The sequence below is a fragment of the Passer montanus genome, unplaced genomic scaffold (assembly GCF_014805655.1).
Source record: "Passer montanus isolate IOZ18808 unplaced genomic scaffold, ASM1480565v1 scaffold133, whole genome shotgun sequence".
In the NCBI taxonomy this organism is placed as follows: domain Eukaryota; kingdom Metazoa; phylum Chordata; class Aves; order Passeriformes; family Passeridae; genus Passer; species Passer montanus.
The window spans coordinates 670,344-738,726 of NW_024360166.1; the positions used below are offsets into that span (position 1 = coordinate 670,344).

A 68,383-nucleotide genomic window follows, 5' to 3' on the forward strand; every position below is an offset into this window, starting at 1 on the left:
TGAGGATTGGGAACAGGAAGGTTGTGTGGAGACCTCAAAGATCCTGCCAGGGTCTGAAGGGGCTGCAGGGAACCTGGAGAGGGACAATTCATCAGCAACTGTGGTGACAGGACAAGGGGAAATGGTTTCAAACTGAAAGAGAGTAGGTTGAGACTATTGAGGAAGAAATTCCCCCTGTGAGGGCGGGCAGGCCCTGGCACAGGGTGCCCAGAGCAGCTGTGGCTGCCCCTGGATCCCTGGCAGTGCCCAAGGCCAGGCTGGACAGGGCTTGGGGCAGCCTGGGACAGTGGGAGGTGTGCCTGGCACTGGGCACAATTCCTCCCACAGCAGTAAGGGTGCTGCTAGGGAAAAGACAGTGGGTTTTTTCAGGATGAACAAGCACAGGCCCACCCCTTGCAGCCAGGGGGGCTGCAAGGTCACAGCAGGGAACCAGGAACCCCTATCAGGAGAACCCTGTGCCAGGGGGGCTGCAAGGTCACAGCAGGGAACCAGGAACCCCTATCAGGAGACTCCAGCTGCAGCACAGGCTCTCCCTTTGTTTTAACCAACAAACACAGACATCCCTCAGCCCCAGGGTCCAGCCCAGCCCTCTGCTGAAGCACGTGTGTGCCAGAAAAAAAAAATTCTCCTATGGGAACACAACCATTTCCACAACAACTTTTTTAGAGTCCTGCTTGTAATTAATTTCCTGGATGTGACATCACCGAGTTCTGGGGTCCTTTCCCAGCCTGGCAGGCCAGAGCTGCCACCAGGAACTTGGCAGAGGCTGCAGCTGGCCCAGCTGTGTGAGCCCTTTGGCTGTGCCCAGCCCCGGGAGCTGCTCCTTGTTTCCCTGAGCCCTCCCAAGGCTTGGGAAGATGCACCAGGGCTGTGGCAGATCCCCGAGGATCTCACTGCTCCATCCTCTCTGTTTATCTTCCCCTCAGATCCAGGCAGTTTGCCCTTCCTCAGCAAATTTAAAATACTCTGTTGTGTAAAGATCAGGGTCCAGGAGCTTTTCCCTCCACACACCTGCCCAGGCTTGCCCTCCAGTTTTCGTTTGCATTTGGGCTTTTCCTTGGTGAATTTGCAAAATTTGGCAGGTTTTGATAGCAGCAGCACAAAGGCACCAGCCCAGATGGAGGCAATGTGGGGGTATTGTAGAAAGCATCAGACTGGCTTTAAATCTGCAGTTGAAACCCCCAGTAACTCTAGCCTGGGCTGGTCCCTCAGAAGGAAAACCTTGAGCGGTAACTTGGGGCATGGATCCAGCTCAGCTGGATGAGCTTTAATGTCTCTTCCAACCCAAACCATTCTGGGAATCTGTGATGGTGCCTCCTCTCCTTTTTGGCCTTACCTGTTCAGAAAAATCTGGTCATTCAGGTACAAACACTTCTGTCTTTTGAACTCTGTTTCTCCAGCAGATGCAGACTCAGCATTTGTTACATTTTTCAAGATACCACATAACAAGTTTTTCTAAAACAAAAGATTTAGAATCCACAGCTTTACCGAGGTAGACCAAAAAAATCAAGCTAAGCCCAGGCTGGAATGACCTCACCACCTGAAGCCACGTAAACCAACATGGCAACTCACCAGGAAGCCTTGGGAGGGTGGTAAAATTAAATTTTTCCCAAGCAAAACATTTTTATTAATTTGATAACCACCAGCATTTTATTTTGACATCAAGATGCCAGTGTAGATAATGGGAAATGGCAGCTTTCTGTTACAAGCTTTTTTTTTTTTTACAGCACCATTCAATGGGCGTAGAAGCATTTGCTCCATTTCTGTTGGAGAATTTCACCTACAAGCAGCCCTATATGTTATGTGTTTTAAAAAATATTTCCATATGCTAAAGGAATGCAACTGGTTGCCAAGGAAAGTGGCTGTTACAGCAGCAGGCTGGGGCTGTTTTTCAAGGAAAAACTGCTGCAGAAACGAGGTATCCACAGAGGTGCACTAAAGAAACACTAACTGCAGTGACCTTGAGATGACCTAGACCTCCTCATATTACAAAAATGAAAAGGGAGTTAGAAAATCTGAGGCCAATTAGGCACTTTTTTTTTTCCTGGAGACATGATGAAATTTCCTGAAACAAAAACTTTAGCAAATTCTATAAAATACTTCTAGCTTTGGTGGAAAAATAAATTATTGCCTTTTTATCTCCTCATTCCTGAGGCACAGAACTGGCCCACTTCTGTTTGTGCAGATGGATTGGAGGGAAAACACCCAGAGAAGGGCCAAGTGGTGAGATTCTTGGCACGAGCAATTAAGTGTGAAGTTATTCTCAGGGCTGCCTATTTGTTATTGCAGCAGGAATCATTAAGATTATATGGAAAGATATTGTCTGGGAAAAAGTGTGAAGTCAGGATTATGTGTCCCGAGATGTGATTTAGGGGCAGAGCCCCGTGCCCGCGGGGCTCCTGGGGCAGCCCCCGGCGGTGGCCGCGCTCGGGCTCGGCCTTGGGGCTGAGCTTCGCTCCGGGGGGACACCCAGGAGGAGCAGGGCAGGGAGTCCCCTCGCCCACGGAGCCACCCGGCCGGGAGGGAGCGGCCAGGAGCTCCCGAGGGGCTGCGGAGCCTCGGGGAGCAGCCGGGCCGTGCCCGTCCCCCGGGAGGCGCTGAGCCAGAGCCGCGCTGACCTCGCCAAGGAATCGGTGCAGTGAGGACAGAGATCCCCCTCGCCTGCCGCCCGTGCTTGCGGCAGCCCCGGGGCTGCGGCTCCCGTCCCTCCTGCCCTTGCCAGCCCTGGATCGGAGGGAGCGGGCACACGGGACCGGGTGCCCTGCGGAGCAGCAGCGGGACGGCACCGGGAGCGCGGAGGGTCGGGCAGGGCAGGCTCCACGTGCGGAACCCGGAGCGATTTCCTCTGCCACCCAAGGGAAAGGAAAGGTTTGGGGCAACCCCGCCCGGCGCCTCTTTCCTCTTCCCCGCTCCGGACAGCCCCGGTCTGCGGGGCGGCTTTGTGCCCAAACCCGCTGCTGCTGGTTCGGAGCTTCCCGTGGCAGCCGCTGGGACCGGGAGCAAGGCTGGACGCCAGCCGGGTCCAGGGCTGCCCGGGGGCTGTGGGGAGGAGCCAGAGCGATGTCCCTGGAGCGTCCAAAGCAGCCCCGGCACTGGGAGTCAACGAGATGTCTGCAGAGCGCTCCCAGTGCCTTTCCCCACTCAATCCACCGCCAAGGAGCTGTAGGGTGGGACTACAGGACCTGCAGAGCCCATCAGGGGCGAGAGAGGCCTGCGAGAGCAGCGGGGTCACCCGAGGGCGCGGAGCCCCCCGTGCTGATACAGAAATCCCACAGAGCATCCCTGAATTCCCCTGCCACGGGAGATCACCCGGCCGGGGGCTGCTCTGGGCTCAGCCGCGAGCAGACGCTGGGAAAGACGAGACGAGAGAGAGGGTGGTCCCTGCAATCCTTCCCAGAGGCAGCCGTAACCAATTACGGTTCCCAATTAGCGCTCCCACAGCGCTGCCGGTGCTCAGGGAAGGCAGCGGGGCCGTTCCTAAGGGAAGACAAAAGGTGCCCATCCCTGGTACCCGACTGGATACACCCAGCTCCTGTGCAGAAATGTACAAAGCCCAAGGAAAATTCTGCGGGATTCTCTTTGGTTCAATCGCGATTTTGATCTGTTAAATTACTGTTTACAACATTTTTTTAGAAAATAATCTCATTACTAAAAACAAAAAGCTACTAAGGACAAAAATGAACCATTTTAGTTAGTGCTCGCAGATTTTAGCGGGCATGTGCCATGTGTTTGGTGATGGTGGAAACACTCAGGGAGACTGAGTGAGCTCAGACAGCCTAAACCAGAGAGGCCTCAACTCACTGCAGTCCCTCATCCTGCTACAGTGCCCAGAGGTGTTCCAAGAGGCTGTTACCTACAGGCTTGGATAATCTCCGCTGATTTCTCTTATCCCCTGCCCTGAATTCTGTTCTGCTGCAAAACAGTTCTGCAGAGGGCAGGAGCTCTGCCATGGAGCACCCACTGCCCAGAACGGTTTGGTCCTGGTTTGTGAGTGATTAATAAGTGACTTGAGTTCTGTTCCAGCACCACAGAGCATTGCACAAATGTGTTTAAACGTATCCAGGGAAAAGCTGGAGCTTGGAGAAGGCAACGCTGGCTCCTTCCCCCTGCCCTGCCAAGCAGCAGCAGCTGGGGGCTGCGGGGCAGGGCAGCCCCAAATCCTGTCCCTATCACAGAGCAGGGGCTGTGCTTGGCACTGTGGCACAGGGACAGCCCACACAGACACCATGGAGAGCCTGGGTGCCAGAGCAGCATCCCAGGGGAGCGTTTCCCTCTGCAGGGATGGGCACTGCTGTGTCTGGTAGCACAGCCCAGGCCGGGGAGTGATCCTGGAGACTGGGCCTGGCCTGGGATTTTTAGCAAAAGCTCTGCTGGGATGGGGAGCAGAAAAGGGTCTTTTCCAAAGGTCTTTTTTCTCCCTTTATCTCCCCAGTCTGGGCAGCAGGGGGGATCCTGCCCCTCTGCTCAGGTGAGACCCCACCTGCAGAGCTTTCCCCTCTGGAATTGTGCTGCTCTAACCCCATCCACAGGAAGTTTGGGAAGGGCTTGGCAGGAGGTGCCAGGCTGAGTAAGACCCCAGTGCCTGTGGGGGTCCCTGGAGCCCAGCCCTGCTCCCACTGCCCAGCCCCACGGGCACTCCACACTCAGGACAGTGTGTGGGGAGAGTCCAGAGAGGCCTCAAATCCCCCCAGGATGGGTGGGAGCACCCAGGGGAGTGGGGCCTCCACGACTTCTCTGGGAAGTTTTCTGGTGGGAATTAACAGCCAACTGTGAAAGGCTGCAAGAGAAAACCCACAAAACAACCAAACCCAAAGGCCACCCAGGTGAGCTGGAATGTTAAAGCCTGACCTCAAGGTTTACACTGCAGATCCATCCCAGTGCTTTTGTGGCTTATTTGGATAACAATATCCAGCAAGGCCTTCAAAACCCTGTTATGAGCTCGGCCAGGCTGCGCTTCCACAGAGCACTCCTGGCACCAAAGAGAGGGGCTTGGACTCACTCAGCTCCAGGGGCAGCCTCAGCCTGACAGCAGCAACACTGCTTCCAACACTCCCATCCAGAATCAAGAGTGGGGCAAGGAGAACAAGAAGTCATCTGCAGTGGAGTAATTCCTGAGGCCTGGATTTGCCAATGCTAAGACAGAACTGCTCGTATTTTTAGTGGAGTTTCTGGCACCTTTAAAACCTTTTCAGGTCAGTGTCTCCCAGACACCCACCAAACCCAAACCCAGCACTGAACAAACCAAACCCAGCCACTGCACAGCAGCAAACAGCCCAAGGCAAAGCTTTTCCTGAGTCAGAGCCCTGGAAGATTCTGCACAGCTCAAGGCATGGAGGTCGCTTCAACAAGCCAGGAGATGGGTGGTATTTTAAATATTCAATCTTCATTCTTGGTGAAGTAAGAAAAATTCCTTGTGATGTTCCTGCAGAAGCAGTGGGGTACAGATCCCTGTGAAGGGTGGTGAATGAGCTGAGCTCCAGGTCTCACTGTTCCTCCCAGTTTGTCCCGAAGAAAGGGAAGGGTGAAAGAGAAGCTGCCACCCCCTGTGCCAGAGCAGGAGCTGGGCTGTGGCACATGGGCTTGGCTCCACATGCCCTGTGCCTTCCACACATTTATTGGGCAGGGCCCTCCCCAGCCAGGCTGCTCCAGTCCATCCTTAACTCGCACCCAAACTCTGCTGAGGTGACATCACTCATCCATTCATGTGACAAATTAAGTTCAAACTTTTTTTTATTAAGCACATTCCACAGTACAAAGCTTTAGATCATGAACGATATCTGTACAATTTAACAGTTTCAAGAAGCTGTTCATACACCAACTTTCCAAACAGATAATTGGCAAACATAATTACAAGTTAGAATTAGACTATCCCAGTGCTTCGAAACATTAATATCGCAGTAATGTAGAGTGGGGCAAGGAGAACAAGAAGTCATCTGCAGTGGAGTAATTCCTGAGGCCTGGATTTGCCAATGCTAAGCCAGAACTGCTCGTATTTTTAGTGGAGTTTCTGGCACCTTTAAAACCTTTTCAGGTCAGTGTCTCCCAGACACCCACCAAACCCAAACCCAGCACTGAACAAACCAAACCCAGCCACTGCACAGCAGCAAACAGCCCAAGGCAAAGCTTTTCCTGAGTCAGAGCCCTGGAAGATTCTGCACAGCTCAAGGCATGGAGGTCGCTTCAACAAGCCAGGAGATGGGTGGTATTTTAAATATTCAATCTTCATTCTTGGTGAAGTAAGAAAAATTCCTTGTGATGTTCCTGCAGAAGCAGTGGGGTTCAGATCCCTGTGAAGGGTGAATGAGCTCAGCTCCAGGTCTCACTGTTCCTCCCAGTTTGTCCCGAAGAAAGGGAAGGGTGAAAGAGAAGCTGCCACCCCCTGTGCCAGAGCAGGAGCTGGGCTGTGGCACATGGGCTTGGCTCCACATGCCCTGTGCCTTCCACACATTTATTGGGCAGGGCCCTCCCCAGCCAGGCTGCTCCAGTCCATCCTTAACTCGCACCCAAACTCTGCTGAGATGACATCACTCATCCATTCATGTGACAAATTAAGTTCAAACTTTTTTTTATTAAGCACATTCCACAGTACAAAGCTTTAGATCATGAACGATATCTGTACAATTTAACAGTTTCAAGAAGCTGTTCATACACCAACTTTCCAAACAGATAATTGGCAAACATAATTACAAGTTAGAATTAGACTATCCCAGTGCTTCGAAACATTAATATCGCAGTAATGTACAGTTGCTCAATTATGGTTAGCAAAACAAAGTCCAGAGTGCAGCCAGGATCACTACCATGAATCCCAGGAGTCGAGTTCCTTGGGTGCCAATCACAAAAGTCCACTGCTATGTTACACAAAGCACAAAGAAGTTTAGACTGCATGTCCAAATACCATTATCTCCCAAGGAAAAACAGGAATTTATATCTTACACATGCATTTTAAAAAAAAGGACTCCGCTCTTCAGAAACAAAGAACCTTTTTCTTCAGGGCTGCAATAGATCTTTTTTTAACAGTTTAATATTAAAGCTATTAGATGAGAAGGGTAAAGTAAGACACTTGCACGAACTACTGTCAAGCTTACCAAAAAGTGACCTTATGGACGCTCAGGAGCAAGTTTGCTCTTCTGGACTTCATCACATTCGCTCATCTGGATGAATAAATAGCTGGAGCAACGGGGAGGGTGGGCAGGGAGCCCCTGCGGTGACCCCTGAGGGGCTGGGCTGTGGCACCTCGAGCTCCCCCACTGTCCCTCGGCACCACCCGCCCCGAGACTGCACAGGGAAAGGCAACAACCCCACAGAGCCAACAGCTGCTGCCAGCACACACCAGCACAGACACAGAGGAATGGCAGCACAGCCCGTGCCAGCCCAGCCCGCCCCGGCAGCCGGGACCGCGCCCGCGGGCACCGAGAGGCCCCGCGACAGAAAATCCACCTTGCACTGCTCCACATCTCCTGGCCAAGGACAACGCAGGGGGTTGTGTGACCACACAGATGACAGGGGACACTGTGAGAACTGAAGAAGCAGCTATGGAGGCTCCCTCACAAAAGCATGGAGGAGCCAGGACGCGGCAGCCGATTCTCCTGAGACACCAGCACAGAACTGGCACAGGAAGCAGAGCAGTGACTGGAACGAGCTCCTCTCACCGTCAGGAAGTGTCACAAATGAAACATAAATAATGGAACTTTGGCCCATGGTATCGTCTCCACTGAGCAGCCAAACTAATGCTACTGAGGACATCAGCAGGGGCTGTGAGGCCCCACTGGTATCGGACACACAGCTGCAAATCCCGCAGCACAAAAATATAAGATACAGAACATAAATTAAACAGTTTTTAATTTTTAAAAAGTTTAGAAATTACATTTTAAAATATGTAGTTCCCATAAAAAAAACCAACCAAAAAATAACCAAAACAAAAACCAAAACAAAAACAAAAATCCAACTAATGAATACTGAAAACCTCCTTTTGCAGAGACAGTGTCTAAGTAATAATGTCACCACCAGTGCCAGGGGTTGGGACATCCTGCTGCCAAGTGCCACCATGCTGACTGTTAGTGTGTAGTGTCAGGACACCCTGAGGCTGGCACCAGAGGCTCTGCTGTCTGTACAAGGTATCTACATGCTTACACAGTATCCGAGATGAGGGAAGCACACAGGGAAGGAGGGGGACTACAGCAAACATCAGGAAGCGCAGGACAGCGAGTACAGAGCACAGGGCAAAGGAAAAGACAGTGCTATACAACTAGTTCAGATAACCTAGCCTGAATTACAGGGAATCTTTAATTTAAAAGAAATTATTGGTGCAGAAACAAGTAAACTGTAATCCAAAAATATTACTGAGCAACTCAGAAATATTTCTAAGAGTCCAACGTACACCTATGGAACAGAACGGGCTCTGAACTTGCCATGGGGAACGCCTAAAGGACAGTGGTGACTGGAAAGCAAAGCTCTGTACATTCTGGGCATGTGTTTGGCACCCAAATTTCACTGGAGAATGTTTTTTTCCTTTAAAGTCAGACAAAAGTGCAAAGCAATATAAATTAGGCCAAGTCCTTTCTTGACTTCTGATTTATATCTGAAAAACAAGCCATCAGAGTTCAGTTTCTACGGACAATTTACATGTGAAGCTTTGGATTTCTCACAGCAGGGAAGGATAGGCTTCTGAAACTCATCTACTCCAAGTCAGTGAATTTGTAGCAAATTCAAAGACGACCACTGAGAGCAGGAAAGATTAAGAAATTTAGATATAGAATTGTGCTGCTTTGCATCTACACAGCATCTAGAACCAATTCTGACTTTAGCTGTCAATCATCTTCAGGCATGTAGTAGCCAAAAATCCAGTAGTTCAAGACTGTGGAACCCTGAAAAAGACAAAAGACAAGTGAGCTGAGAGGAGGCACAGAGAAGCAGCATCCCCAGGTGCTCAGGCCTACAGCATCCTTTGCATCCAGGCTAAGAGGGGAAGGGCAGAGCACGTGCAGGAGGTGACACTCATGCAGGACAGCCAGGGCTACTGGCCAGGAACTCCCCAGTGCAGCCCCTCCTGCAGGGGAGCTGCCCCAGGGCTCTGAGCCCCAGTGCAGCAAGAGCCAGGCTCTGCATGGCTCTGGTCCTTGGCAGTGACCCACAGGCAGTTTGGTCTCACAAAGCCACAGCTCTGGTAGGCACAGCCAGGGACCCTCCAGCTCAGCCCCCTGAACCCACCCCAAATGGCCAGGGGATTGTTCTTTCTTCCTCACACTGCAGAGGAAGAATTCTGCACAGGAGGCAAGTTCAACTGCTTTAATACATGAGCAGCTTTTAGGAAAACAGACCAAACCCCCAAATACTTTGATAATCCCATTTTCAGCCTGATGGCTCTGTTATCAGGTTGGAGGCAGTGTAAGGTCTGAGTGTAACTAAATCTGAACTTTGATTTTACCTGCCACTTCCCAAAACCTCTTTAATGGACTAGGGAGAACTTCCCTCTTCTGATAGGACGTTCACATGAAAGGTTGAAACATCATTAGGCACTTGCTCTTGGCTTCCCTTCCCTCAGCCCAATGCCTAATGCTTAATACCAGAATATGAGACTATCATATGGTAACAATTTTTATCATGTTACAATAAACAACAGGAATTCAACAGAAAGCAATAAAACTCTCACAGCCAACTGCCAGGACTGTCAAAATTGATCCACTTTGAAGAGCCTCACACTACAAAGCCTGTAAAAACGTGTGCAGGGCTGCTTCAAAACTTGCAAGACTGATGTTTGAAAGCTTATGAAACTGTTTCATTAAATGTCATGATGAAATATTAGCTGTTTGACCATAATTTTATGTAGATTTAGGGGTTTTGGATTCTGAAGTCAGAACAAACCTGTCAAAAAGTGACATCACAGCATCTCTGCAGTAGAGTAAATAGCTGTTAAGGGACTGTCATTACCAACACCAGGACCTGGGGGCTGTGTAGTCCCAGCTGTGCCTCCTGGGCCACGCAGACTGAGCTGTGCTCAACTGCCAAGTGTGCAGGATGTGAGCAGCAGAACCCCTTGCCAAAAGCATCTCCCCCTGCCCTGGCAAACCCCAAAGATGGAGCCATGTGTGCCACGTGGCCAAGTGACACCAGCATGGTGCTGCTCAAGGAATGACAGGAATTTCATACAACTCCTCATTTCTTGACCTGAGGGAGCAGCTGGAGCTGGGCCAGGGCAGCTCAGGCTGGATTTTGGGAGAAGGTTCTCCCCCAGAGGGTGCTGGGCACTGCCCAGGCTCCCCAGGGAATGGGCACGGCCCGAGGCTGCCAGAGATCCAGGAGCCTTTGGACAGCGCTGCCAGGGATGCACAGGGGGATTGCTGGGGGTCTGTGCAGGGCCAGGGGCTGGATTTCAATGATCCTTGTGGGTCCCTTCCAGCTCAGGATATTCCATGATTCTGTGTTTCTTTTGTGCTTAAGACACCCTATATGTGGCTTTTAAAAACCCATGCCCAGTCTGTAATTTAAAAACAGATTTTGTCCATCTCAAATTATCATTTTAGTTAACTGAAGCAAGCACTGATGCAGGACTGGAAGGCAGATGGAGACTGTTTATAAAATGCAGCCTTTCCAGGTGTCCCTGTCCTGCCTCAGGCAGGATGAGCCATTCCATGAGTTTCACTAAGCTACCCCTGCAGCAGGGTTCTTAAAACCTGCTGGGAAGGGGAGGTTTAGCTGGGATTCTGCACATGGCCCATGCTCACAGCATTAGAGCTCTTCCATACTGCAGGGCCTGAGTACAGGAATGCTGAGAGGCAGCTCAGCCTGGCAATGGCCAACTGCTGGCTCCAACCCTGCAAAGCAATGTGCCAAGAGATCCCAGTGTCAGATCCAGAGAGGAGGCTGCCCTGGTGCTTTTAAAGGAGTTCAGGAGCAGGGAAGGCAGCTAACCCTTCCTGTGGTGAAAGAAAACTCATCTTTTAGCAGAAGCACCTCAAAGTGTGTCTCCACAAGGGAAGGGATTTCCCAGCCAGACACAGAGGTCCTGCAGGAATGCAAAAAACCTGAGGAATACATTGCCACAGCAGGGACAAATGTATCCAGAGAGACAATGAAACCCCCTTCTTACAGGAAGGCTTTCCACACCACGTTTAAACAAAGCACTCATTATCTACTTCAAATAAAGTGAATCCTTCCTGTTGGGGCAATGTCACTCCCAGCTCCTCTCGCTGTGGTGTCTCCTCCATTCCTGGGAAGCACTGGCAGAGCCTGCTGTGCTTTGGAAGGCAGTGCCTGTATTTCCAAGCCCCAGCACTCACAGGTAGGTGTAGTTTGAAGTGCAATTGTTGGCAGAGAGAAGAATCCACACTCCCAACAAAGGGCTTTGAGCACTGACTGAGTGACTGGGAAAGGGAACCAAACTCCAGCGAGTTCTGGGCTCTATTTCAGACAGCTCTGAGCTGTGCTGGTGAGCTCTGAGAGCTCTCCCTGCCACTTGTGCTCCTCAGAGAGCTGCTGTTCCTGCCCCAGGCTCAGATCCCTGCAGAGGCCCTGCACTGCTCCTTGCACAGCTCCCCACAGCCAGCAGGTACATGGAGAGCTCCCACCAGCTCCCACTTCATGGGACAGCTGGAATGTCTGTGCCATACACCAAAGCTCCTCAATTCCCAGCAATGCTGTGAATACATGACAGCTCTTTTTAACATGCCTGAACACCCAGTTACAACCATGAGGCCTTACAGAAGGGGGAAGCCTACAAGACATGCTGGAGCATGACCACACAAAGACTAGATAGGGAAAGAAGTGGCATAAAAAGGTTTTCTTTTCCTAAGGAAAACCTCATTAAGCTGAGCTGCAGGCAGAGGGAGTGTTTCAGACATTTCCCAGACCCAGCCTTACCTTCTGAGGGCAGTAAAGTGCAGACTGTTATCTGGAGATGTAGGTGTATGTTCTAGATGGAGAGCGGGTCTCGTTCTGGGCACTCGGTGGCACATTTAAGAAATCCCAAATCAGAATTGTATCGTCATGGGAACTACTAATGATCTGAAATTCATCAAACTGGAGCCTAAAGACACGTCCTGAATGTTCCTGTGGGCAGGAAGCAAGAAGTCAGCAAGGCAAGAGGGAAACATGGCAGTGAACTGGTATCACACAGGGATCTGGACACACAAGGTATGTTCAAACTCTGCTATGCTGACTAAAAAACCTTAATAATTATACACAGATCAAAGAAAAGCTGCTTTTGTATGTAAATTCTTTACAAAAAACACACTGCTCCCAAATTCAGTGCTGTACCCTGAGCCTCCCTCAGTGGGCCCAGCCCAGCCACAGGCTGAGATTATTCCAGATGGAAGCTGTCTGTCCACCAAGGAGCAGCAATTTTGGCCCCTGGCTGGCACTGATGCTCTGCCAGGGCTCCTTCTCCTGCAGAATTCTCTGCTGATTCTGTTTTTGTGCAGCCCCAAACAGTACATCACAGCTCCAACCTGCTGAGGGGATCCTCACACTCACACACACAGCAGCAGCCAGGAATTCAAACTCTGCCATAAGAAGGGGAGCACATGCTCCAGCAGCTCTTCCAACAAATCTCAAAGTGGCACAGGAAGCCCAGAAAAGGTTCTCCCTTTAGTCCACCTTATCCACACTCATTAAATTTAAAGTGAGGACTCTGCCTTTATTGGAGAACAAGCTGGCAGAGTGATCCCAAAGTCCAACCTGAGCTACAGAATACCCACAGAACATAGAAACAAAGAACTTTTTCACTAAAACTAAATCAAAGAATAGTTACATCTCTATACCACGACTACTAAGAGAAAGAAAAAGGAGAAGCATTTCCAGCCACATAAGCACTTCTCCAGGTATTGGAAATGCCAAGCACATGCACCACCTACAGTCAAGGACTCTGAGTTGCTATGGGCTTGTCAAACTGACTCCTGAAGTAAAGTTCCACACACATTTGGGTGGAAAGAGCAAGGAATTCATTCCCCCATCTATTTTTAATTAAGTCTGCTGTCATAAGCCAAAGCCCTCATTACAAAGAAAAATATACCTTAAGCAACTTAAGCCTTAAATGTGACTGTCCTCTGAAGAGCTGAGAGTTCCTGTGGCAATCTGTTGGACTCAGCTTCCTCCCCCCTTCCCAGCTCTTCCTTCCAAAGTTAAGGGTTAGGAAAAAAAGTTTGGGAAAGGCTCACAAGATTCTTGCCCCTTTGTTAAGAAGAGGAAATTTAAAAGCAGCCCTATAGTGATATTAATACCAATAACCAGAGTGATATGATAAGTATCATGATGATTTCTTCTACTTTTAAGAGTATCAGAGAATCTCAAACCAGAGAAATCAGATACTTCGTTTAAGCTCAGATGCAAATCATTCAGGATATGACAATAAATTATTCTTCATTTTTAAGCACTCTAGACTTCATAAACCATCCTGACATTCCCACCTGTCCCACAATAATGCACTAAAACACCCCTGACTACTCCAAATTAATTAATTTTTACTTACCACTAACGTACGCAAGCATAACGTACTTGCTGGGGCACGAGGGTCAAGAGCAGCTTGCAAATCCCAAACTTTAATTTTCCTAAAAGTAAGAGAAGAAAGTCATTATGAAAACATAGAAAATAACATCCAAAGCCCCGGAAAGTTTGCCAGGTTTTCACTACAGCTACTTCCTCAGGATCAAGCACACTGTGAGAAATACTAATGCTCAAGCTCGTAAAAGCCAGTAGTTTTGAGTGTCTTTGCAGCAGCCATTCCAGTGATGGCTCTGTGATGGCTGTGACAGACAAGCTGACAATGCACACACAGACCCCTCTGCAATGTGGGACTGAAGCTGGGCCCACCAACCCCAGGCAGACACTGAGCAAATAAAAGCCTACAGCCAAACCCAGTTCCAGAATTGTTTTCAGTAACTCTCCAGGCAGAGAAAAAAAAAGGAGAATTTGGATATGGATGTAACTGCCATGAATCCACACTGCACTGCAGACACTGAGCAAGCCAGAAGTGCTCTGGAGAGGAGTCCTGCCATCAGCCCCACAGAAAGGGTCTGCAGACTCCTGAGAGCCCCAGAAGAGAAAGGCTGAATTTTGGGAACTGTTTTCAGACCTACCCATCGTAGGCTCCACTAACAATCCTCTTGTTGTCGAACCTGATGCACCGAACCAGCTCTTCATGGCCTTCTAATACTCTTAAACAGGCACCACATTCAATGTCCCAGAGCCTGGGGAGAACACAGGAGAAAGGCTGATTCCTACACCCAGGGTTAAGCATCTACTGGCTGGTTTGCTGTGGGAGGTATGTAATTTGCTTAAAAAAAGTGTCATTCAGAGCAGCTACAGTACACATATTAAAATTGTTGCAATCATTCAGAATCACATGCAAGTAAAGCTCAGATGGGTGTTATTCTGGGAAATTCTAACAGAGTTTTTTCTGTTCTCTGTCAGCCATTGATTAGAAGTTCAGAAAGTAAGAAAACCAGGGAGCAATGTCTTCCCCATCTCTCCCAGCCGTCAACAAGGGGATATAGCAGTGGATAAGAGGTTTTGTTCACTCTGAAACCTCAGTGTCCCACTCTTTCACAGGGTTGTGAAATGTTTACTCCCACTCTGAGGTAAGCCCCATTCAGAAACCATCTGCTCCAATGGCAAGCCATGCCAAGGAAGTTTTGCAGCATCAGAGTTGAGGGAAATGCTGTTTTCAGGACAGAAGGCCCCTGTCACTCACAGCCAGCAGCTGGTGGCACCCACCTGATGGTGTTGTCCGAGGAGCCACTGACCACGAGGCGGTCCCGGTACTGCAGGCAGGCGATGCCGCGCTTGTGCCCGTTCAGGGTCCGCACGAACTCGCACGTGCTGGTGCTCCACACCTGGGGACAGGGGACAAACTCCCTGAGAGCTGCAGCAAACAGGGCTCCTGCACCGCATGAGAAGCCACTAGGAATTCACAGACAGAGGGGCCTCGGGCTGACAGAGGAGTGAAAACCCACAGAGCATCTTCAGAGGCAAAGAGCAGGGCTCGGGCACCAGTGGGGACCCAGCAGGGACAGAGGCACTGCTATGGCAGTGAGAAGAGCTGGGGGTTGTATCTAAAATATTTTCAGGTGGCAGAGACTACTCCAAATGATTTCAAAACCTTGATTACACTTCCTAAGTTAAAAATAATTTTTAAAACTGGAGTTGGCAAACACAAAACCCTCATGCTTTTTTACCAAAGAAATTATTAGGAAGCTCTTAGTAAGAGAAGGTCCAAATGGCCTTTAAGCTTGGTCTTAACCTTAAAGGATTCAATCAACTTTGCCCATTTTTAATGAACTGTAATTGAAATTGTAACGCAGAGTATAAAGTGGCTCATTTTCCAACACAGAGTGCAGCAGGATCTCTGGCAGAGATTTGGACATGGAACTGCCAAGAACTTCTTGGCCCAGGCTAAGGCAGTTCTGGTTCACAGAGGGCAGGGTGGAAATGCCTTTGTTCTATTAGCGCACTCTGGGTAACTCAAATCTTCTGGTATGTAACAGCCTTCAAATCCAGCCTCTGAATCCTTCAAACATGGCACAGCCTGGCTGAGCTGCTGGGAAGGCATGGTGAGGAAAGGCACGGCTGAGGAATTTCATGTCTGGACAGAACTGCCAAGTGAAATTAAAAATACCACTGGAAAAAGTCACAGGATGTGGCACATTCAACAGAGCAACTGATCTGGAGACTAAGAGTTCATACAGCAAATGGGCTTTGCTTTTCCGTGAAAAATATTCCAGTGCAGTTGTGTGCCCAAAGTCACCAAGAGCCAGCAAGAGGACACTGCTCACTGAGAGACACCAGAAAGGGCCTGGAGCAGAGCTCTGCCACTGACCTTGATGGTCCTGTCCCCCGAAGCTGACACGATGTACTTGTCATCGAAGTCCACCACGTTGACAGCGGCGCGGTGTCCCACCAGGACGCGGCGCAGGGTGATGTCCGTGGGGGAGGCCATGTCCCACACGGCGATGGACCTGTCCTTGGAGCACGTCACCATCAGCCCGTTGCTGAACCTCAGGTGGAGCACAGCCTCATTGTGGTGGATCAGCGTGTTCAGAACTTCCCCTGTATTTACATCCCAGACTCTGTGGGAGAGAGGAGTGTTATCCCAAGGGAAGTGATGGCTCTGTGGGGTGAGAACAGGCACAAGCCTGCCCCAGTCTCTACGGGAGAGCTCTGGCTGGCTAACCCCTGGCAGGGCTCAGGCAAGGCAGGAAGATGGCTGCTGGAAGTGTCCTCGCTGCCAGCAGAACTGCAAGTCAGGCAATGCTCCACGTGTACTGAACACTCTCGCTATAAGAGTCACAACTGCAACGTGCCAGAGGGCACTAAAAGAAACCCTAACTGAAGAAATTGTTGCATGGTTGGCCATCAGCCACTCCAAAACTTCAGGATATGCCTTGAATCCCACAGGTCATATTCCTTCAAAATTCCTAATGCTAAAAGAACAAAATAGATTTTGAAGAAAAATTATTTAATATGATCCCTTGCCAAGTATGAGTATCTTGCTTCTGGAATACAAAATATCACATTAATCTTAGGGATGTTTTCTGATATTTAGAGATTATTGAAAATATTCCCAGCCCTGAAACTCAAATTATTTTTATACAAGAACTTAACACTCACCTCACTGTAGAATCTGAAGATCCAGTTACAATAACTCTTTCATCATATTGCAGACAAAGAACTGAGCCAGTATGTCCCGTCAATACTTTCAAACATTCCAAGCTTGTTTTGTCCCAGATCTGTTAGAAACAAGAAGGGTAAATGGCCTATCAAGATCAAGAACATGGGTCTGAGACTTGAACATTGTCACAGCTGCGAAGAAAGGAGGAAAACCAGACCCCTAGACCCCCATCAGGGGGCCTTGTCCTTCCTTTTAGCTTTAGGAAGTATTGATGTAAATTTTTGAGAGAACAGTGAAAAATAACCAAGCACCATGAGTCGATCAAATCCTCTCTGCCCAAAGAAGTGCCAGGGAGGACGGAAGTGAAGTCCTGCCAATGAAACAGCCACAGCCAAGGCCAGTGGCACACAGACACCTCTCCCCTCTCCTGGGGGAACACTGATTTCAGGGCAATCTTTGTAGTTAATCCATGTGATCCCTAGCAGTGCCCCAGGCTTCCAGAACAGAATGCAGTGAGGTCTTTGCCAGGCTCACACATCCCACCCTCACCAACCAGTGTCCCATGAAGAGACACCAAAAAGCACAGGCTGCTTCCAGGGCAGAACCCCACTCACAGCCAGGGCAAGGACAAAGGGAAGTGCTCACCTTAATGGAGTTATCTCGTAGGCCACTGATGATCTTCTCATCATCATACTGTAAACAGTAGACCCCTTTGCTGTTCTCAGAGCGGCACTGGATCCTTTGCAAGTTGTGCCTCCCACACCTCCAGTTGGATTCTATAGTCTGACCAGAGGGCAAAAAAAAGGAGTTGGGCCTCAGGCTGCACCAGGACTGTCCCACACCCCCCAGCTTCCCACTTTAACACACACCATCTTTGAAGCTGAAGGACATAAAACAAATCTCTTCTCCTGCTCCCAATAAAGACACAAAACCCACAATGAATTAGCATTAGCACTTCTGTCATTTGTCATAAACATCTGTCATAAACACAAAAGCTGTGTTTATGGAGGAAATCATGGTCAACCAGTCTTAATGAAAATTTTGCAAGGAACCATTAGAGAGATACATTCCAGAACCATTTCCCCCTACATTTATGTGACCAACCAACAAAAGCTGCAAAGATAAGACCAGGAGCTCACATGATACCTTGTCTAGCCTCACCTGTGTGACCAACATTACAGAACTGCTGATTCCAACAGGGATTTCCTGGGTTTTCCCTTCCCCAGCCATATCACCCATTAATTGTACTTACACACTTTGGAAAGAGGTGTTGAGATATGAAACCCTCCTGAAAGTACCTAAAATCCTGATAAAAATAAAGCTCAACAGGAACTATAAGGTTTCAAATAACCTAAACTTGCTTTCCTCCCCCCACTTGACATCTGTGGAAGAGCAATTCTCAACATTTTCATTCCAAGAGGTATTTTTAAGGAGAGAGACCTGACATGCTGTAAAAAGCTGCAAACTATTTCATAGCAGAACCAGCATGATTTTCAGGTCTTAATCAGCTTTAGTCCTTGTTGGAAAATCAATGCTGGATTCAAAGAAATGTGAAGATCCTAACACAACCATAAGAGAACGTGTGCCCAGAACTCCAGGCCAACACCTGCAGCACCTGGGCAGGCTGGGATGCTTTCATCAGAATAGGCCATCTGTTTAGCTATTTCTCTGGAATTCTCCCCAAATACTACATGGAAACCTGGGGAGAAGATGACAGACTGGCAGTTTGTTTGGAAAAGGATATTTATTATGCAATCCTAACTTCCAAAGCAGTAGCAGGCACCTCTGCAGCTCCTCCAAGATTAAAACTGACTGAACCCTCAGTAAAGACAGAAGTGGAGCATGACATCCCAATTCTAGGAAAGCATGTCTGCTTCAAGGGAAAACCGACTTTCCACTTTGTCTTCCACTTGTTTGCTCCTTAAATTGTCTCACATTATGCAATTTGGAGAGAATTATACCCAGTCCTAATACAAACCTGATGTGCCCCAGGAATTTGTCTAAATCACAAATATGAAGAGACGCTTCTAGAGGAGCAGCTGACAGATCACTCACCCCCCTCATTCCCTTCCAGTTTGGTGAGGAAACCAATAAAAGTGAGGGTGTCAGTTTGGGATCAGCTTTCCTGGCCAGCCAGTGCCCTGCTGATTGGCACACTGGGAACTGGGCCCAAAGCTGGCACTGCTCTGGAGAGATCAGCCCAGCTCATCTCCTTGCTCAGCACGCAGTGCAGGGTTGGAGCAGGGAAGGACAGATAATTCCCAAGCTTTAGCTCATCTGGGCTAGGAGGGCACAACTGCAGCTCATCAACTCCTTTGACCCTCAGAAACAAGAGAGGACTGCAGGCATCAACAGCAGGAGCCAATATAATTATAGATCTGAAGGCAGCAGATTTAAATATGTAATAGTAACACCAGAGGCAAAGGGGATAAGGCATCAGAGATCCCAGTCAGCCAATTTAAATAGTTTTAGAAACTATTTCTGTTCAGATACTCAGTTCTGAATAGTCTTAAGGGAGAGCTTCCCCAAAGCCCTGTTCTTGGAAAGGTCTGCACTAAGCTTGCACCAAGCATGTGCCAGATGAGCTGTGAAGGCTCTGTGAGCACTTCCACACACTTCAACTTCCTGTGCCAGCCACTCCCAACAGCTCCAGAATACACTGGGAACCCCCCAGATCAGAAATGCTGCTGGTCACAGCTCCCCAGACAGAGCAGCATGCAGTGGAAGTTTGCTCACCAGGCACTGGGGACATGAGCTGGCTCAGTTCTCACAGGCTCACGACAGGAAGCTACTTCAGCTGCTCCCCGTAAGAAAATGCTGGCTTCAGATAAAGGAAACTAAAGTCTTGTGTACCTCTGTGAGGGCAGTAAGGCACATGCAAGTGCACAGTTCAGTTCTGTGAGGAGATGTCATTCCATATAGCCATTATGCGGTGTGGCTACTGTGGGAAAACAGTGCCTGTTTTTGGAGAACTTGTAAAATCCCCTCACGCTGCCTTAATTCTTGGGATGCTGGGAAAGCAGCCATGACACACAGAATGTACAGCAGCACTTCCCTGGGCAGTGGAGTGAAACCAGATGTGCAAATCCAGAGAAATAACATTTGGGATGACTGAACAGACTGGGTGGGTGGGCAACTGGAGGACCCTCTGAGAGGAACATGGTTAATGAAGAATTGGCAACCACATGAAAGCTTCTGCTACAGGGAATTTCTGGTCATTGCTCCATGGTGCAGGGAGTGAAAGTCTTCATCTGCATCTTCCTGCCAGGAGAGATCCTAACTGTATACACCAAGCTGGGAGGACAGCAGGTATGAGGGGTGAGGAGATCACTGTGTCTGTCGCCTCTTAGAGCATCAGCGAGTCAGGGCTGAAGAATCCCACAGTTTATTTGTGTACTTATGGCTCCAAACCTGCACCAAGACATCCAGAACCCACTGCTGCATTTTCTACAGATGCCCTCAAAAATCTTCTCTGCCTCTGAACTCAGGTTTCCCCACTAAAAGGGAGAACAGTCTCTGAGTTCACACCCACAGTTTCCCACACTCTCCTAAAAGCTCACCAGAGCAACAGCAGTGAGGAGCTCACAAATGCTGCACAACCAACAAAATCTGGACATACAAGGGAAAGCCCTAGCATTTGCCACAGCAGGAGAGCCATTTGGCAGCTGAAGTGGTGCACAAATGGATTGAAAGAAAGAAAGGCATTTAGTGAGAAAAGTACAAACAGAGAATAGTCCAAGATACAGAGGTGTAGCCAAGCCTTGACCATGCCAGAATATATTCACTGGTGTGAAGATGCACAGTGAAAAAAAAATGCAATTCATCTTCATTAACAGCTGGAACATTAACTATACATTGGAAGTGTTAAGGGTAATCTACTAGGAGCAGGGTTTTTTTACCACTGGATAATGTACACTGTGTTCAGCTCCTTGGCTAACAACTGCATTTTTATCCTTGTGAATGTTATTGCAGAGTAAAGTGGGTTTATCTTAATCCCATAAACCAAGAAGTTTCTGTTCCCTCTGAATACACAATTCTCCTGCAGGACAAGTGGGACAGCAAAAAGCAAAAGGAACATCCACATTTGTTACGTATGTAGGGATCTCTTCTGACGCATTAGGCCATGAAAATCCAACCCTTTGTTCTTCTCACGCTTTCCTCAAAGGGAAAAAGGAAAATCCCTCCTGACCATGGCAGAGGGAAGGCATAAATAAATAAACTTGTGTCACCAGGGTAGAGAGGACTTAATATTTCATTCATGGTCAAATTAAGAGGGTCTGATAAGCAATGACCCCCAGGTCCCCTTCCAGGGCTGCTCTGAGTTAACAAGCAGGAGTGCCATGGGGCAAAGGGAACCGAAGGAGCCAGGCCAGGGCCCCAGCCCGGGGCCAGGGCAGCTGAGGGGGAAGTTCTGCCCTGCTCAGACCAGGGCTGCAATCTGTGCCATGCACCACAAGAACTTGGTCCCTCCTGCTCCAAAGCCTCCCCTCTCCTCGGCCAGCTTCATCTTTAAGAAATGTTTTTTGGAAAGCGCCTGTGGAATGGAGATTTCAAAGGCTGGCTGAAAAAAATTCTAGCCATATAATGCTGACCAGATTCTCCCCACATATGCACATAAAATTTCTCCAGCATCATAATTAAGAGTAGTACTAAACAAACCCATTTCCCTCAGAAATTATACCCTGCAATCTTCATAAACAATGAAGTCCCAGTGCTGGCAGGGACTCAGGGCAAGAACCAACTTCTTTCCCTTTTCAAACTGTCCCAAGGCTTTAAAAGTTTCCTTCCAGTCCTAAAACCAAAACTTTTCCAGAAATCAGAAGAACACAGAGTGTTTATCTGATGGCCTGGCACTACATCTTTCTAAAGTCTTAGAAAAAACCACATTTTTCTTCTCATCTTAAATAGGTGGACCCAAGTCTCTATGGAAACAAACTGAGGGCACTCGCCATGTGCCTCAAGATAAGGAGAACATTTATGAAATAAAGTCTTCTCAACTCATCACCAGAAATAGATACTTGTGCTAATCCTGAGGGGACAACACAATAGTTGGCCACGCTTCACAAATAACATGGCAAAATTCCAGGGCCTGGGGTTCTGGAGTGGGCAGGATTAACCCTCCCAGGCTGGCTCTGTGCCCGAGGACAGGGCGCCATGGGAATGGCCACCCGCTCCAGCCAGGGCCCTGCACAAACAAGGTCTCACACCAAGTCCAGTTTTCTAGGATAAACCCCCAGATCAAAAAAGGTTTTCTCTTTAAAAAAAGCTCCTAAAAAACCCTGGCAGTTCAACGTGTGACTTGGAGAGGTTTGGAGGGACTGGACCACCTCTTGTGAAATGAAACCTAATTAAATATTTGGCTTCACAGTGGAGGTGGAGAGTAACCATCTCTTTCCAAGAATTTGGTTTCTGATCTCTAAATGTCCTCTTTTTTTTGAAATCAAACGACTTCAGAAGTGACATTATGTTCCTAAAATGTGTTTGGCATGAAGTAAACAGACACTGGCACCACCACATTTCTGGAGAGGCAAGGGAAGCTCCCTCTGGCAAAGCCCTGCCTGTGTTACCTTCAGCTCCCGCCACTCTGTGCTTGCATGAACTTTTGACACACAACGCAAGCAGAGCCCAAGGGAAAGAATTAAAATTTGCTGTTTATCATTCCTCATTTTTCCTTCCAATTGTTAATTCAGGTTTGGGATTATTTTTCAAATTCTGACATCAGAGAGCACATTCTTTACCTCTGCCCACAACCCAATTTAGCACCAGCTGCAATAAATTCCTAACTCTCACCATTGGAAACAATCTAGCAGGATCTGGTCAATCTTTGTGGTAAAATACCAAATGACAAGATTTTTGTGCTACATCAAATATATTTAATAATATTTAAAAAATCCCATCCTCTGGATTTGTTTTTAGCAACATGTATATAATTCTATAAATGCTAATATGGCTCCCTAAACTCTGACCCTCTGACAGAAACAGGAAGACCTTTAATTAAAGATCCAGGCAAATATTTGAAGAAAAAACATTTTGGTATTCAGAGACAAAAAATTCTTCATCACATCTAAGATGAACGTCTTAAATCAGAGCTTCTACACATTGCTGTGAAACATGGAAGAATGGAGAAAGTACAAAACTGTGGAAGAGCAATAAAAACAGGAAGAGGAGGAAAAAGTTAATTTTAAAGCTAGGTTTGGTTGTTATTGGTACTCACTCTCTGCATTTTAAACAGTGTTAAAAGCTTCTTTTGACAGCCCTTTAGGGAAGCAATTTCTGAAAAGTACTTTAAAGGGTGATTTATTTTTGGAAGTAGAAGAATTATTGGGCCCTTGACTACCAGCAAAAACACCAACCCCACTTCAGGTCAGAGACCTGGCAAACAGGAATATTTCAGAGGGCTTGAGGGAATAGGCAAGCAGGGGAAAATCTGCTGTGACAGAAACACTCATTGCTACAATGCATTTTAAAATCCTATTCTTTTCCCATTCTCAGCTATTCAAAGACTAAAGTTTTTTTTTATGTTTATTATTGATATTGGAGATGAGAAAAGCACAAGGGGTTTGGGTTTTTCCTACTTGCTTCATCCCAGCAAGAAGTATTCAAAATTCAGGAGCTTTGTTTCTGTGCACTGGAAAGCAAATCTACAGCAACTAAAGAACCAAAGCATTAAAGAGCCGATTGGGATAATTCAAAAGCCCTCAGAACACTTTCAAGGAGTCCTTCCATCTCTAATAACAACAGTGCCTACACAAATGTTCCACTTATACAAATGAGTTTCAGAAGAATAGCATTCAAAGTGCGAGTTACAGTAATGCCAAACTGTTTTAGTGTTCTATGCAAACGGTTTCATGCTGCTTTTTGCCCATTTTCTTTACAGAACTAGGCCAGAATTGTGCAGAAATCAAGAAAATATCACACTAAAAGCTCTTAATCCCACAGGCTTATCATTGCAGCATCACTCTCATTCCCTACAGGGAAAATACATCTCCCCTCCCGTAACTAAGTGGATCATTCAGCTCACAGGTAAATATCAAGTTTGGTCATATTTTGCCTAAGGTGTATTTCATGCTCAACTCTTTAAATGTCTATAAATGATGTATCAAGGTTTATAAAAAGGTATTTGGAAAATACATTATGGCTTCCAGCAGAAGCATTTTACAGCTGGGTTCAGAGTTGAGGATAATTTTGTTTCCTGAGTGCCAAGAAGCACAAATTGTCATTTGCCTGCCATTCCACACAGTGATTCCATTAGTTCACATCTGTCTTCAACATCAAAACACATTTCCCCACTAATGAATTTCAGACCAATATTTTCCCATCCTGAAATAAATCCATGATAGTCTGTGGTGTAACTTCAGAGCTTTGTGGTGAACAGAGTAAGATGCATTTTCTCCTGCTGGCAGAACACTGGGATGATCCTGATTTATCAGAAACATTTCAAAACTGCCAAGGCAAGCCCAGCTCTGTAAATCTCAAAACAAGATAAGCAAAATTTTATATCTGAAACTTCTTTACCACTGATGGCCCTGTGGATTCATCACTAGAGGACTGATGATTGCTCCCATCAAACCAGTTGAGAGGAAAAATCCCCTATGAGGACCAAAGCTGTATTTGCAGCAGTCAGCAACTGCTTTAGAAGCGATAAGTTACATTTTAAATAATTGTTGTTTAAGGCATCAACCTCAGATCACCTTTCTGAGTGAGTGTATCACCAATATACTGAACATTCAGCAATACAGGGAATTATCTCGGAGTAGTGTGTCCTAAACCTGCTATTTTATTAAAATCCATAGTCTCAGAAGGGTTCCAAAACTCTTTAAATGCAAAAAGGATGCTGTTAACACCTAAACCAACACACCTGCTGTGCCAGGGAGCTGCTAAGGGTGTTTTTTACATCATCTCAAGAGCAACAGTGACACAGATTCATTGCTCCAGCATTCACCACCTCTGAAACCCCAAAATCAGCACCAGCATCTGTCCTGACACAGGATAGATCAGAACACCTACCTCTATATCCTGGATTATCTTTGGGTATAAGGACCTGTAAAACGAATTGGGGGGCCCATCTGTTGGTCTGTTTTTAAACAGGTACTGATCCCTAGAAAGAAAGAGAACACAGTTTTCAATATACCACACAAAGAATCCAAATTTCACAGGAATGCAAAGCCTGCCCAGAACAAACAAGTATTTTCAGAAATACCTGGGAGAATTTTTAGTATCATTATTACAACCCTTGAGACTTTGAAATTTAACAAATATTTAGAATGTCCAAGGTTAAAAAGATAACAAGTGTTTTCCAGTTCTGATTTCCTGCTCTACAAGGTTTCATCCTTGTGCTATCCCGTTGCTCTGTACATGCCTTTGCTCAGGCACACCACTAGAGAGCACAGGCAAACAGGTTTCTGAAGCAGAACAGCTCTCCAGAAACTTGGGAAGGACAGGAAATCTCCATTGCCACAAACAGCAAGGGTTTCTCTTTGAGAGGCTTTTGCAGCCCAAGCTGCTATTTTATACTTTATGCAAAAAAACCCAACGAACCAACCAAACAAAAAAGAAGAAGTCCAATTGGAAATACTTCACTTGAGAAAAAGCCCTGCAAATGTGCTGGCGCTGTTTTTTGTAAGCTGATGGAACTGACAGTTCTCCTCGCAATACAGAAATTCCAAATTTGCACAGACTCAAGCAAGAAAAAATGGTGACAGACATGGGAGCACAAAAGAACAGGGACAAAGGCAGAGCAGAAAGGGGAAGTGACAGCTTTGGCCTCCAGCCCCAGCAGAGATCAGTTGCTCGGCAATTCCCATTCACTGTAAGGCTCCTTTTGGGCAGATTCCTTGGGAGGATGTGTGCAGGGGCCGTGCAGCAGTGGAGCTCAGCACTTACCAACCCCTCCTCTCCGAGAGCCCTTTCCAGAGCGGGTCTGTGCGTACCATCCTCTCAATGAGCTTCTTCCACAGCATCCCCTCCGAGATCACCCTCTGCCACTCCTTACACACCAGCTCTGCTGCACACAGGGATCTGGCATCGAGATAGGAAAGGATGTTTTCTGCTATGTGATCTAAGCCTTGCTCTACAAAGAAATGAAGAGCAGTCAGTGAGTGCACAGAAACAACCAAACCAGCTTTGCAAGACACTGAGAATCCAGAGCTTCGGGGCACGGCAGCAATGTGAGAACACTGCCATTGGCAGGGGCACCAGTTACAGGTGAGTGCACACAGAGACACCAAAATATGACCAAGGTTTTGTCTTTCCTGCCTGTTGGAACATCCTTCTGCCCTGCAGGGAGAATGAGCATAACACTGCAGCAAAAGCAGCATGGACTCGCCCAGGGAGGGGATTCTCCCCTGCACTCTGCTCTCCTGAAATCCCACTTGGAGCAGGGATCACAGCTCTGGTGTCCCCAACACAGGGACATGGAACTGTTGGAGCAAGTCCAGAGGAGGCCTTGGGGCTGCTAGAGGGACTAGAGCAGCTCCCCTACAGAACCAGGCTGGGAGTGCTGGGAATGTTTAGCCTGGAGAAGGGAAGGTTGTGTGGAAACCTCAGAGCCCCTGCCAGTGTCAGAAAGGGCTACAAGAAAGCTCCCCTGCATCAGGAACTGGAGAGTCAGGACAAGGGGGAACGGCTTCCCTGCCAGAGGACAGGGTTAGATGGGATATTGGAGAGAAATTCTTCCCTGTGGCAAAGTCACTGCTAAGCCTGTTCCTTATTTCAAAGGACCTGCAATTTTGCTTTCCACAAAACTCCCCTGAACCTGAGATGTTGAATAACTCAATTTTCATGAGTAACATACACTCCTTGGCCAAGCATGAAAAAAAACGTTCAAACCAGGAGATGACGACCTTTTTAATTTTCCACTTTATCTCATGACAGCCCACTTTAGGCTTCAAATAGTCCTGACAAATCAAAGGAACTGGGTTTTTTTAGAGCATGAAGAGAGTATATTCATACAGTCCTCCACTGCACACTGAATTTCACATGGCCTTCATAAAAATGAACAGCAGCAGAAACTAATACATGTGAGTCTTACTCATTTATTGATTTATTCTACATAATTTAGGTAACTGTAATGTATGTCTAGTGGCCCTGTCCTTCATGTCTGTGCTTTGGACCTGATCCTATTATGTTAATTAGGGTAAATATTTCAGTTGACATCTCTTTTGGATGTAGCAATTTAAACCTGTGAACTTCTGCTAGCAGCAAAAATCTCAAGAATAGATTTATGTCAGACAACATGCAGGACTAAGTTTAAGACAGATTAAGGCCTGAAATAGCTGCATATCCCTCTTTTACATCAAAAGACAGGGATTTGTTTTAGAAAATTTCTGAAATAGGTACTAAAGCCTTTCCATTTTCCGAAGTAAAATGAATTTGACATCTACTGGTAGACTTTTCAAAGGAAAATATGACACCCAGCCTTATGCCTCTACAGAGTCTTTACAATTTAACAGAAAATGGTGAAAAAAGAGCTGGTGTCAATTAGAGGGAGCAGCTGAAGGTTTGGTTGAATTTCAATAATAAATTCAAACAATTAAAATTCACAGGGATTTCAAAGGTCTGTGTATAAATATCACTTTGTATGAAAATGAAACCCAAATGTGGGATGTCAACTCTCTAAATGTGATCAACATTAGATACAAAACAGTCACTTAGATCAGGAAATATGCAACAGTTACCACTCTGTCACTGAAAACAAGGAAGCCAGATTCCATCAACTCTTCTTCCATTTTTTCTACATTCTCACAAGTGTAAAATTGGTCAGGACAGTGAGCAAAAACTACTCCTATTTACAACAAAAGAATGTGACTTCTTCAAGACAAGGAAAGCCATCTTTTAAAAAGGCATCATTGAATATCCTGAGTTGGAAGGGACCCACAAGGATCATCAATTCCTGGCCCTGCACAGAATGACCCCAGAAATCCCTCCATGTGCCTGAGAGTGGTACTCCAGTTCTCCTTTAATGTGACTGCAGCCCAGCACAGCATTGATTTCAATCTTCATCATTGAATATCCTGAGTTGGAAAGGACCCACAAGGATCATCAATTCCTGGCCCTGCACAGAATGACCCCAGAAATCCCTCCATGTGCCTGAGAGTGGTACTCCAGTTCTCCTTTAATGTGACTGCAGCCCAGCACAGCATTGATTTCAATCAGCTGGGATTAAGCTCCTGGGTAAGTTTAGACAGATGTTCTTCACACACCACAGCACCTTCAAGGAAGGCTGAATATGGGAACAATTCCCAGTATTTACATTGGGGATAAGCAACAGAAGTTGTAAAGATGTATTTTGGTATACACAAATGTGGTGTAAACAAGTGTCACCTCACAAAGCTCCCAAAATTTTCTAGGGCAGAAATATGTAACATGAAAGATCTGTATAACTTTGTATCAGTCCTGAGGCATAAAAGCAAACAAAATAAAATTTTAATTGAAGATCAGACTTGCACATGAAGGGTCTGGAGAGTCAGTCCTAGGAGGAGCAGCTGATTTGGATTTTTAGGATTTAGCTTTTAGGCTTTGCATGGCCTCCTCCACCCTCAGTGTTCAGAACTGTCCTGGCATTGCTGGGATACCACCACAGGTGCTCACACACTTCAGGGCGAAGCTGTGCCAGTGGGCTGCCAGGGGCACACAGAACACACTGACCACTTACCCAGGCTGAATTCCCACTCTGCAAACAATGTCCACACTTTTCCCTTTCCAATGAATCATATGAATCACTGCCCTTAGCAGCAAGATTCCAGAGATACAATTTCTTCCAAAAACTTATCGAAAAATAAATACAACTTTACCAGTAGATTACAATCTAGAAATTCTATATATCCTCTATTGCTGCTCTGCATTTTTGTGAAAAAATTCATAAAGCAAGTGTAAAAACAGATTTCATATCTGAACATATCAACACAGGCTGACACTTGTGGGTGTCAGAAGAGGTTGCGAGTAACTGAAAGGACGAGTCAGGGCTGGGCAATACAATAAAAATCCAAAAGTGTTTTTGCTCTCAGTTCAGCAACAAGAGTAGACAAACCAGATGCACTCATCTAAGGAGAAACTCAGAACAACATTAAAATGCAAGAGTTCCTAAACTAAAATACCTCTGCAGTAGCATTTTCTGTATGAAAACGGAGTTCAGACCAAAGCTTGCAGATGCACAACTTTTGTGACAACTCAGTTCCAATTCCAGCACAAATTCTTTGGCATACACCAGTCTGACTATTTTAACATGGAACAACACTGGCATCCAGTGGCCAACTCAATTAATCACAGAAGGCATTCAGCCACCTTGCTGCCCTTCTCTGCAGCAGGAAGCAGCACTGGCTGAGGACAGTGGGAAGGCAGAGGATGTTCCCAGGGGCTGCACAGCCCAGGGCAGTGCCGTGCCCCGGCCCGGATTTACCTGGCAGCGCAGTGATGAAGTCCCGCTGTAACATGGGCTTCAGGTAGGAGTTAATATGTCCATGCTGATAGTGACACATTCGGGAAATGAGGTGTTCCACAAATTCCACTTGATCTGATTCAGACCACTGGTCAAAATATTTTATACACAAGTCCTTTTCCTTTTCGTAGTTTCCTTCCGATGGTCTTTTTCTTGAGACAATCACAGATGAAGTTCCATTACTTATCTGGGGTTGGAAAAGGAACATTATTTATATGTTAATGTATATTTAAATATTGGTATTTATAGATAAGCTACAGGAACAGCTTAAGAAAATCTCTCTCAAGGAAGAACATGTAAGAAGATGCAAAGAAATCATCAAAACTAATTTTAAAACACATTCTTCAAGAAATGAGTTACATCAGATGAATTTCAAAGACTTTTCAAAGTGTTTCATAGCCTTTGCTCCTAAATTACTACTTACACTGAAAGTCTTGAATTCTTCCCTTACACCTCTTACTACTTAAACTCCAAGGGATGCAATTGCTTTTAGAACTACCTTTCCCAGCTCAAAGCAGTGGTTTCTGGGCACATTGCAGTTTGTCTCCACAAATGTTTTGCTCAGATTTTGGTGGTTAAAATAAGAATTCGAGACCCTCATGTCAGTGTTGCACTGGTTGTCCACAAATAAAAACTCAGAATCAAGGGTTTGGTTTGTTTTTGCAGAACATCTCTTGTCAATGTTTGGGACATGCACATGAACACCTCATTAAAATCCTAGGAGCTTCAGCTCCACATCAGGATGGCCCAGAACACCCCAGCAGGAGCCACTGCTAATTACTGAGCACAGCCCCAAAGTGATGCCAGCTCCTCTGAGCCCCTCAGGAGCCAAGGGGCTGCTGGGGAGCAACTGACAGCTCCAAAATATTCCCAAACTTCTTCAAACCAAATGGGTTGTGAGTCCTTGTCGTGTTGAACTTCTCTTTTTAAACAACAGTCACATGCTCAGAAATATAAATTTATTCCCAAGGATGCTTTGATAGAGCATTGTCCTTCCAAGGTCAGCACAAACCATAAAATCTGAGCAAAACTGGTAATTTCTTGAGGATTATCCACTGGCATCATCCTTCACTCGAAGGCTGAGCTAATTTTAGGAGGATACAGCCAATGACATCCAAGGATAATTATGGAGACCCAAGATTCAGACATTTCTCAAAAGCAGGAACATACAAAGTCCTGGAACCTCTCATTCTACATTCATGTTAGTCCTACCTGCCACAAGGTATTTTTCTTTGGAGACTCATCTTCATTCTGATCCTCCATTACTGATGTGTTCTGGAAAAAAAGAACAAATATTACTTCAGCTTTTTACTCTTTGACAATTTCTTGCTCTACAAGCATAACGAAAAAGTAAATCAATTGAACAGATAAAATTCATTTTCCCAGTGAACGGAATTCTCAAAGACTTTTGGCCACAAAACCTGAGTATCATAAATAAATTCCCCTTTTAACTGACATGTTTATCAATTCCATTTACTGTAAAGATAACTCCCCAACCCCGCTTCAATTTCCTTTGACAGGTTTTCATGCAGCCTTTCAACGCTTTTCTCACTGGGAAATAAATTCACTTTCATCCTACTCAAGCCAAAGCAATTAAACCTGTCAATGTATTCAACCAGCACTTTCTGCCAAAGTTAAATTGCATACAGCTAGGCAAAAAAAAAAAAAAAGAAAGTCACTATACACTACTTACATGCAAGAGAATATGCTTTTTTCCCAGCTCTAGGAAAAGGGATCATTCTCTGCAATTCGCTGCCCAGGCTGGGTCTACAACCCTTGGCAGTCACCCCTGCCTTTATTGCAGTGCTCTCCCCACATCAGAATTGCTCCTTACTCTCACTACCCTCTCTTTCCTTCATCAACAAAAGATGGAAGCATTTCTATAAACCTTCAGCTGCAGATGCTTCTCTGAGCTCACCTTTGTCTCCCAAAGTAGTTCCCTCCTTTCTGCCCCTGCTGCTGATGAGCTGCTCCCTTTTGCTGTCCATGACACACCCACCATCTCCTCCTCCCTGCTCCCAAATCCCTCATTCCCAGGCAGTTCCAGCTTCCCCCAGCCCTGCCCTCCCCATCCTTGTGCCCAGGGGACTGGCTGGGAGTTAGCAGGACAAACTGAGTGTCCTCAAACACCGTCTGTATCTATTTCAGCCTTCTTCCCTTCTGTCTCAACAGGAACAAGGAGCTCAGGTAAAACATACAATGGAGTAAATCACACAATTCCCTTACTCCTGCCATCTTGGATTATGGATAACTCCTTAGAAACTACATCCACCCCCACTCAAAACACAATTCCATCTCAAAAGAATTCATCCCCTTCTCTTTCTTCCATAAGGATGTGTTGCACAAACTGAAGAGAACCTGGAAAATGAACAGTGTCCTGCTTATAGCAACCCTCCCTTCCCTGCCCAGCTGCCTTGGCTCAAGCTTAACCTGAGCCATCTCTGAAGGTGTGGAAAACAAAACATGTGGCACGTGGGCTTTGGATGACAGGATAAAAACTGTGGCCACAGGTAATGGAAAGATTCAACCACCTGGTCATGACACACGACAATGACAGGTACAAGCCCAGGAGGCAGCTGGAGGGGAATCCAGAAAGGAATAAAGGCAGGAGATGTTTGGAGTGACTCTATAAAAACATGGGTTTTAGTGTTTCTGGACATGCACAGAACAGACAGCTACACCTTCCATGGTTTTTGAAGCTGTAGTCTCTGTAGCAGGGCCATCCCAGTTATTTACACCTCCTAACCAGACCCTCTCACTGGGGCACAAACCAGTGCAAGGATTGCTCTTCCCCAGCAGGGAACACACAGCTCCCCGTCACTGACTGGGACCCAGTCAGCCCACACCAGTTACACCATTCTACACAGCAAACATGCCACCAGGGAACTATGCAAAGTGTCTTTGATTTCATTTTATTTCAATATGAATATGTGAAAACACTCATTAGAGCGATTATATGTTGTTAACTGTGCATCCAATTAGTGTGTCCTTAAACGAGTAAGGAACATCTCATGTCCTTTGGCAGCTGAAGGCTAAATAAACCCGTGGATCCCGAGAGCTATGAGCAAGGAACATTGAGAATATCAAACAGGTGGCTTGAGTCAGCAAATTCAGCAGAAATCCCATATTTTATTCATCTATCCCCCCTAACTTTCCTTCAGCAGGCTATGGTGGGACTTTGCCATTGCCTTTCTCCCTTTATCAGAAAATACCTCAGATCTTTGCCAGCTTTCCCAGGGATGGAGACTAAGAACTGCCTCCTAAGCATGATGTCATTCTAGGAACACCAATAAAATTACAGCACAGCAGCACTGTGACACAGAGTGCGGGGACACAAATGTCACCAAAACCATCAGACTTCCACACCAGTAGATTGTAGAGTGAACTTCCTTCTGTGCTGTGCCCCTACTGAATTCCACTGTGCCTCCATTGCTGCCCAGGGGAAGAAGTGGGCAGCAGGCTTTGGGAAGAGGCTACAACCTTGGAATCTCACAGGACCACAGAATCATTAAGGCTGGAAAAGACCACAAGGATGTGCCCCATGCCCATCTTGTCCCCAGCCCAGCGCACTGAGTGCCACCTCCAGCTGCTCCTTGGACACCTCCAGGGATGGAGACTCCAAAGGCACTGCTGCCCAGATACACTCCCATGTCCTGTCACCATCTGAGCCATGACTGTGGGGGCACATAACACAGCTTGTTTTTTAGGCTGGAAATGAACACTGTATTCAGATATTTCACCAGAAAGTTGACAGATGCATTTATTTAATGGCATCTACTACTACAGCTTCTTCTGTTCTCTCTTTTGCCACCCTCATTCTACACTTTCTTGCTGTATTTTAGAGCTTTTAAATCCTTCATCCATTCCCTTTCTGCTCCCAAATACATATTTTGTTTTCTCTATTGTATCTTCTCTTCCTAATAAACTTGCTCTGCTTCTCTCTTAAAACACTTCATTTTGGGGTCATTCCCCCCATCACACACATCCCAATTCAGACTCCAATCTCTGTCTCCAGCTCTTAAGCCTACTAACTGGAGATGAGGAGGTGATGGGTGGATCCTGCCCTGTTGGCTGGAAGAAGCAATTAGACAGTTCTGATCTGTCCTGACCATTCCCAGCAGAATGGAGGTGGCAGAAGAAGGATTTCAGAATTCCTGACAGCTGGTGTCACCAGTCCTGACTCCTGGGCTCCAGCCCTTGTGCAAGAACACTGATAGGCATCTCCAGGTCCAGCTCTTCCCTTCCCTCAGCAGCACCTCTTGCTCACCCCACCCACCTCCACATACAGCCAGATTCCCAGGTGGCTTTGAAGAGGTATCACCACAGAATTCACCCCAATTCCCTGCAGCTCTGCTGCTGAACAACTGCACGGCCCGCTGGATGCACTGACATCTCATCCCAGTGATCCCAGCAAGGCCGAGCTGCCCTTGCAGACAATCTCCAGGCATGATTCCGATCCCCACAAGAGCCTTGCAGCTTCTCACAGTGCAAGCAGAGCTTCTAAATATTCATCTTGTTTATAGGTTCATTTTTTCCAGGAATTCTTGTGAAGTTGCTCATGGCTCTTGCAAAAGTGGAATGATTATTTCCAACCAGCTGTCATTCCTTAATTAGTCAGCCTGGAGTAAGTGCTCTCCATCCCTACTGGGAACGGCAGCCACAGCCAAGAGATAACAATGGGTCCAAGCTGGGATGTTTTGTTGCTGCCTCACAGTTGTTAAAACTCGACTGAATTGAGTTGCACTGAGCAAAGCCCCAGCCTCCATTTCCACTGACTGTAACCAGAAATGGCAGTAAAATTCACATATTGCTCCACAAGCTGGGCAAGTTTAAAAGCTCATTTCCTGGAGATTTGTATCCCACATTCCTTGCTTAGTCCCACAGACACTTGAGACTTTCCTTAGTCTTTCTTGTTCCACAATACCTCAAGTTTATGGGATTTCTATGGGGTGCAGAAAACAGTGGCAAAAACAGCTTCACAAGTTACTTGGAGAGAAAGAGGTTCTGACAAGCCTAATTACATTGAGATAATTCCCTTTGGAGATTATGAAAAGCTTCCGAAATAGAACTATGAAAGATCCCCAAAGGCAAAGATATTGTAGGTATTCTAAAACTCCATAAATCACAGTTTCAATTAAGATCCTTGGATACCAGGCAGCAGCTGATGTCTCAAGTACAGCAGTTTTACAGACGTGAGGTTGTGAGGGGCAAAAGCACTCCATGTTTTCCTGCAGGCTAGTGGCACTGCAAGGCTCCCCTCCCTCAGCAGGTGCAGGAAAAGCTGCACCTTTTCCAGCAGAAATCCACCAAACCTGCACAGGCTGCTCCAGATTTCCAGCAGGCTGCTTTTAGCCTGGGCTGCATGGGCTCTGGGAGTGCCCTGAGTCACTAAATTGCCTGGGCAGGGGAACAGCCCGGAGCAGCTTTGTTCTGCAGCCACTGTGAGCTCCAGTATCGGGAGAGCAATTATGGAAGCGACAGCAGGAAATCCTGGGAACTGGGGCAGGACACGTGAGTTTCAGCACTGACCAAGGCTCACAACACTGCTAAGTTTCTCTGGTGATAATAAAGCTTTCCCTGACAAAGGATTCACAGGATACTGAGGATGGATGGACAAAACAAGACAACAGCTATGTTGCCTTGAAAAAAAGAAGAGAGTCTTATGTTTGAGATTTAATGAAAGGGAAAGGAAGTAAGAACTTCTATGTCTCAGTGCCCTTGAATCTGCACCAGTAATTCCCATCTCAGTTAAAGACCCAGCCAAGTCTTCAACAGTCTAACTTTTCACAAGATTCCCACTCTCTGGAAAAAACCATCAGGAAATTTCAGTTAAAGTTACAAAATAAGCGAAACCAATTAAAACAATTCAGCTAAACAGGTTCTGATGTCCTTTAGCAAACCACATCTGACTCTGAAGAAGCTGAAGAACCAACACAAAATAATTAATACATACTTGGATAGATACCTCAGAGTCAAACTCTGCAGGTGGAGTAGACAGCACTGGAGCTTCAATCCCCTCCTGAACCCAGCTCTGCCACACAGAGACTGCTGGAGGTCCTAGCACACACTTCCCAGGGCAAGTGAGGAATCTGCCACCCTCTGGGACAGCTGGAGCCAGCAGCAAGGGAGGAAGCTGGGCTGCCATCTGCACCAGCTAAAAGTGATGAGCACATGCCCCTCATGGCTTCCTGCTTTTAATAGAGCCAGAAACTGCCAAAGGCTTCAGAGCATTTCCAAAGGGAAGTGAGCCTCTCCATGGGGAGAAAATGGACAGCATTTGCTAACCCAGGAACCTGGAAAACTATGCTTATTAACGATATCTTGATACTTAATCAGGGATAAGAGGGGATTTTCCTCTTCTAACTATGGAGAGGCTCTTAGTAAAAATGTCCTGAAGCACAAATATGAAATTAATTTGGAGAACCCCTAACCTAGACTGCACAAGATGGGAATGAACCTCTCTCACTGGAAGGACCAAATCCCTTCCTTCTCATGCTCCTCAAGATCTGTCTGTGAAGAAATGCAAAGATCCAGATGTCCCAAGTTCCACTGGCCTCCTTGGCCCCAGGGACAGCTGGTTGTCCACAAACATGAAGGTTCATTCTGCTGACCATGGCCATATCTGTATTTGATGTCTGTATTAGTAACTGCTTGTTTCAGCTTAAACTAAACTATTTATGCAGGCACTGAGGACCTGCACGAATTAGGCTGAACATGCTTCAATTCTTACCTAGCTTGCTGATCTCCCAGTTGCCAGGTTTTATTTTAGTGCAGCTATTGCTGGAAGTTCAGACAAAAATATACTTAAAATACTTAAAGAGTCTACCAAGAGCCAACAGCTGAAGGCAAAATTAGAAAAAAACCCCTCATAACTGAAAATAGGGCATCGGTTTTTATTTGGCCTCTGACTAACCACCAGAAAGTTTAAAGGAAGACATGCTGAATTCAGCATCACAGTTCCTCAGTTTGTGTTTCAAGCTGCTACAAACTAAAGTTTGACCACAAGTTATAGCCACAAGTTATAGATGGTAAGCTTTTGGAACATCCTTAATGCTCTTCCATACCCCAGTTTGACACCTCTCAAGGGTTTGCTTTGCAAAGTTTTGGTCAGAGCAATGTTTCCCAAAACTAGAACTGCCAGCTCTCGCTGCTGCTCAGAGAAGGAAAATCTCAAGCCATTCCTCACCTAAATGTTCCAGAACAGTTATTTTTGCAGGCTCCAAAGACTACAAGCAGTCACTAAGCAGATCACTCTGCTTAACCACCAATGCTTTGATGATTGGCAATTAGTACCACTACATTAATTTTGTTTCAAGAGTATCAGTCCTCACCTTAAACTCATTACAAACTAACTTGCTGATCTCTGCGTATAGATATTTAAAAAAAAATACATAAACCTGTGTATCTCTGAGTATTCAGTATGTCTGACTTCACATAAAACTAATAAAATCATGTAAATAATCTCTCTCCATATTTCTAGTCACTCTCCCTTCAGCTCCTGGAAGGCCAGAATTAAATCTCCTCGGAGCCTTCTCTTCTCCAGACTGAACAATCCCAGTTTCCTCAGCCTTTCCTCATGGGAGAATTGCTCCATCCCTCTGATCACCCTGGGGTCCCTCAGAAGTCAGGTCAGCATGGGCAGTGCCCAGAGTCACAGCACATAACTTGTTTTGAAACTGAAATTACACATGAAAATGCTCAGGCGCTCAGGATTACTTTTCTGATCCAATTCCATGAAACACTAAGCAAGGACTCCAAGGACTCACTGCACCAGTGAGCCTTTGGTGATGGCACATCCTTTTACAGGCACCTGTGTGCCCAAACTGCAGCCTGAGCCTGCCTGGCAGGGCAGGAATTCAATCCTTACCCCAGCCTGTGAAGATGATGGAGAATTGTAACAGCAAAAATCACTCTGGGGCTTTTACAACTTCTGAAATAATGTATTACATGTTCTCAGAAAGATTTACATCAAAAATATTCACTGACTGACTGTTAGTTCAACGTAGGTTGTCATAAGAAACAAAACAATTGCACTTCTGTCCAAGTTCACAGCTATTTTCCAGCATGCTTCCATTTCCATGCAGCAAGCTGATGTCACCAGAAAAACAATGTAATTACTGCAGTCCCAAGAGACATCCAGTGGGGGTTTGGTTTGGTTTTAAATATGTAGTAACTGGTTAGTTCTTAAGGACATCCTTACCTCAACAGGCACTGCAGGATCACATTAACAACACCTTCCTTACAGAACTGTTTCAAAGACACCCTAAACTCACTTAATGTTCTGAGTGTCTGGAGTAAAGAGTCAGTAACCCAAACCTGCCTGTACCCATCCTATACAAACAGGTTGTATTTACAAGGACAATGAGCAGGGAATTGTGTAATTGTAGCAATTTGATGACTCATCCTGCACCACTCCAGCACCAAAGCACGGCCTGCAAAACTCGCACATGGTGCAAACCCTCATGCTGGATGGAAAACCAGAGCCCAAACACAGAAAAACCACTCTCTGTCCACCTGCCCTTCTGACAGAGAGCACCACTGATGCAGGAGAAATAGCAAAAGCAATTGGCACTTCAGCCAGGCCAGGGCTGGGGGCTAAGGTGCCCACATGCTCAGCCAGGGGGAAATTTAACAACAGTAATAATAATAATAATAATGATAATGATAATGATAATGATAATAATAATAATAATAATAATAATAATCTCCCAACTTGTGCAAGAGCAGCCAGCAATAAGAGGAGCCAGCAAGGCTCCCTGCAAAGCCTCACCTGAGACTCACCCACAGGAAAACTGGATTAATTTGCCCAGCCCAACAGGAGCTTTAATTCCACCTTCAGCCTAGAGTTTGTTTTCAGGTGTCTCAGTTCATGCCTTTTGCTGTCCAGTCACTCAGTGTTCCTTGGCAGACACTGACAAGTGCAGGAATCCCAATCCACTCCTGCCAGAGCAGCAAATTTAATACTCAAATTGTGTATCAAAGCAGTCATCAAGCTAATCACTGACATCACTGATAACACTTGCAATCACTTGCCTAAAACATCTCACAATTAGCTTTCACTACCCTACAGGCCAAATACCTCAAAAGACAAATCCTTTCTGCCTGTGAATAACTTTTGTTAACAGTAAAATGTTTAAACCAGAACCATGGCCCTGACAAATGGGCTGTAAGAAGGTACACAGATGTCAGGAGCAAGGTATTGGTTTGCTTTTTCAACTAAAATTTTTAAATTAAGAGAAGTTACACAAATTCTCAGCTACAATTATTAGCAGTAGTTTTGCACTAATGGTTCATTTTCCACATAAACTTATTTAGGTAGAATCTGCACTTTCAATCTTAATCCATCCCAAAGTAGAAGAGTTTTTCCTCTGTACTTTTAAAACTCAGGGCAAACTTCAAACCATGTCACTTACACAGCAAACTCACTGAAAGTTCTGAAGGAAAATCAGAGCTTAAGTTTTTAAAGCTTTGACTACACAATGTTACATACTTGTCCAGAACATCTGCACCTGTAACTGCATCAAAAGCTACTCCAAACAACTGGATTTTGTTAGGCAGTTAGGAGGATTAGGTATGTCAAGGGATTTTGGGGATTTTTTTTTATATAATGAAAACATTAAGTCATATTTACTACCTTAGAAACTGTCTCAATGTCTAGTAAAGAGCCGCTTTAGCTTTTATTTCCTGTATAAAAAAGCATCCAAAAAAGAAAACTTGAAGGGAAAACACTGGCTTAAGATTATCACAGCTTTTCTTCCTTTTAGAGCAGATGCAAAGAGACCTCTTCAAATCCACTCATCTCATCATTTATAGGACTTGTAAAAGGAAAACAAACTATTTAAAGTTGCATTTGAGTGCTGACTGCTGAGATTAGTACATCTGACCGAGGGTTGAGCACAGAACAGCAGCTGAATTCCAGGGCTCCAGGAGCAGCCAAGACACTCCAGAAGCAGCTGATGCATCCCTGCAACACCCAACTGCACCATCAGCACTGCTGTTCCACAGCCCAGAACATGCCCATCCCCTCCTACAAGCTCTGCCATGGCCATGGAGCATCCTTTCCAAAACCCAGGGGCTGTATGGACACCTCCACACCAGGACAAGGCAAAATCAAATTCCAAAAGCTCCAGAAGTTGGATGGTTTTCTCTATGCTACATTCATGGGTAAACAAGGCAGAAGACAGCACTCTGCCCCACAGAATTAATAAATGTTAATAGTATTCCAGATTAAAGGTAGGATAAGTAACATCTGGGAAGCAAATTTCAGGCTAAACTAGTAATTAGATCAGTTCAAATTCATCAAAAATAAATTAGCTTCTGTTAAGATTAACTACACATTTGCAATTTGGCTGCCTGGTGCAAAGTTAAAATACTTGAAAGGTTATTCCTGGTTTCCCAGAGGGAATTTAGGTTCAGATCTCTCCTGCTGTGTCCATATCAAACTAAAGGGAGTTAGTTACCTCAAATTGCCAGCCCAAAGCACAACTCTCAGCACGAGGGGTTTGAAGAGCTGTGAGAGGAGGGGACACTCAAGGGCCTCAGACACTGCAAAACTTTAAGCAGGTTTTGAACAGGCTTCTATACAAACTTTTGCAGTGAAAGCTACACAAAGGTTACTCAAAGCCACTGGACAGTCTGAAATACTAAACCGGCAGTAACCCTCAATTATTCATCTTTTGCAAAACAGAAGGTATTTCCACACAAAAGAAATACAGAAAAAGCAGCCACCACAATGAAAATTCAATAAAACTGCAGCCTAGAACCGGTGAGCTACTCCAAGAAAGACTCCTGTTCTGTTGGAAGCTCAGTTGTTTCCTCCAGAGATGTAGAGCAGTGTATTCCAGACTTGGCAGCTCACGGAAGTGGATCAATCTTCACAACACCTCAGGAAACTCTAATCACTCACTAATTGTCTGAAACACAAGCTTTTGTTTATGCACAAGTTCAATGTGGGTTTGGAACTGCTAATATCCAAGCAACCCAGAACGTGGAGAAAATCTTACCTCCACAAGGGCTGCAGCCTAACTGCAGCTAAAGAAAAAGGCCTTCAGTAATACAAGTTGTAAAAAAAATACTCAAATAATTTTTTTAAAATATCAGCCCAGCCTTGCCTGGGGATAGACAAGCACTCTGCACTCGAGTGCTGATTTTATCTGGCTTTTCAAAGGCATGTGCAATTGCATAATTTAGATTTCACATGATTTATATAATGGATGGTAAATGTTCCTGACCTGGAAGGTCAGCACCACTTCTCTCTCTACAACTTCAAGATCCAGTTAATGGAGACAAAAGCACCTCACTGTAAGACTCTACAGCACAGGATCTGAGAACAGCAGGAACAGCTGCCCCACATCTCAGGTTCCTGGGTTGGCAAGATTATTTTCAATCCACACCACATAATCAGTGCCTTGTGTCACAGCACAGCTTCTTGTGTGAGAGGGAGCAGAGCTGTGGCACAGGGCAAACCAAAGCCAGGACCAGCTGACACCTTGTGCACCCCAACCCCAGGCCTGTGCCCACGGGCAGTGCCAGCAGAATCCCTTCCCCAGGGCCTGGGCAGGATGGCAGTGAAGAAGGAAAGCTGCTGGCCCTCACTTCTGAACCCAGGGACAGTCCCAGAGAGTCCCAGCTCTGCTTCCGATAGCAGACTCACAGTCTGAAGGCTTTGGGAAGGGCAACTCTGGAGTCAGCAAGGCTGAAACTAGAATTTCACAGATACTTCAGGACAACACAAATCAGTTACAGCATTGTTCTCTGGCAACAAAGTCACCTCAAACTTCTCAGGAATCCCAAATCCACTTGGAAGCAGCAGAAGACCACCCTGCACCACAAAGCCAAGCCTTTCTGCAGCAAGGCTTTGCAAACGGGACCATTTTGCCACAGAAATATTACAGAGGAGTAAAAAACTCACTTTATAGTTCCTTCCTTCCCTGCTGCAGCACTCGCTCCAGCCCTGCCAGATGGGGATTGGTACAATTTGCTCAATCCCCTGCTGTGTCTGCAGCCAGCTGCGCTACTCTTGACTCCAATGCCCGCCTTGATGCATTTGGATTCTCCCACCATTTCAAAGGATCACAAGAAACCAACCATCTATGTAAAGACTATTAAATGTCAGTCTTGAAGGCCCACAAAACAACTCATCCGATGCAAATCAAAGAGGCTCAAGGAAAGCTGGGAATGGGCAGCCTACTAAGCACCCAGGAGTCTGTCACTTGGAAGGGTAAGTGTCCTTTTGATGGTGACTCAGAGTGGCACCATCAGTATCAGCAAAACCATCAACACTGGTACTCACACAGCACTGAATTCCCTGAGCAAGGAACCCACCCTCCTGCCAGGGGGGTCTGATGAGGAGTCTGCAGTGCAAAGACACTGCACAAATGTAGTTTCAACCTTGGTGAGAAATACTTGATTATACATTTCTGCTTCCTAGAAAATTCCTCTGTGGGAAAGAGACAAGACCTGCAAGGAAGAGGACTGTCACACACACCCAGAACAGATTGCCTTGCATCCCCTCCTCTCCTTGGGCAGATTTCCCTCCTCCACCCCTCCCAGCACGAGCATGGCACTGCCAGAAGGCAGGCAGGGAGCAAGGCACGTTCCTTAACACATTTCTTTCCACCATAACAGGATCAGAGAGAGAAAAAAAATCCTCTCTTCCACAGGAGACTGAGAAAGCATCAACACGAGGCTGTGGCTAACAGCATCCCTTCTGCAGACACTTCAGAGGAGCCATCAGAAATAACAGCTCCTGCCCACCACTTGTGAAATCTCTCAGGCTTAGTGGGACTGTGTTGTGCTTTCTGAGGGACACAATTAATGTCTGACATTGCACTCACTGTTGCAGCTCTGATCAACGGGCACAGGATTTGCCAAGGCAAGGACCAGTACCTTGTGGTGATCCATGAAGAACCTGCCTCCACAGGGACTGACCCTGACCAGTGTGGAGTGGACAGACTGGGATCTCTGAGTGGAACAGGAGAGAAACACAAAAAGGCAGGCCAGCAAGTCACCCAAGGAGTAAGGACTGGATCTCTAAGCTCCCATGACGTGCTGTGTTCAGAAGTCTCTTCTGCAGCAGCAGCTTAGTGATCTAGCTCAGAGGCACTCATTTTACCACTTCCACCTCATCTGGCTCACAGACCAGTGGTTAAGTCAATTACCGACTTCTGAATATTGGCAACTTCTGAAGAGAACTCCACGATGACAGAACTCCCCACCAAGAGGAGCAGGCTCCTGAAAGTGGTCACTCTTCTGTTCAAGCACACTTGGCAGCTTGGGGACGGAGTGTATGACCTTTAATGCTCTCCAAAAACCACCGAAAACAACAAAGTCCAAAAAAAGTACTCATGTGTATCAGGTTGTTTGTAGCAGCAAAACTCTTTTCCCAGAAGCAGAAAGGTCAGTGCTTGGCAGCACCCAAATGGTGCCAGCCAGAGGAGGCCACCACAGGCGACCCCAATGCGCCACGAGGTTTCACAGGCTGCTCCCCCCTCTTGCTGACCACAGGGAATACAGCTGGAATCCACACCCCCCTTTTGCTGATCACAGGGAATACAGCTGGAATCCTCAGCAGGAGCCAGCTCCAAGCGACAGATGCACGTCATGTCCCAGGAAAATCAGGAACCAAAACTCACAGATATTTACTCCATTTTGCTGGTTCTCACACATCAGGGACACATTTCTGCTCCTCAGCTGAGGAAAGGAAACAGCAGAGCTCTGGCTCAGAGCTCAGTCCTGGGATTCACTCCAGTAAATAACTCACTTCCATTTCCAAACAAACACTAGGAACTGACCCAAGACAGAGAAGGTCCCTTCTTGCCCCCAAGAATGAACAGGCTCAGTTAAAAACTGAAGTCATAAAGCCCAAAAGCACTCAGGTACATGAAGGACACCAGAGAAATGCTTATGAGAACCCTTCCCTTTGGAGAATAAATCATGCTTGGAAAAAGTCATCCCTGCATTTCACATTTCCCCATTCTCCTGGGCAGGTGTCTGGATCCAGCACCAAGCAGTGGCTGGCCACACCACCTGGAAGCACCACAAGAAGCTGCTGTGACTGTAACGGATTTCCAGACTGCATCCAGAGTGCTCATCCCAGTTCAAGCTCTCCACAGGAAACAGGCTGGGATATGGTGGAGACGACAAGAATGGCCAAGCACTGAAGCACCAGGGGGAATAAAATGCAACCCTTTGCAAATGCCTGCAGTATGTGCAACTGCCACCAAACCGAGCTGTTGGATCAGGCCTCAAAATCTGTGACACCCACACTGAGAACTAAAAAAGAAAAGTTATTACAAGAAACTGCTGAAAACAAACCCCAAACTGGTGTTACTTTTCACTGAGAGGAGATTCCAGCCAGAAGGAACCACACTGGAAAGCACCGCTGCTGATTACCAGAAGGAAAACTGGCCATTTTTACCTCAGATTTAGGGACTGGGGAATCCAGGCCATCCTCTGCCCACACTGCCCCCAGACCCACCATGGGTAGTTTTAATTGCTTCTACACTGCTGGCCTTGGTTTGAAAGCTCTATGTCTCTGAAAAGTCTGTTTAAACATAGGGAACAAGCACAAATATTTCAGACATTGGAGAGAACATTCTGTTCCTTTAAAGAAAAGGAATCAAATATGTATTTCTTTTTAATGGAACTGCTGGACTTGTTCCAAAAAGAAATGGTAACAGTTCCACTGTTTTGAGGCAAAATACCAGAAAACATGTCAAAGAGGTATTTGTAAATGACTTCAGACCCAACAGAAGCAGCAAAGCAGTTGTCTGGTTATGACAACTCATTTCAACAGCTGCAGAGAATAACATTTCCAAAGGGATGCAGGCTCCAGAGCGACAGGCTACTCATCATCTCCCATTTGTGATTTCATGCTCTGGAGGAGAAGGTTTGAGTAGAGCCCATCTCCAGCACTCTGTGGTTTTAAGAAAACTGCATCATGTCTGTGCCTGAATTTGTACTGGGAAAAGAGGATGAAGTAATTTTCATGTTCAATTCTTAGCTTTCAACTACAAGTTTTTCCAACTACCCTTTCTGTTGTTGTGCTTCCCTCTGATATCAGAATAGGAACATCAACAGAAGCTCAAAATCAGTAAAGAAAAACAAAGAGAAGTTTAAGCAAGTTAATGCTAAATCGTAACATCAATAAATAAAAATATAAACTTCCTTCTCAAAACTTGTGTTTAAAATGAAAGAAGAGAAATTTATGTTAGCTACCCAGCTCAGAGCACTGAGAGCCACCTCGCGGGATGGAGACTCCATGAGAAGGAAAATGCAGATCCAGGAGCACTCTGGAGCTGGACACCCCGTTGGACAGAAGGCAAGGATGAAGGACAGGAAAGCCAGAGGTGCTGCCCCAAGCCTCCAGAGTCCTTGGGAGAATGGGTTTGGAGGAGTCAGGGAAGACTCAAGTCTGAAAAAGCCACTGTGTGAACTTTAAGATCTGGCCTGTGGAGGAACAAGCTGAGATCTCCCACTGGCAGCTCGCGAAGTGAGACACTTCTTGTTCCTGCAGTGAATGAACTCTTTTAAAGCTTCCAGGCCACACAGCCCATGTCTGAACACAGAGGAAAGAGGAGCAGGCCACTGCATGCAATTAAGCTGAAAACTTCAAGCATAGATGGAAAGGTGTAAAAAAGAACCTTTTCTAAGAACCCCAAAAACCTTGGGAGGGTGCAAATAAGCCCAAAAACACCTAAGTGGAGTTGTAAAAGAGAGATAGAATTATTTTTTTAAAAAACAGAGGTGGAAGAAAAGCATAACTAAAGACAAGGAAGAAACTTGGTGGGGCAATATTTGGTTACTGCGTTAATTTAATTTATATCTCTCTAATAATTCATTTCCCAAGACTTATTTCATCACCTCCTACATTATGCAATAATTCAAAGTGATGCCTGGGCTCTTATCTTCTGTTGCTTAATGAGCAGTGCTCACATCACACTGGAGATGTTTACTCACAGAGCCCAGAACCCTGCCTGTCTCTGCCTGGCAGCCCTGCTGGAGCCACTTCCCAAATCAGCACCACAAAACACACTCAAAACCCTGCTGTGCTCCAAGGATGAAGCCATGGAAGGTGCTGTATCCACAGGGTTGCATCACACACCTGTTAACAGAACCAGTTTCTCTAAAGACCTAAACAAGAATTTTGGTTTTAATCTTGCAGAGAAATCCATATCAAAAAAAACAAAAACAGGAGCTACTGTACTGTGTTCATGTACAAAAACATCATTAAAGGTAACTAAGCAGTAAAAAATAAGGCCTTGTAGCAGTTTCAAGTATTATGAACTGGCACTTAATATGTACTTCTCCATGCAACAGAAACAAGTGTTAAGCATCACTGACTTTATTTCCTAATAATATCAATTAAACCGAAAGCCAGTGTAGATGAGAAGAAACGTCAAGTACCAGAAATAGGAATATTTTTTTTTAAATAAATTACCTATTTCTCTTCTGCATTCACTAACAGCTCACAGAATGCATAAGGCAAATATTTCTCCAGTAAACCGCAGGGTTTCAAATACTATGAGGGTATTTTACTGCATGAGGAAAAGCACAGAATACACACCCAGACTGAGAACTGCAACACCTCCCCCATCCATGGGCAGAGGGGATTTGCTGAAATGCTACAGCTTGATTTTAAACAGCTGTGTTAGGTTTGATGGTTGTTAACAACCTCACAGAAGGGCAGAGCAAACCTAATCCCTGCTTTCTTCCTTTCATCCTAGGCGGATGGCAGGTGACTCCTGAAGCCTCAAGGTTTGAAAAAGCCCCAGGACTGGGTAAGAGCTTCCTGAAGAGATTCCCAAGGCTCCAGAGTGAAGACTGCTCTTCCCCCTTTCTGGCCTGTTCACTGGTTACTCTACACACACCACACACAACAGACATAATCCCAGGTAACTTCCGTGAATCACCAAGAGCTTCTGTATTTCCCTTCCAGCACTTGCTATTAATCATTTCACCCTAACTAATGTGTGCTACAGAACCAAGAGCTCCTGCTACCTGTGCCCCACCTGATTTCTACGTGGGCTTAGAGTTCAGGAAACAATGAAGGGCAAGTCACAGTGCCAAAAATAATAAATTGGGAAAGCAGCTGGTGCCACTTTAGCTTCCAATTTCCCCTTCAGGCATCACTGAGTCACATACCCAAAAAGAGAACTTTTATTTTTCTAAATAATCCTTCACAGACACTTCCAAAAGTCTCAAAGCGTCTTCTGGTTGCAGCTCTACAGAAACAATCAAACCTTAATAAAAAGTCTTTATTTTGGCACAATATTTCACTGAACCATGGAATATCCTGAGCTGGAAGGGACCCACAAGGATCATCAAAGTCCAACCTCCAGCCCTGCAGACACCCCAACAATCCCACCCTGTCAAAATTAGAAGTAGCTTGTAATTATTGCCAAGACAGACACCAAACCTCTGAGACTCTGCCTGGGCATGACTGTAAGCACTCTTCTATAAGCAATGATTTGGCCACGAGACTGTCCATTTCTATAAAACTGAATTATCCATCTAGGAGTTCGTCTTGGACATTAGTTTTTGTCATTTCTTTGCATACTACTTCAAAATTAGAAACATAAAGCATTCAAATGGAAAAACATATTTTTATTTTAACAAAAATTTTGAAGGAATTTCTGGTTCTGAAATTCAGATTTGCTGAATTACAAGTGGCCACATTTTGCAGGTGAGAAGAGAGGTTCTGAAATAACTGGTTACTCTCTAAGGTAAGACACTGATGTTCATCAGTGGCTGACCTCAAATGGAGTGACACAAAACTCTATTGTTCATTATTCATTCACAAAAAGCAATTTCTTTTAACTACTTATTTTATACACGTTAAAGACTTAAACCACTGAATAATACTCTTATGCAAACAGACTAATGTTAAATAATCCTTGTTTTCTGCTAAAAAATGTTACATTTAGAAACATGTTGGGAAGTGCCACACAGTTGCTACACATGTTCAGCATTTTCCTTCCAAGGTAAATACCCTGGGAAAAAATTGTTAACTGGTCCCAAAAGCTCCCTTTCTATCATTTTCAATCCCTCCCAAACCAATGAAGCAGCAATTCCCCATCTGTAAGTTATGCAGGCTTAGCTCCAAGAGCTTACTAGAAGTAAAACAACAGACAACTTCGGATTTAGTGGTTTTCTATGCAGACCAACCCCCCACCCACATCCCTTGTTCTTCACTTCTTAAAAGGTAAAAAAACTGAGTTAACAGGGCAACCCAAAGACCCCAGGACTCCATGCTCACTATTCTGCGCTCAAACACGTGCAAAGACTAAGATAAGGCTACACCCAGGGCCACGCTTAGGAGCAAATAAAATGCTTATCCTTTCTAAATTAAAATCACACAAATATCACAGGCTGGTCAGTTCATTGCAATTTAAGAGAAACGGCAAAGCTCATTATGTTATTTTTAAGTTAAACGAGAAAGCAAAACGTAGCAGGCAACATGCAGAACTATGCTACTGATATCACAACGTCAGTAAACAGGCAATAAAACACAACAGCTCCCCCCAGCCCTACTGCACAGAAAGCCCTTAAAGAGTCACTCCTACAATGCAGTTAAGTAGAAGATTTCAGAAAAGGATGCACAAAAAACATTTAGCAGACTAAACAATTTGATTAAACAGAGTCCTGAGAGTTTAACACAAGTTCAACAGCATAACATTTACAACAAGAAAGAAGAAAGGCACCTGGAGACATCTGACACTGGGCATGCTCTGCAGGCATCTCAGTGCGCACATGCTCTCTACCAGGTTGGAGCAGCCTAGCCACAAAGACCTTGGCACAGAACACTGCAGGGTGACAAAAAGGAAGGAAGAGAAGAAGCAGTTAGATGCCACAACAAATCACTCAAGGCAGGCAACTCATTAGTATGTTAACGTGGGTACTTATCTATGTTATTTCTACATTAATCACAGTTAGCGGCCAGAGGTAAAATAACCACTGAAGATCCTGTGCAGCAATCAAGGACGAGCCATCCCTCTGGTGTGGGCTCCTTTTCCCCCTCTGTAACCCCGTGGCTTTAGGGCCCAACTGAACGCTTGAACTGACTCCCAGCAGCAGGAGAGTTTTAGTTCACCCACACTGCTGCCCACAGCAGAGTTTCTGGGGCAGAGGCCTCACCCAGCAACCTAGGCTGGCCAAAATCCCTGCCCAGCTGTGCCCTGCACAGTCCCCCTGGGGACAGGAGGTGCCATTGGGGTGCAAGGCTTTCGAATCCACCTGGAGGAGCCTTGGGAATTAAGGTTTGGCACTCCCCGCTGTCTCAGCTTTCTCAAACAAACTGTGGTTCTTCATTCTGCACTGGGACAGACAACCTGACAATGGCAGCACATTTTAGAGAGGAACCACGCTTAGCTAAGTTCAAATGACCAAGCTCTGCTTAATCAAGGAATCCTAATGACCTGTGGAAAAATGTTGGAATTATAGTTGAAGATATCCTAAAGCCGAATCATCCCCTGGCTACATTTACTACTCTTCTGCTACCCGAGCTTAACTACCAAATTCCCCACTGCTGACATGAGAAGTTAGGAAAAATCTGGAGAGCCCTTTTGTTTCTTTTCTGAAGCTGAAGAAATGTGATGCAGACAGACTCCCCAAAACTTCTGTAGCTCCCCAATATTATTTCCCAATTCCTTTTAAGGACAGAGCAGTACATACACCCGATAAAGTTAGGGAAAAGGATTCAATTCCTCAGCACCAAGCAGTGCACAAACCCAGCTGCAATATTTGGCTCAGACTGAGCTTTCACTATTTTCCACACAGGCTTCCAATTTAGTCACAATGGACACCAAAACTTTGAAAGAAAAGCCCCACACAGTTCAAAGCTGAAAGTGGAATAACTGGAGGTGAAGCCTCATGGAAAGCAGTTTGTGCCAGGATCGAGGAGGGGGAGAGAGCCCAGAGCACCTAAAGGGTAAAAAACTTTTCTTTGTTTCATATCTTATAAATAAAACAAAAGGAAGACTCATATTTTCATCTCCACGCCAAGGAGAGAAATTACAGCAAAACCAGCACAAGAATGGCCCTAGCAGCACCAAAACACATTGAAATTCCCTCTCTTGCCCAGCAGGAAGGTGCTGATTCCACAGGGACGTCCTGTGCTATGCACTTGGCAAGAGTGGGAGCATGTCTTATGGACAGGGGTAAAAATAGCCATATCTATGTTATATTGTATTATTCTTTCATTAACAGCAAAAGAAACCCATAGTTTTCAATTACTAAAAGTTTTTACAAGTTCATTTAATGCTTAGGGAAATGGGATTTAGCTATAAAATAATTACTCTGCTATGTCTGTCATTACTTTGCACTACTTAAATTTGACATGTCCTCACACCAACACTGGAAATTTAGTTCCCAGGACACTTCTAAGACAGTCAGCCAGTGACAACAGGGAAACTACCTTAACTTCAAGAAGACACCAAAAAGAAGAGGGTTTCGTATTTTCAAAAAAGATGGGACGTACTGTCAAAACCCACTGATTGAAGATACACACTTTTATAGGTCTGTTTTTCAAAAATGAGTGTATAATTCAAGAAACTCCCTTTCCAATCTGTTTCATTCTTTGTTCCTATTTAGGACAATATCTTCATGGTGGTTCTGCAACACTGAACCAGCAAAATTCAAGGTATTTCTGCAGGTGTTGATTAAAGCTCAAAAATAGTTTTAAACATACAGGCCTGATAAAAAAAGGTCATTTTTTGCTCACATAACTTCATAAAAGTCATTGATAAAAAACACAGCAAACTCCTCTCCTGAGATGTTCAGATCAGGTGTACAAAGCTGAGTATAATGTTTTTAATGAATCTACAGCTGTAGATGTCCACAAATTATAAGCTAAAAATCTCTGGTTTAGAGGTTATTATGTGGGGGAGTTTAAGAACTACTCTAGCTAAATAAACTGAATTTTAAGTGCTTAAGAGAAAAATGGGTAACTTGAGAACATTTTAAAAAATTTAATTCAAAATGCATTAGACACTGAGGCCATTTCCATGCCAAGGTTAAGCCACACAAAAACCTTTTCACAGCATTATGAAACCCTGCATGAAAGGCTTTACAAAAACTCCCTGGACACTCAGCTGCAGCTCTGCTATTGCACAATGCTACAAATTAAATATTGTGTCCCACTTCACACCAAAACAGGAACGTGCAAATATTTGTGTGCTTCCCTGACATGTTATTGCTTGACCCTGTCATGAATAAAGGCTTAATAATGTTCCAAAGGCTTCACTTTGCACTGGCCCTTCTTTTGCCAGGAGCCCAGGAGGTGCAGCACTATTTAATAAAGTCTGGGAAGGGGAAAGTGCCAGTGGCCAATGGGCACAGAATTGAATGAGTACACAGAGTCAGAACTGCACAGGTTAAGGTAAAGCCAACTGAAACTCAGATTTTAAGGAATAAGGTAATTAGCAATGCAGAGCTTTAACTGCCTCACATTCAGGGGGCAGTGGATCACCTGGAGGTCCTGTCTGCAGAGCTGAGAGGGGCTTTGAGCCCCAGGGCAAGGAGGGAAGAGACACAGAAACTCTCATTCTGATCACTTCAATGCTTTGCGCTTGCAAAGATTCATACTCTAATTTTATTATTGGATAACTGATGCTAATTCCATGCACAAAGAACTGCTTTGGTGGTCTAGCCCCAGGAATTACATTTCAAGCTTTACATTTCAATCTTAAATCTCAAATTTAAGCAGCCTATACGAAATGCTGTATTCCCAGAGAAACCTGTAAATCCTCAGTAAAAAGGGAAGATGCCTCACTGTCTTTAAAACTCAAATGTTAAGAACTTCTTAAATTAATAGCAAAGCACACAGCAGTGTGCATCCAATAAACCAACTTTGTAGCTGGGAGCTTTTAAGATGGAGGTATAAAAAACACCTCCTTGTGCCCTGAACTATCCAAAGTTTTCCTTCACTCTGAATTTCTCCCAGGTTACAGCACACCTGGTTAAAGCAGTGTGACGCCCAGAAATTGTTTCCTTCAGTGCATCTGATACTGTCACACAGAAATCCTCACACTTTTGTATCCCTTAAAAAAACCCTCACACATTTATCCTCTAAGGCCCATTAAACTACTCAAGAAATGCCTATAGCCTGTATTTCTGATGGAATTAGAACACCTTTGCAACCCAGGCATGGCAATATTGCAGTGTCATAACCAAGAATGACAGCATTTACGTAACCCAAACTTATCCTGCAAGTTTTATAAAATATTAAAATTATGACCTCAGAATTTTTCACTTTGTTCATTTTATTTATACAAGTTGATTTAGGGACTCCAAATTTATTGGTGAGTTTACAGCTTGGGAAATTCTGGTCTTAATGCAAAAATATGCAAAAAAGGTACCACCAAATAACCTCAGCCTTCACTGTCAATTTTTTTCAGATTTTAGCTATAAGAAACTCACATGCTACTCAACACTGGTGACTTCCTGGTTAGTTTACTTTGGCCTGGACCAACACAACTAGTATTTATTTCCACCAGCACTTAATATTGATAATTTTATGGGTAAGTGGTGCTAATTAAACCCCTCTCCATGGCTGGGGGCTCAGTTTAATGCAGCCCAATAGGTGCTCTGAAAAGCCAACTTGGATTTGAGGGCAGTCTGACAGTCTGGGAAAGCCTTACGCTCCCACCTCCAACTCAATGGCAAGCTCAGATCTCCTCAAAAATCAGCATTAACCACACTAAGATATAAAAAATATGAGCAGTAACACTGTTTCAAGGCCTTCATTATTATTTTACACTCAGCAGGAACAGCAGCCAACTTCAACTCCTTCCCGGTTTGCAGGCTGGGATTTCCTCCAGATCTTACCTGGTGCTTTTCCTGTTCAGGCTCCAAACAGTGCCAAGCAGAGCAGTGGTGAAGCCCTGGGCTGGGAATGAGTGTGCACGGGTGGGAAAGCAGAACATCCAAGGGTCTGTGTGAACACTGGGTGGGACATGCAGGGAGCGGTGACACGAGCGAGCTTCCCCAGGGACAGCCCGGCTGGCAGGGGACGGTCCCTGCACATCTGCCTGACCAACAGGGGCACTCTGGACTCCTCCTGCTGCCACCCCACAGCCAGGCTGTGCCCAGGGAGATGCCCTGTGCCCACGTGCTCCACACAAGTCTGCTGGAATCGGTGCCATCACATCACTGCCCTTCCCACGGCCAAACACAACCCCGCTGGGCCTGGAGGATTCGATTCGGAAGGCTGTTGGAGCACCATCCATACAACACATTTCCACACTCCAGGGAATTTCACATGTGCGTTCCAGCAATCTGCTTCAATTTCAGCAAACTGGACTCCCAGGTCAAGAACATTGTTTTAGATGTAATTTACTCTTGCATTTATTTCTCTCCTTCTATGAGCTACAAATGCAAAAATGAATTTCTCAAAAATAAATACCCACAAAGTGGAAAACTAATTTTAACTTGTGAAATTTTTTTATTATTCTTTTTCTGCTATCAGATCATTCTAATAAAATAGGTAACCGATAGCTGAGTCACAGTGCCATTAGGAAAATCAATTTAGCCAAATCATTGCCATTCACAATAAAAACTGCTCAATGGAATAACCTTCCAACAGCCATTCGAGATCTGCATGTAAGCTCTTGCATTTGGGGAAAAACACTAAGTGAGGAATCAGGAAATTTAAAGCAAGACAAGGGAAAAGAATTGATCAGAGAAATTCTCCTTATTACCACAGCGATGCTCTAGATAGGACACTGAATTCACAGGAGGCTGATGGATAACGCTGTCCCACTCTGCTCCTGAAGATCAAAGTGTGTTTGCTACACACAGTCAATGCTACAAAAGGAATATGGGTTCAGTGGAGAGAAGATTAAATGCTTTCTTTGAATAGAATAATGATCTTACTCCATTATAATTTATTAATCAGGATAAGACTCACGAGATGCAGCAGCTCGTTTTCAAGAAGATACAAAGGACTGGGAGAAAATCTTAAGATGTTTGCATAAGTCACTCTGAACATTAACTGAAATAATCTCAATTTTCCAAAATACACAGCATTTAGATTAGCTCTTGCTTCCTTCATGTACATACACCCCAACTCCCACAGTTGTGTGATACACCTTTCTGCATTAATATCCCGTGTTACTCTTAAATGGCCATTTCTAAAGCAAAACACTTTCTTCTGCTCTCCTGCAGCAGAACAGGGGCTTACAGACATCTCCTGTCAGCAGCTCAGGGCTCATCCTCAGTGGGCAACAGAGACCCAGCACTGCCAATCACACAGGAGAAACTTGCAGGGTGTCAAACACAGAGAAAAACATGGCTGAAACTTGTCTAACGTGTTCAGAGCTGTCTCAGATCCTTAGGTTTTCAAAGCTGAGGCCTAACAGAGCTAACAAAAAATTGTATGACAGGCAAGGCAGGGTAGAAGCACTCAAGTTCCAATGCTTGTGGAGGCTGGGCTGCCAGGAACAAACCCAGGATGCCCAGGCAGGGCTGCACACCCCAGGCTGCACAGGAATACTGCCACAGCTCTGAGAGCTGCCTCATATGGCACTTTCTCAAATGTAACATTCAAAACACAGGCAAGAGCAGAGCCTCCAACCTGCTCAGCTCTACTGCTGCCCTTGTAGGGTTGGTTGATGTCTCCAGAAGTTAAGCAATATTAAATAACATTGAGGATCTTAATCAGCAGGAGCACTCATTTATGGTTCCTCTTTTTCCTCTGCTCAGTGTTTTTTAAATTATTTCCTCTTTTCAGTTTTCATCACTAAAGATGCCAAGTTTACTTCTGCCTCCCTGTTCTCTTGTTTTAGGAAAAGGCACACCCCGAACAGCAAATATTCCACAAAAAGACAATATTTTTCACTTTTAACTCCAAAGTGAGTCTGATGTCTATGTGGAACAAATTCAATTTGATACTAGATGAGAATGCAAGAAATGTGTCAGTCTAAGGTTAATAAGTATTTCCCTTAGATTCTCCCTCTAAGGTTTATTTAAAAGAGTCACACTAAAACAGACTTCTCCACCCTAACCAAATAAAATTCAACTACTCAAAAAATCAAACCAGGAAACAACAGCACCCTTTCCACAAGTAATTCATTATAAATGTACTTATCAATTAAATTCAAATATAACTTTGGCACAAAATACCACACCAGCAAAACAAACGCAGAATTAAAACCATGCATGAGATCAACAGCACCACAGAGTTTCTGCTACAGGAGGTTAAATACAGAGGCCTCACCATTCACTGCAGTAACTGCCTACAAAGGAGAACACACAAAGGCTGAGCATTACTGCTGTTACTGTCCACAGGTATCCAGGTACATTGTCTCACAGTGACTTTAGAAATAAGTTGCCAAGTCCATCAAAGCCCCAACTTACAGTAAAGCTGGGCACTGGGATATGCAGCTCTCCCATTCACACCAGATATGATACTGAACACACATTATTTTATTTTCCTGCCAGCCAGGGACCCAGCTTGCCTTCCTGAGGCACACAAACACCTTCCAAACCCATCTCCAAGATAACCTGTTGTAGCCTTTTGCAGGCATCCCAAATCTCAGAGGAATGTGACTCCAAGTACAATGGCTCTCTCTACTCTGAAATAAACCCACTGTTACTGTGAGGCTCCTCCTGCCACCCCTGCCCTACACCTGTCCCAAAACAGCCGAGGCCAAACCTTCACACTGACAGCTCAGGAAGGGTTTAGGACACTGACTCAAAGTGCTGCCCAGAACAAAATTTCAAATGACATTTCAGCAGGAAAAGCTACAGGAAATTGTCCTAGGAATAACCAGAGAAGTTCTCTCCAGTTCTGATGGACCCATCAGAGGACAGAGACTGAACTCAGAGCTGGGACCTCCCTGAACTCCACGAGAAGCCTAAGACAGTCACTGACAAGGCTGCTTCCTTGTCAGTGATCCTTCCAGTGATCCTAGCATCCTTCCAGAAGCAGGATGCGGCAGCCAATGGCTCTGTGTCTGTTCCTGCACACACAGAAATTCACCTCGTGCTCTCAGGCCTGTGCTCCACAGCAGGCTGGATATTCCCTCCAGCACTGCTCCTGTATCTCCTGGCCATGCCCTGTCTGATTCAGCTCAGCAGCTGATTCCCTGTGCCCTAACACTTGGGGAACATGAAGCAGTTAAAGCGAGGGACTGTATGTGCAGACAAACTCATCTAAGCAGAAGCAGCAAGATATAGTACAGGGTGACTTCTTACCTGAAACTTTGTTTCTGGGCTTCAGATCCACCAATCCAGAATGAAAGGGGATTCGAATGGGTTTTCCTTCTCAGACTTGTCTGTTAAAAGAGAGCAGCCAATCATCTTCAGCTTGGTGTATCTACTTCTGTCTTGAACGAAATCCCAATTACTGCTAATGCTGTTAGAGACAAGGCAGCCCAGGCGCCTGCCCAGCCCGGGACCAACTACGTTAGTGGGGTCGTCGGATTGGTGGATCTAAGACAGAGAAACGCATTCACAGACAAGAAAGAGCTCCTTGCCTTACGCTGGGTCACCCAAACAAGCGTTTTGGGGTACAGCTCACTTTGCTAAGATTAAGGAATATGAGAAGAAGCTACAACGCAAATAACAAAGCAAGTCCAGAAGCTTCAACCACCAGCTCACACCTCTCAGGACTGCTCCAGGAACAGAGGTTTGCACAACAGCTCAATGCAGTTCTGGTCTGCCATAAACATCCTCTAAAGCACTTTGCTGCAATGATTATTTCCCTGTTTCCAGGCTCCAAATGACCTCATTTGCCTTACACATCTGCTGCACAAAGATGGAGTTGTCAAGACACTCCTGATGGGAACAACAGCACTGTATTCAGTACATTTGCAGTACTGCTGTGTCTCTGGAAAACAATCTAGAACCAGAAGAGAGTAAAACACTGTACACTACTCCTGAGACAAGAAACAGTCACCTCTTGCTAAGCAGGGAGATAAAAGGCCTCCAGCCAGCCCTGCCAGCAGCACAGCGAGTGTGACTACTTTAAAGCAGCTAGAAAGTGACACCTCAGAGAAGACAGGGTCTGCAGAAAACTCACACTCCACGTGCAACAGAAAGCTCAGCCTACAGAGATGAAACCTTGCAACTTCCACCAAGAGCTTCAAAACCTTTGGGCCATGGCCTATGGAGCTTCCCCTACCAGCAGGGAGAACAAAATGCTGCAACATCCCCAGAGGAACACATCACCACCACCTCCCACCCTCTCTGCTCTGCAGCCCCTCCAGAGTCCTGAACCTCAGCCTATCCACTGCTGTGCCCTACATCTCAAGCTCCAGCAACTCACAGAAGGGTAGAAAAGCCGCCACTGTCTCCAGCTGTGCCAAGAAACCATCTCCATGAGGACAGGACTGTCCTGCCTGTCCACAGCTCCTTAAAGAAAGGAGCACCTTCATGGTGGGGTGATTTCCTGCTTTCCAGCCACTGGCAAAGGCAGTCAACCCCAGGGCAGCCTTTCAAGGACAAAGCAGTGCTGTAGGCCCAGTACCATGTCCAATGCATGATTTTTAAGGCTGCCAAGGAAAGTGCTAGGATGTCAAGGCATATGACTCAGAATTTTCAGAGTACAATATAGCTCAGCAAGAAGCTAGCTATCAAATTATACAAATGTACCGATTTGCCAAGTCACTGCAGAGCCAGCAGGGTGCTGGAAGGAGAAGCACTTCTCCAGGAAGCCAAACCTTAACATTATTTGCAAGTGTAACAGCACAGGTCTGATTTTTGTCTCCAGAAGTCCTGGCGTGCTGGAGACAGCCTGAATAACAAGTTTCCCTGGCTAGTCCTCCCCTGCCCTAAGAGAATTGCCAACAAGATTCTCTATCAAGTCCAAGCTGGAACTTACTAAGTTTTGCAAATTCTGAGTATAGATTTTCAAAGAGATTTAGGCATTTTTGTCTGAAAATCAAAAATTGGCTTCACTACAAAGGTTGGGAGACTTGAAAACATCCCCATCATGCAAACCATGCTGAAATACACAAGCTCACACCCCTCAAAAAGGCAAACAGTGCACATCGGCATAACTTTTGTACCAAAACTCCACATTCAAGAACTCAAGAGAATGAAACTCAGAGCAAACTTGTAACGCTGAATATATACATATATACGTATACACGTATATAGTGATTCTCCTCTTCTCCTCTAAGTCAATGAATAAACCAAAATTCTGTAGTGTTGCCAACAGCTTGAAGTTGACCCAAAAAGCTTTTTTTGTCATTTTACCCAGAAACACATCACTCCCTGTTCCCAGCAAGTAGGTCCCTACCTACATCTTACAAATTTCCATCTGTATTCATCCTACAAATGGGCCCAGGAAGCTGAACTACTCTTTGATCCCACACAAAACTGTTAATTTCCTGGGGTGGAAATACAAGGATGCAAGTCCTGCGGGAATGTGGATTAACAAAGCACCAAAGAAAAAACATGCCTTCAAATGTTCTCATTGTTAATTTAGCCTGCATGAGAAGCAAATTAAGTTTTCAGAAAGAGTCAATGCTTTTTGTTGTTAAAACACCCATGGCATTGTGTTATTTTTGCATTATCTGCTCTCAGTCATGCATTGCTCATATTGGGAAATGTGTGGAAGTGGTACAGTAAAATGGAGTAGGCTATCAGATGTCACACCACTGAGCTCATAAATACATCAATAAACTGGGGAAGGAAGGGAATTTCCAGAAAAAGTGGATTTTCTGTGAATAATGATGCCATAAAAATCAAACCACAAAATCAGATTATGTAACGACATAAACAGTGGCATCCATATAAAGAAGACATCGCCCAAGGAAAAAGCTAGAAGGAAAGAATTGTTATCCATCAGCATTAACTTAAACAACTCAGTCAATATCCTCATTTCCCTTCAATTCATTTTCTGCCCTGCAACAAAAAAAAATTCCTTGTCACAGAGCAGCCCTCATAAGCACAGTCTCTTGTTCTCTCCCACACATCATTCCTCTCGCATTGGCACATTTGCTGCAACATCCATTTCATCTGAAAGCCATCAGCAATCTCCCTGAGCACGCTGCTGCACAAGCACTCTGAGCTGCCCAGGGCTGGGCAGCTGGAAATGCCAAAGCACCAGCGACCTCTAAACTGCAAGGCAATAAACCCAGCACACCCAGAGACACACGGCAAGCTGATTTAACAAGCAGCAGAGGTGTTTTAGAAAACATGAAATGAAAAGGTACATCCATCTTTCAAAGAACATTCCCAGTCTCTCTGAGGGTACAGCTTGTAACAAGGCAGGTTGTTTTGTGCGACGCTGCTCACAACACTCCTCAGTGACCCAAATCTTAGCAGTGCTCAAAGCTCTGTATCCTGAGGGACGCAGCCGGCACTGTCTGACACGCAGCAAAGGCAGATGGGCTTTTCAAAGCAGCAACCCCAGAGCACTTCAGAGAGGGCAGCTGCACCCCCAGCAGCTGCCTGCAGAGACAGGATCTCATTCCACACGGACACCTGGACAGGGATTTACTCCGGGAGCTCGCGGCCCCCAGGCAGAGCTCTGGGGCAGCCCGTGGAGCTGGAAGCTGCCGGTCATGCTCACCCAGAGGAGCCCTGCACGTGTTCCAGACTGCAGGGAACTTCCTCTACTGCACCTCACTAGCTCAGCATCAGGCAGAGCTTGGAGAACTTTGTTGTGTTAGAAAATGTAACTGCACTGTGAGGTGAGAAATCTCTGAGTCTGCAATGAGATTTAAAAAGCCTCTGGTTAAACACCAGGGCTTAGTCTCCCCAAAAACTGGTAACTTCCTTTCACTGAGAACCAAAAGCAATTTAGTTTCAGAAGTTCCCCCACAACTGGCACATCTGCAGCTTTCCTTCACCTGAATAATCCGATGGCTACTGCCACCATCATCAGAATCCTCAGATAACTTTACACACTTCTGCATCTTTATAGCCTCCTTCTCTCTGCCATCTCATTTCCCCAGTCAGGCCATTGCTTCAGCTAACCCTTCCCAAAAGATAAAGCTTTCCACACTCCTCTGTCCACTTCCCTCCTTTCACCACTCCACTGGCTCTGAGTGCAGTTGCTTTGCTCTAACTCATGTTCTTAAGCTCTTCCTTCCCATTTTCTGCACCACTGCCAAAGTCACAGCAATCTCTTCTCTTCAGATTTGCATCCTTCCTCTGCAAGGCACTCTCCGAAATGGGGCTGTCATTCTGAGAGCCTGGCAGCAGCACAGACCTCACATCCCCTGCCCCAAGGCTCATCCCAAGGCTGTGCCTTCCTCAAATCCATCCCACCACCACCTCTTTAGCTGTTTGCTCCAGCCATTGCTTTTTTCCCAATATATAAAACCCTGCATGCTTTATTGTCCAACATGCAGCTCTCAACTCTGCTCATTTAACTAGTGAAGATTTAAAAAATTTATCAGCAAAACAAACAGATCGTTATCCTACTGAAGAAAGCACATCAAGGTTACACACAGGTTTACAAATGCCTTACTAACACTCCATCTACTCCATGCTTCAATTAAGAACCAGTCACATTTCAGCTAGAACAGTACCTCCTTTGTTTCAGATGCAAAGATGATCATTGCTTTTATCTGTGTCACCAGAAAAGTCAACTCTTTGAAGGATTCCTCCAAGAGTATGTGAAAAAAAATCCCACAAATCCAACTGCCTGCTTGGCTTGCAATGACTGAGACAGGGAAGAAAAAAGCCAGAGCACTATAGACCTACTGAGATATATATATACAGCAGCTGTATTTTAGTTTCCAAACAGAATGTTGGGATTTATTTTGCTCTTTAAGCTTTAAATAGTTTGAGGGCACAACCATCTCCAGTTGCAGTAACCCAAGGAAGTTCAGGTACCCCTGGAGTGATTTACAGCAGGAGCTGCTGCTGCTCAGCACGCCTGTGTGAAACACTTCCTTCTCAGACTGGTACCTCTGAACTGAACACCTCCACCTCACATCAAAGTCCTGCCAGAAGAAACAGAAAGATTTTTGGCAAGATATTAAATTATAATTCTTCATTTATTATTTACCGAGGTACTTAAACACTGGACGCTTTTAGGAGAGCCAGAGAGAAGCATTCTAGACACTGAAGGCCGTGTGGTAGAAAGATTATTTCCATATATATAACTTCAAGACACAAATGATAGCAGTGTGAACAAGTGCTTGCCCATTTTATTCCCAGGCATGGCCTTTCCCAAACCTTTTCATGCTCCTGCTACAGAGCAGTAAATGTTGAATTTAACCTGCCAGCACAGGAACCTGTGTTTGGAGAGCAGTTTGGGCAGCAAGGCCACAGTGAAACATGAGGGGGCATAAGCTCAGTGAGTGGGAGAATTTGCACACAGTTGGATTCCTGCTTAGGAGCCATGTCCTGTAGGTGGCTGGTGGGTACAGGAGCCTGGGAGCAGCAGATTTATTTTTTTCATGCCGTCCACATCTCAGGGTGCACACAGCTCACCCCACAAATGTATAAAAAGCCCTTCAAACTACTCACCACACTGACATATTCGGTTACAACCACCTCAGTACAACCTAAGCAGCTAACACCCCCACACTGTGAAAGCTGCTGGTAACACTAAATAACAATTATGGGAAGCTTCCTGGGAAAATGAAGAACACAAGGCTTTTAGCAGATATTGAAGGTAAATGCAAATCACAGGGTTGATGCAACTGAACGTGGATTTTATACACAACTTGGATCTGCAGGTAACAAAACTTATTTCACATAGCATTGTTGTTGATTCTTTAAAAGAGGAAAAAGGTCAGTTATCTAATTTCACTGAGAAAACCAAAACCAGGGGCAGAAAGAGCCCTTTCAGTGAGCAGCCCTCCATCTGCTCCGGTTACCTCCTCACTCCCCAGTCGCCTGCTCACACCCAGCACTTCCCTGAGCCCACGACTGAACCAGCCCCGACCCTGTCAGACACCGTGAGCCTCAGCCGGGGCATCCCAGTCAATCCCAGTTAACCTCGGGGTGCCACCCATGCAGGTGGGCACCACTGCACGTGGAATGGCATCACCCAGTGCTCATCCCCCGGAAATGACTAAGGACAGGAGCCACAGAAGCAGCACAGGCACAGGAAGCCTTCAGCTGTCCTGAGGGACTCAGCGGCTTGGGAACACCCACTAAAACTTCACACAGCAAATCAAAGTTGTCACTCTGAAACGCTGAAATATTTCTCTGAGATTTCAGCCTTAAAAATAGAACAGTATTATTTCCATGACTGATTTTCCTTTAAATAAATGCAAATGATCAATCCAGGCAAGGCACAGTGGAGGGCTAGAGCAGCGTGTTCTGAAACTTACACGCAATTAACACGTTGACACATTACCTCTTGTTTATCAGCCCCTCAGAATTATTTGCTCCTCAGAACTTTCAGATCACACATCTGCTCCTGTGTTTACTACAGACTCGTCCCTGGCACTGGAGGGAAGCAATGCACCAAACCCCATGTCCCTGATCAAACAGATGTACAAAACATCTGCTTTTAGGAATGTGGAACACTCCTAAAAAGAGCAGCATCCCCCTAAGTCTGCCAGGCAGGGATGATCCAGGGTTTGGGTATTTCCCACAGCACGGACTCCTGTGTTTCCAGATCACACAGAAATCCCCAGCAGGGAACTCAGCCCAAACAGCTTCTGCCCTGTGGATTCAACCAAACCTCCTGGAGAATCCCCCCTTCTGCACCACACCAGAAGACAAAACCTCCACATCTGCATTTAGGAGTGATTTGCAATGTTTTTAGGGGAACATCCCCACTCAAACACAAGCGATCCTGTGCAAGCCTCTACCAAGTTAACATTTAATTCAACTACCAACTACATTGCAGAGAGCACCATTTTCTCTTGGAAACCACAGAATTAATTGTTCATCTTACTCAATTTTTATATTTATGCATTTCTTGTGAAAGAGAGAAAAGTGTATTTCTAAAACCTCCCACTACATATAAAACTCCTACTAACCCCATGGCTATTTGCATGGATTAGCACATTTCCCATCTCCAGCAAGTGGAGGATACAACACTCACCAGCAAAAGTCCCATTTGCTTCCTCCTGATACAGCCTGGCCGCAAAGAGAGACTAAAATGGGAGAGCACTTGTGGAAACACAAAAGAGTGGGGGTTTTTGAAAGTTGAGGGAGCCAAATGCTATCTGAGCACCTCACAGAACCCAAAGCCCAGCAGTGCTGGTGGCTGTTCCACGGAAGAAAAAACCAGCAGAGCACACTGCCCAGCTGGGGAATTCAGGAGGCATCTCTGGGAGGCTGCTCCTGAGCCGGATCCCCAAGAGCTGCCCCAGCCCTGCTGTCCCTGCTGAGGGCACTGGTGGCTCTGGTGTCCCCCAGGGCAAGTGCCAGGTCACAGCACCAGGGGAGGAGGCTCCCTAAGAATGGCTTTGAAGCCCCTGCCCTCAGTGATGAGGAAAAATAATGAAAGATACACGAAGGCTTTGTAGGTTCCCCTTTTTCATTTTCACTTTATTTCTGCTTTTTGAGAGCAGATAGCAGAAAACTGTCAGCAGAAAGACCAGATAAATTAAAGAAAGTTCATATTTTCTGGATCAGGTAGTGTAGCAACAACTCCTCTAGTTAAAAAATCCATTTATGTCTCCACTGAACCCAGCTCACCTTCAGAGTGCCTTAAAGGGAAATTATTGCATTTTGCCCCTCAGTTCTGGAGAACTGCATGAAATTTTGTATGTCAGAACAAATTACACTTAAGAGAAAAAGCAATTATGCTTATAACAAATAAATTCGAATATATTTACCGATTACTATTCTCTCTCAGCCCCTAACTTAATTTTATTCATGCCTAAAGGCAGTAAAACGAGGGGCCTCTGATATTTGCCTATAGAGATCTAATTTGTTTATATTTTTTTTTAAAAATCAACACCTCTTCCTACTGCTCCCACCTGGCTGCCTCTCCACTAAGGCGAATTGAGCGGCGTACGGGTTAATTAGGGGTGTAACCAACACACCGGGCAGGTCCCGCTGGAGCTGCCCCGGCCCGGGGCCCCGAGCCCCCGCGGGGTCTGAGCCGGCCCCGGGGGCGCGGAGGGGCCGGGCCGGGGCTGCAGCCGGAGCTCCCCCGGGGCATTTCGCTGTCGGTGCGCGCCCCCGGCCCTGCCTCCCGCGGGGGTTAATTGTACTTATTTATTTATTTCCAATGAAACGGAGGCGCTCGTGGCGCCCCGGGCGGGCCGCGGCGGAGGCGGGAGCGAGCGGATCCCGCGGCGGGGACGGCGCGACACGGGACATGGGGATACGGGACATGGACACGGGGACCGGACATGGGGATACGGGACATGGACACGGGGACCGGGACATGGACACGGGGACCGGGACCGGGACACGGGGATCGGGACCGGGACACGGGACATGGGGATCGGGACATGGACACGGGGACCGGGACACGGGGACACGGGACATGGACACGGGGATACGGGGACCGGGACAGGGGACATGGACACGGGGATACGGGATACGGGACACGGGACATGGACACGGGGACCGGGACATGGGGACACGGGGATACGGGGACCGGGACACGGGGGTCGGGGCACGGGACATGGCCATGCCCATGGGGCACGGCAGCGGGCGGCAGCAGCGCCTCCGCGGGGCGGCGGAAGCGGCCGGGGCCGCCGGGCGGGCAGAGCCGTGTGGGAGCGGCCGAGGCCGGGTTTGCTGCGGAGTCGGAAGCTCGGAAAGCGCCTGTGGGACTCGCCCGTCGGTGCCCGGAGCAGCTGCGGCTGCCCCGGGAGCCCCGCAGTGCCCAGGCCGGGCTGGAGCAGCCTGGACGGGGGAGGTGTCCCTGCCATGGCCGGGTGGCACTGGGATGGGTTTTAGGGCCCCTTCCAGCCCAAACCAGCCTGCGATTCTGTGATACACGGGCTCAGGACACGGCTCTGCGTGTTGTGCTGTTTATTTAATAAACAGTTCTATTAAATAAGGCTTGATCTGTGCCTTAGGCCTGGTCTTGCTGCTCCACTGCACATTTCCCTGTAGCTGACCTCAGCCCTCGGCAATGAGCAGCTTATTCAGCCCTTAGGGGCTGGATCCTGGTGGCAAACTGCCTCTGCCCCAGGAGCCTCCAGGAACATCCGGAGCTGTGGGGACCAGGGACACCCAGGCTGCCCTCTGAGCCACACAGCAGGGACCAGCTGCACCCATAGGCATTGGAAGTTGGAAGCAAAACTGTCCTAAGCAGCAGCGTGCTGTGACAGCACAGCACTGGGCTTGCTGTGAAAATGGACCTGCAGCTTCCTGCTAAGCATTTTTTTCTGCTACCTGTTCAAATCTCTGCCAATGGTGAAGACACAGAGGATGAACAAATGGAAATGGTGCAAAGTCCTTTCTTACTGACAGCTCACCTGCTCCACAGGACAGTGGTGTCAGCAGAAATGTCCTTCATCACTCAAAGTCACTTAGAACAATACTTACCGTGAAGTCTAAACCCTTTTTAGAGCATTTAAAAGGTAAAGCAAGAGCTGCAAATGCCCATCCCCGTCAAAAGCCTGCTGCTGCTCACAGCCTGGGGGGAGCAAATTGGTGTGCCCCAGAAGCTGCCCCATTTCCATTTGTGGGGACAAAGCTGAACCCAGAGATGCCAGTGCCCCAAAGCACCTCTAAGCAAGGCCACCCAGCCCCACCCAGGGGTGCCCGCAGCAGCACTGCCCCTCACCCTGACACCCCTTTGCCATGGAAAATCCTTCCTTTTCCTGCCAGACCTGGGTCCTGCTGGCAGCTGAGCTGGATCCTTCCCATCAGAGCCCCTCAGAAGGACTTGCACCCATTGTGTAACACCCATGCACAGGTGTCACTGAAAGGTGGGACAAAATCCAGCTCCCTTCTGCTGTCCCTGCCATCAGCCACTGCCTCTGGACATCAACCAGGGCAGCAGAGACTGGTTTGGGACACCAAAGTAAAAAATCAGCATGTCTCAGTCTAAATATACCCAGGGCAGGGATTTGCTGATAGCGCAAGGCTCCCAGTGCTTTCCAAAGCACAGCCTGGTGTTCTGAGTATGGGAAGGATTCCCAGGGCAAAGGAAAGGAGCAGAACATTAAAAAGAGAAAAAGAGGGGGGAAATCTTCCATTAATTTGTACAGAAAGTCAGTGTTGTCATCACGGCAGTTCCAAGGGTTCCTGCAGCACAGCAATTGATGCTGCACATCAGGATGGGTCTCACTCTGGCAAGAGATGTCAGATGGAATTGGAGTTCCTGTAATCTGCTCTTAATGGTGTGGTAAAAGCAATTCCTATGATGTGAGAAGGAGAAAAACATAGAAATTTATTAAGGAAAGCATTACAACAACATCAAATGTTTTGCCTTTAGTGTGGAACACCAAGGAAAGCAGGAGTGGGGATATCAACCCCTGTACCTGTAAATTAAAATTGCTTCTGACCAACTCACAACTTAAAACCTCATGAGGACTGAGCAACATGTCCAAGGCACAATAAGATGAAAAAACAGGTTTTGATAAATTTGTTCTGAGATAGAAACTCACTGGGAAAGAGTCAGTCCTAGGAGGAGGAGCTGAGGGAGCTGGGAAGGGGGCTCAGGGATTGGGATTTGATGCTCAGGGGGGTTTGGAGTGCCCATCCCTGGAGGTGTCCCAGGAAGGGCTGGAGGTGGCACTGAGTGCTCTGGGCTGGGGACAAGGAGGGGATCAGCTTGGACTCAGCCTTGGAGGTCTTTTCCTCCCTAAATGTTTCCATGATTCAAGCACAATATTCCCATGGCTACCTGGCTGCAGGAATTTGAGGAGCAGCCTCTGGGTGTGCCCTGCTCAGACAAGGCTGTGCCCGTGTGTGACAGATCTATGCCACACAACTGCACAGCAGCCACGAAGGGACACGGCTGCTAATTAGTGCTAATGAGGCCCCTGCTGAGGTGGAGGCACAGCAGGGAGGTGGGGCAGTTCCCATCCCAGAGAACTTGCTCTGCCAGTTTTCCTGCGAGGATGAGGATGGGGGAAGTGGAAGAGAAAGTCCCGGCGCCACGACCTGGAGACAGCTCGGTGTTGTGCAACAGGGCGGGGATTCCTTGAGGGTCACCTCAGCCTCGCTGTGTGGGAGCAAAAGTAATCCTGTGCTTAGAAAAACCCTGGGAACCCCCATCCCCCTGGGCTAATTCCACTGGAACTCAGCCATGGGTTCTGCCCATGTTTTCTGTCCAGTCATTGTCCCAGGGAAGGATTTGCTCCCTGCTCGTCCCCACCTCCATTCCCACACAGGCTCTGTCTGTCTCTCGTGTGCCCTGGCACCACCACAGCACACCTGGGGCAGGACTTTGGGAGTGACACCGTTGGATTTTGTCTCACTACATCTTTTCTGGATAATGAGCTGAACGATTTCTCCTGGCATCCTCCCACACTGGGCTGTCCTGGAGCTGGCCAAGCTTCCCTGGCAGCTGCAGAGCCCAGACAGGCCCAGTGTCACCAGGGTCCTTCCAGGAGCCACTGCCCTCTCACATCCACAGGCTGGCAGCAGAGCAGCTCGGGGGAGCTGGAGATCCCAGGAGCCTCAGCCAGGCTGATTTGAAGGTTTCCCACTCCAAGCAAGTCCTGGAGCCTAAGCAGGGAAGCAAAGCAGCCAGCTGGGCCTCTCCAGGGACATGGCAGGGAACAGCCAGGCAGGGAACCTGAGCTGTGAGGATCCCTTAGCTGGGGAGGAGGGGTTTGTGCCAATGTGGGAACCTGGTGGCCAAACAGGTGAAGCAGCTTCTCAGGAAACTCCTGCCCTGGCACTGAAAAGGAGAAACGGGGTGAGCAACAGCTTTGGTCTCACAGCTCCGCAGGTGGCTGGGGTAGAGTCCCACACAAGGGACATTCCCCTGGCCTTACAGAGGCCCTTCAGCAGCTCCTGCCGCCATCCCAGCTGTCCAAGAGCTGCCATGTCCCGGGTGGGCCCTGTGGTGACTCTGGGGAGAGCAGAGCTGCACAAAGGGCACAGCCACAGGCTGTGGCAGAGCCAGTGGGGACACCTGGGGACACAGAGGGAAGGGGGCAGAACTGACCCCAAAGGGCCACAGTGAGATGACCAAGGAGCCCAGAGCCACTCTCCATAGCAGTGACCGTGGGACACCTGCACAGAGGGGACAGACAGGTGGCAGTGGCAGGGCAGTGTCAGGGCAGTGGCAGGGCAGTGGCACAGCAGTGTCAGGGCAGTGTCAGGGCAGTGTCAGGGCAGTGTCAGGGCAGTGTCAGGGCAGTGTCAGGGCTGTGTCAGGGCAGTGGCAGGGCAGTGTCAGGGCTAAGGCAGGGCAGTAATGTCTGACCCCTCACAGCCCCTTCCCAGGCCAGGCAGGGCTGGGGCTCCCCCACCTCACCCGTTCCCAGCTCAGCTTGCAGCAGCTCCAGGTCACCTCCTCATCCCACTCTTTACAGCAGCCAGGACCTGCCCTTTGGTTTATTTAAGCACTGACAGCGATTCAAAAGTGTTGGAAGAGCAATTTTTCACCACTGACTAAAAATAGCAGAGTGAAATTCCAGAGCTGCCTCCAGTGCCACCGGCCGGGTCCGACTGCTTGGGACAATGGCATTTGTAGCCCACGAGTGACAACAGCACAGGCCGAGCTCCAGCTCCCGAAATAACGACTCAGAAAGGGCAAATTCTGGCTTTAATTACAGCCAGACAAAAAGGAGCGTTTCAGAAGAGCATTATCAGAATATCTGAGCACACAGTGCCAGCTGGAAAGCGAGCAGGGAATGCAGAGGGAGAGGGGTGGCCTCACCACACAGACACCCCAAATTTCAGGTATTCCCAAGGAGGGGAGGCACATGCAGCTGGAGCTTTCAGAAAAGCTGAAACCTTTGGCACAAGGAAAAAAATCTTCAGGCAGCCAGAAGAAGCTGATGATCCATGACAAGGATCGTCCAGCCCCACATCCAAACCCAGGAGCACACAGGGATGAGCCCTCTGAACCTCTCCAACATGCACAGAAGAAACTCCTGAAAGTGACTCTTTTTCTCTTAGTTCCAGATAACCAAGATTGGATCCCTTCTGGGAAAATAGTCAGTCCCCAGCAGAAAGCCACTGATCCTGCCCAGCTTCCAGCCCCAAACCTGCTGGAAGTGCCCAAACATGGCCCCATCAAACTCCCTTCCCAATTCCAGCAGCAATCCCTGTGCTGGAGGCAGTTGAAGCTCCTGGATGGGAGCCCTGCTGGAGAGGGCAGGGAGAACCCACCTGATGCTCTGCAATATTTGGTGTGAAAAAAGGCACTTTTGGGTACAGAGCAACCCAAGTGCACCCGGAACAAAAGCCAGGCAGCAGCAGAGCTGCTTTCTGAAGGTGAAAGGGATCCTGTGACCTGATCCTGGCAGCTGAAAGGAAGAAAAGTTTCACCACGTCTCTCTCCAAGGGCCTCATCCTTCCATGGGTGAGGAGCTGCTGGGAGAATTCCAGGT

At 46.4% G+C, this 68,383-nt stretch overlaps 1 protein-coding gene across 3 annotated transcripts; it reads right to left on the reverse strand.

Moving 5' to 3' along the window:
* Positions 1-6,548: 6,548 nt before the first annotated feature.
* FBXW11 (F-box and WD repeat domain containing 11) lies at positions 6,549-55,312 on the reverse strand. 3 transcript variants are annotated; one of them, XM_039699441.1, is made up of 14 exons: positions 55,233-55,300; positions 52,736-52,841; positions 30,249-30,311; positions 28,998-29,223; positions 25,484-25,670; positions 24,608-24,698; positions 17,246-17,383; positions 16,600-16,718; positions 15,809-16,058; positions 14,707-14,825; positions 14,070-14,180; positions 13,463-13,541; positions 11,857-12,045; positions 6,549-8,864 (listed from the first exon to the last, which is right to left on the reverse strand). In XM_039699441.1, exons 3-13 carry the CDS (start codon positions 30,297-30,299, stop codon positions 11,884-11,886), a joined length of 1,533 nt encoding a protein of 510 aa, XP_039555375.1. In that variant the 5' UTR covers positions 30,300-30,311; positions 52,736-52,841; positions 55,233-55,300; the 3' UTR covers positions 6,549-8,864; positions 11,857-11,883. The 3 variants fall into 3 exon arrangements, with proteins under 3 accessions (XP_039555375.1, XP_039555374.1, XP_039555372.1); XM_039699440.1 differs by lacking the exon at positions 52,736-52,841 and having other exon boundaries at positions 55,233-55,312; XM_039699438.1 differs by lacking the exons at positions 52,736-52,841; positions 55,233-55,300 and adding an exon at positions 47,741-47,823.
* Positions 55,313-68,383: the final 13,071 nt, after the last annotated feature.

What these genes read in the sequence shown, in the direction of transcription:
- FBXW11 (XM_039699438.1), bottom strand. Translation starts at nt 47,791, where the DNA reads ATGTGCGCACTGAGATGCCTGCAGAGCATGCCCAGTGTCAGATGTCTC. An exon ending in AGAAAAATACCTTGTGGCAG is followed by an intron (nt 29,224 to 30,248) that starts GTAGGACTAACA and finishes TTCCAACCCCAG; the next exon opens with ATAAGTAATGGAACTTCATC. An exon ending in CGGGGGACAGGACCATCAAG is followed by an intron (nt 14,826 to 15,808) that starts GTCAGTGGCAGA and finishes CCCTGTCCCCAG; the next exon opens with GTGTGGAGCACCAGCACGTG.